Genomic DNA, 72,089 nt, shown 5'->3' with positions numbered 1-72,089 from the left:
GCAAGAAGCTGGGGAATGATTTACATCTTAAAAGGGTAAGTAAATAATTTACAATAGCAAATTCTCTAAAGTAAATGCTCTAAGAAAAGGGTGGTAGGGGGCCCATAGTGAATAAGAGGGCTGCCTAAAGTTCAGCTAAGCTGAAAGGAATGTTAATGCTTGGGTCAGTCTTACAGGCTGTGTAAGGACTTTGATTATTTTGGGAATGTGATGAGAAGGCAGTGGAAGCTTTGAATCAGGAAAGAGATGTGATCTACTTTGTAATTAAAAAATGTAACTGTGAATATTATAGTGAAAACTAACTCTAAGGGAAATAGGGAAGCTGTTTGTTGTGCTGAATAAATCCAGGTGAGTGAGTGGAGGAATCTTACCGTAAAGTGAGAGTGAACACCGTTATGTAGAGATGACAGATTGGCTAATGTACTACGTATGTTTCGTATGTGAGTAAGAGGAGTTGATGATAACTCGTATGTTTTAACCTAAAGAACAGAGTGAATTTAGTGCTACTAATTAGTGAAAGAGTCAGACAGAGAAGCAATAAAGTATGTTATTTGAATATATTGACTTTTTAAAAATATACATAACCAAAATGCAGAAATTCCTAGAAAATATAGTGAATGCTATTTTAATGACGACCCAGCTTTATCAAATCATGTTTCTTGTATATTTTCTTTAAATTGTTTCTACATAATAAAATTTTTCAGATAACTTTAAACGCAGCTTGTTAAGTACATCTTATTTCCTTCCTTGCTATACCATGCATACTCATTGTACTGAATTCTGTGATCATTATTTCCATACAGGTTTTATTATTTTTGTCAATTATTTATGTATGCATAAAGAAGATGTAGTCTTGTTTGGCATGGTTAATTTTTATATATACAGTTCTACTATATTCATCCTTATAAAACTTGAATTTTTTTCTTATTTAATATTATGATGTAAGGTGTTTGCATGTTGACACATATGGCTGTAGTTCATTCAGTTTTGACTGCTATGTATTCTGTTTTACAGTATATATTTTGTATTCTTCCTTCTGGATTTTCAATTTATTTCTGCCATTAACAATACTATAAGAAGTAGACCTGTTGATATTTCCTTATAAATAAGCAATATAATTTTAGCATATAGTGAGAACACCTGGTGGTCCAATATTGCAAAATGCTCTTTAAATCATCTGCACCAGTCTATGAAGCTCCCTTAGAGCCACATCTTTAATAATTTCATCACACATTTAAATTTTTTTCTTCCTCCAACGCCTTTGAATGTACTGATTTTTTTTTTCCCCTAAGGTTGGGGTTTAAATTTGGCATCCTCAGACATTTTTCCAGATCACCCTATCTAAAGAGAAACCATCTTGATTTAGTATTTTGCTTTTATCTGTCATAGTAGTTATAGTATTTGTCATTTTCTTGTTGTTGATGTACGTACTTGTTTTAAGTATTGGCTTGCTCATAAGACTTCAAGTTGCAAGAAGGAAAAGAATATCCTTGTTTTGTTCAAAACAGGTTCCCTTATGTAGCTTCAGTTGCATATAAAAGATAATAAAATATTTGTTGAAGAAAAGGATCATTGAATGTAATATTGAATATAGATCTTTCAAGTTCTTTAAAAGGCTCTCAGTTTTGAATTAGATTGAATGTTTCTGCTACAGAAATAGAACTTTTAAAATTTCCCAATAGAAAATCACATTTTGTTGTTTAAATTCCACATGGTTATTTTCTGTTTTAACCTAACAGTAATCCCTAAATTCTCATTCTGAGGTGACGAAGCCCATACAAATATGTAAACAAGCTACTCCTCGCATAATGTACTTCTATGTCAGTAATACAGCGAACAGTGGAGATGCTATTATCATTCCCAACACAATTGCCATTGAAGATTTTATTTCAGATACAGGGAAAAACCTGAAGCTGACCAACCCAGAAATGATAAAACCACATGCCAAACATTGTAAGATAATTTAAATGGATACACATAGCCTTTTATCTAGATTTTATATATGGACAAGCTAAAGTTACGAGAATTTACATTAATGGACTTAGCTAAGGCACTCACTAGCTAATGCATTAAATATTTAAATTAAAAAGTCTCTTGTTCACCCCTACATGCTCCTACATCACTGATCTACCTGCATGCAAAAGAGAGAGTTCCCTTAGGTAGGTAGAAGATAATATCTACAGAATATGGTAACAGATGGCTGATAATATTCCAGGTGGGCAGTTAGAGTGAATATAGCCCAGAAAGTCACAAATTGAGGCATCCTGAAATTGCAATTGAACAAAAGTTTATGCTTAGGCCCTGTATAGATACAAAGGCTTCACCAGTGAGGTCTGATACTAGGAAGCAGTGCAGAAGACAGCCTGGAGACGAAGGTAGGACTTCGCTTTTTCTAGGATAGAATAGAAAGGAGGAAAAATGTGAAAAACAATGTAAGACTTCATTTTTAAAACAGCTTGCAAAACAGGTCAGAATAATCAGATACGGAGCAAGGGAAGGATCAAGATTTCCAACCCAAAACGGACCCACAATATGAGAACTGTCAGCCAAGGTCAGAGTAAGGAAACGATCAATTCTTTTAGGACAATGAGCACTTTATTCTTCAGTATGGACTTCTTTAAAGATCAGTGTGTATATCGGTTTAAGAGCATAAACTGTGAAGGAGGACTTTGTGAATCGGAATACCATTTTCCAGATGTGGAATCATGAGCAAATTGTTTGATTATTCAACTTTAATATCACTCTATCACTTCAGTTTTCTTATTTATGAAATATGAATCATAAAAGTACTTAGACTTCAGAGGATTGTAAGGGAGATTAAATTAATTTATAAAGTCCTTAGATGATAACTTGGCATATATATGCTGTATCAGAATTGCTAAATAAATTATATAAATAACCCAGTCTTGCTGACCAAGGGCAGAAATTGTTTCACAGCTTAGGTTTAGTCTGAAGTACAAAACGCTCTCTCAATATGAGTTTTGATAGAGGCTTAATGCTTGCATTATAACTTGGTATTTTTAGTATCCCCAGAGCATTCATTGGTTTAAAGTTTCCAGGGGTGTCCAAACTGCGGCCCGCGGGCCAACTGCGGCCCGCAATCCATTGTTAATTGGCCCGCAGAAAATTCCAAAGATATATTTAGTTTACTTAAATAAACCAGGTGAGGCAATACGTACTTCACCTCGAGTGAGTGGCCCGGCTGTTTGTGTATTTTACCTCATATGGCCCTTGGTAAAAAACGTTGAAAAAAGTTTGGACACCCCTGGTTTAAACAATTTGCAAAAAAAAAAAAAAAAAAAAAAGGCTTGTAGATATTTAATGTTACCCCAAAAAGATGTGATTATGAGCTCCACTTGGATATAAGAAAGCAGTGAAATGGCCTCAAAGGACATAAAATATTTAATGAAGAGACTACCTAGAAGAACTCAAGGGACTCAAAAAGTCAAGGAAAAACGTATTGCTTTGAGCATAGTTGAGTTGAGGTGGTAAAGGCCTCCTGTGTACTTATTGTCATGCTGTTACCATCATTTAAAACTCTAGACAGCTTATGAATATGAAATCGATGGGGATTGTGCATTAAACAAAAATAAGTGACTATCAGTTGTGGTCATGCAAAAAGAGCTTGGATTATCTGAATCAGAAGGCAGTGATATAATGTTAATCGTATTAAGAAAGGCACAATTTTAAACTGAAACTACTAGTAAGTATTTGATGAGAACATGCTGTGTAAATGGAAAGTAAGTTAACAGAGTGTAAAACTTTCAATAAAGGGGGGGAGAATAAGTGTCCATTTTAGCATGGGTATTTGTCTCATGACAAGCCTAACAAACCATATCACAGTAAGTTACATCCATGCTTGGATGAATGAAAGATAACTGTCAAATAAAACTCCACACAAAAGTAACAGAGAGGGCCTGAAGTGTTCCCTTCACATAGTCTGCATTTCTTGAATTTATATTCCCATTATTGTTGCAAAGCTCCTTCTGACCTCATTCATCAGCTCCCAGGCTTACTATCTGATTCAATGCATATTTATACGGCTTGGCTCAAACTAACTCTATTCCCAAAGTTTAAATTCCTCCTAGTGAAAATATTTATTCAGCTCAGAGGCTATATAACATTTTGCTCTCTACTTCAGGCATTTGCAGGGAGGTGTCATGTTCCTAAGGTTCACACTTTCTACCCCTTGATATTTCACAGGGTTTTGATAAGCTTGACCTGTGCTGCGCTACGGCCCAGGCTGGAAAGAAATATGTTAATAGGGCAGATTGATTCAGAAGAGAAATCAGATGGGATCCTAATAGGAAATCCAGTAGAAATGGAGTTAGTGCTGAGAAATCATTCCCCTACTTTTGCACCATTTTTTAAAACCATTTGCATGTAGCCAATAGACCTAAAAGTAAAAGAGTAACAACTCTAAAAGGAAAAAAAAAAAAAAAGATATTTCATGACCTTGGCAATTGGCATACAACAGGACATAAATTCAGTAGCCATAAATGAAAACATGGATAAATTGGAGTTATTTCATTCTTGTGTTCATCAAAATGTATTATTAAGAGGGAGAAAAGAAAAGCCATATAATAGGATGTATTTGTAACACATACATCTAGTAAAGACTCGTCTACATGAGTCCTACTTTTATTACTTAATAATAAAAAGATGAAATAAAGTATAGGTAAAAATATGAACAGGCACTTCATGTAAGAGGACATCCAAATGGCCAATTAATATTTGAAATGCCACTTAACCATATTAGTCACCAGAAGACCGTGAATAAAATCACAATGAAATTCCCCTATGTGCCCCTCAGATAACTAAAGGACAAGGATTTGGAATAACTGAAACTCTCATAACTATTTGAGGGATTATAAATTGATACATGCACTTTGGAAAACTGTTGAACAATATCATCTGTTAAATCTGTTCTAGTCTTTAGTGTAATGCTTACAGAAATGCTTTATATATGCCCTCCAAAAAACATGTACAAGAGTGTGCAGAGTAATATTACTCATAACTGTCCAAGTACCCATCAAGAGAAAATGGAAAAATGCATCGTCGTATAGTCACAAGGAAATACTACACAGTAATCAAAATGAATACATTACTTCAATAAGCAACAACATGATTATATTTCACAAATGTTGAGCAAAAGAAGACAGACAGAAGAGTTTATATTTCATGACATCATTTATAGCAAGTTTCAAGCCAGGCAGCAGTAATGTCAATGGCTGAGGTCAGAGCAATCCTTTTCTTGGTGAGATAGAGAGACCATGGGCTTCAGGGCGCAGGTAGTATTCTATCCTTTGATCTATTGTTTGATCTGGGAGGTGGTAACATGGTTGTTCACTTTATTAAAAAAAAATAGCTGAGATTTTAAGTTACAATTTGTGTACTTTTCTGTGTTTATACTATATTTTAATAAAGAACAATTCACTTTAAAAAGTATAAATCATGAATTACTAGCTGTTCAAAAGAACGAAGGATGTTTAACAAGAATCTATTCTCAAATGTTTAAGCCAATTTCCCATTATAAATTCGTCATTTGCCTTGGTCATTCAGATGGAATTGCATAGCTTGGGTCAATTTCACTTCTATTGGTTTTCCATCCATAGCCAGTTAATTAATTGATCAGGCACAGCACTAATCTAGCCTACCAGTGAACCATGTATTGTGAGTCAAGTCACTTCATGTCTTAAGATCTCATTCTTCTTGTTTGTAAAATAAGAGATTGGACAAGATAAATAGCAGTTTGATATAATAGAAATACAATGAATACAGTCAATATTTCTGCTTTCAGATTTTGGCATCTTTACCTAGTTGTAGAGCTTAGTTAAGTAAACTTATGTCTTACCTCTTCATCTGTAACAGGAGTTTAGTAATACTTGTCCAACAGATTTTGCGAGGAGGACAAGGAAAGTACAATCACTACATTTGACATATCAAATGCACATTAAATGTTAATTTTGAACATATATTACATCTTGCTTCATCATTCTGAGTTCTCTTCCTAAAACTCAGTGGATTTTTTATTTAATTATCATTTTCTAAATTTTCAGCAAAGTAGTATATGCATATTTTAAAAACAAAAATAAATTTTAAAGATTTTCGTTAAAAAATGATTTTAAACTTAAAGAAATGGTACAAGAATAATACAAAGAACACTGATAATTCTTTACCCAATTTCACCTCTTGTTAACATTTTGCCTCATTTGCTTTATAATTTCTCTCTCCCTCATTCTCCTCATTCCCTACCTGGTGTGTGTGTGTGTGGGGGTGTTTTCTTAACCATCTGAGAGCAAGTTACATATATCATGTCCATTTACCAACAAATATGTTTATGTACGTTTCTTATAAATAAGGGTATTTTCTTACATAATCACAGTGCAGTTATCATTCAGTAAATTTAAGCTTGATGCAATATTTTTATCTAGTTTATTGTCCTTACTAATTTTTTAAAACTAATAGGAGAGATTCCTTTATAGTGTTTCTTATTCTCCAGTACAGGGTCCAGTCAAAGGTAGAATATTGAATTTACTTGTCATGTCTCTTTACTCTTTTTCAATGTGGAATATTAACACAAACATTCTTTGTCCGTTATGAAACTGACATTTTCTACAGATACGGTAGTACTTTAATATTACCATTATTATTATTACTACTATGAGAAAGTTTCTCATTTTAGTTTTATCTGATGTTTCCTCAGAATTCCCAGCCAGTGTAGTGCATCAATGAGGCTATATCTTTCACAGGGTACTTTTTTTTTTTTTCTAAGAGAACATTGGAGATGTTAATTTTGATCAACTGGACAAAATATTATCGCATGCTTCTCTGCTATGTAGTTAATATTTTTCCTTATAGCAAGTAACCTGTGAGGAGACACAGATATCTATTTCTTGATTTGCAAAAACAAAATGGCTAAGAAACTCCACTGCTTTGCCACATTAAATAATACAGATTCTTAAAATGATCCCATGAAATCTGAGTCAATGTTATCACAGACAATCTAGAGGTATGGATCTGAAGACAGATCTCAGGGCTTCCCACTTACTGGTAGAGCTCTTGGACATTGAGAAAAGAGTATACATATCTATGTAATTTAAGCTTGAACCATGCCTGGATGCATATGCTCAAGATATGTGAGATTGGCTTATACATTGCAAGAACATTTTAATATGAGCACATAAACAATATTTTGTTATGGTACGTCAGAGCAAATTGAAATTAATATTTCTGTAGTGATGTTACCTAAAATTTTTGTCCATATGTGAAGCTCTATGCATCTATTATAATTCCAATTCAACTTGAAATTGTCTCAGTGTTTTGCCATTATCTCACATATGTTTAACAATGAATCATAAGAAGATTAATTTAATTAGTTAAAGATAATATTATAAGCTACACTATTGTCTAATTGAACACATCTTAGCCTTTTAGAGATACAAATGACATACATGTGTTAGGCCTCTGAATTCTACTGATTATAGCTCTTTATTCAAAAGAGCAAAATATACATGAATGTTACAATCTTTGTTTAAAATCTGTCAGTTTAGAGAGAGGTTTATCCATTGGCGGGAGGGGGGTAAGGGGGGACCTCACATTGGACCTTGCCCAAATATAAAGAACCATTTGGCTTAATTCTGATTTTAGATATGTAGATTCAACAAATCCATGCAAATGCAGCTTTCAAAAATATCAATTGGTAGTTAAAGTAACCAAGTTGGGACATGTTAAGGGGGTGTATTAATGAAAGTATTTTATTGAACCATGTTTAAGTTCAAAATAACTGATGGTCCCTTCTAAAGTATATGAATGTGAGCTTCTCCAAATATCCACAAATGATTCCTTCAACTTTTGCTAAACTCACATATCTGTTTGCTCATCAGTTATTTCCTCCTTCCTGTTTCCTTCCTTCCTTTCTTCTTTCTTTCCTTCCTTCCTTCCTTTCTTCTTTCCTACCTTCTTTCCGTCCTCCCTTTTTCATACAGGTCATTAAGTGGATTATGTAGAATGTTGGTATACGGAATTTATTCCACTAATTATTCTTTTTGTTGTTGTTAATTAAAAAAAAAAAAGCACGTTTATTTATTTTAAGTGTGTTTTTCCAGGACCCATCAGCTCCAAGTCAAGTAGTTGTTTCAATCTGGTTGTGGAGGATGCAGTTCACGGTGGCCCATGTGGGGATCGAACTGGCAACCTTGGTGTTAAGAGCACCATGCTCTAACCAACTGAGAAAACTGGCCACCCCTCCATTAATTACTCTTATGAGTCTAAAGAAACCATTATTTTTTTGGACCATAATTGTAACATTATACAATGATATAAAAATGTTATTGCAGCTGCTGGGAAACAAAAGTAGAGAACAAGGTCATTATATACAAACTCAGGCTGTTTCTGTTTGTGTTCACTGAAAAATTCAAAATTTCAAATTATGAGGTGGCCTTTTGGGCAATCAAATGACGTATACTCAAATGACATATCGTAGGGAGTTGTTCAATCCATGATTTGACATTATTTCAGTTATGTCACATGCCTGGAATGGCTCAGAACAGGCCAAAGACAGAGACTTTTTCATGAAAAGACAAGATGGAAGACCTCTCTTATGTGGATTTCAAGTAGAGTCACAAGATGTTGAATCTCTAAAGAACAACTGTCATTGTTCATGTAAATCTCATTTTTCAAATGAGGTAACCAAAACTTAGGGGGATAACATTAAAGTGTTGTGGTGGGAGTGGAGAATGAATAGCAGAGAAGGATTCTGTATAACAACTATCAGTAATTCTAAAGTGAAGCCATTTAGTAAAGATTCTCCCACCTACTTTGCATGGCGATTTCCACTAGAATGCACCCATAGGGTTGCATTTTGTCTCATGTGTAAACACACTGAGACACAGATATTACAGATATTATATGTGTAATGTTAACAGAAACTGTTAAATAACAGGTATAACTTGCATGGAAAAGAAAGTTCATGTACATATTCTATTTATTTTGCCTCAAACACTCCTGTCTTCTCTGTGAGATAACAACTGCACGTTCGTTTAGATTAATTTCTAGGGCCAACGTTTCTTCTTTCCAAAACAGGTTTCTTCTAGTCACCACTGAAACTTCTACACATCTCTATTATAATTACTTCTTAGTTATATTTTATTTGTTTTTCTCCATTGTTAGACAGTAATCTCCTTGTACTGGTGACCTTCAGGTTTGTATCTCAAGCTCTAAGCTCAATTAAGCCATATAATAGGTGCTCAGCCAATATTCATTTAATAGATGGATGATTCAGTTTGCTAAATATGGACTATGCCAATTTTTCTATTGGTATTTTAAATTATAGACAAGATGAAAATGATGCAAATTTTATTTAGACAAGCATTAAGTGGTGGTATTTATGGAAGACTATCTTTTAGATTCCCTTACAATACACACCCTATTATTAAGTCTAAGTGACTTTCCCAAGACTTACTCATTGACTCAGTTGCCAACAATTATGCAAAGTACTCTCTGAATGGACTCTCCTCCACCTAGCAACTTCAGAATGCCTCCCTTTAACTATTCCCCTTTTTAATTGGTCTTTTCAAACAGATGTCCATTAGGAGAACAGTACTTACAGAGTGACAAACAGATACATTTACTTCACAAAAATGAGTGATTAATGTGTAGCTATTTGGGCAGCTATAGTTCAAAAAAGAAACAGTGAGAGGATACTATTTATTGGAGGACTTTCAGGCTTCAACAGTGGATTAGAGTAGCAGACTGACTCATCAAGACTATTTTCATATTGTTTTGCAAAAAGTATGCTGTGATGTTCTCCCCAGCTCCTCCTTCAGGATGGAAGAACTTGTTCTTCTAGCTGCTAGCTTGGTGCCTGGTTATCAGTCTTTAGATATCAGACCTCTTCTGAATTGTCTCAGCTGAAGTGAGCTGCCCCTTTCAAGATCATACCACATTTGGGGACAGCCTACATTCCAGTATCTGGTTGACATGAAGATATGAAGTCCAGGTCTCTCAACCCAACTCACGAACATTCTGCAGGTCCATCCCAATTTCAGAGACCACCATAGAGCCTTCACTGAGACTGTATCAGAGCTCAACTTCTTATGTTTATTTCTGATTATTTTTCTTTTCATCAATGTCGATCCCAAGGATATTCCTTAATATCTCTCAGGTATGCTAATCTACTCTCACAGTCAGGTCTTGGGAAATCCAACCTGTGAGGACATCCATTTACTAGATCAGTCAAACATCCTCAAAGCCCCCAGAATAAGAATGTCAAATCTCAGAGTGGTGAGAACTACATATCAAATTTTCTCTGATATCAACAGAACTGAAATATGTTTTTTCTTTTCCAAATAAACATTATCCTATCAGAGATATGACTCTACATATATTAATACTCAGGCGATCAATAATACAAACTCTATTATTTAAGTATCAGAGTCATAACTAAAGACTCACGTGGTACTTTCATAGTATATTCTGAAACTTAATAGCTACTTTTTGTATTCTGAAGTGAGGTCTACAAAAATATATAATCCTGCTTTCTTTGCTTAATTTATTTCTTTCATACTTTATTAATTAAAAAAAAGGACATGGACATGGGCATGGGCATAGTGGGGAAATGCAAATCAAAGAGGAGATTTGGTTTTATTCAAAGGGAAATGTGCTGAAAACAGAGCATGTGCATTCTTTAAATAGATACTGGCATACAGCCTGAACCATTCAGCCAAGGGTTCTGAGAGATCTAGGAAATGAAATGAAAAAGTCTTAAGGGACCAAACCAAGAAATGTATTTAATGTGGCATGCCTCAAAGAATTAAAAGTGGACTGAACAATAGGAAATTTAATTGGAGGGGAGGATAAAACTGAGAGGGATATAACTTTTTCTTATCCATTTCAAATATTTATTAGAAAAATCTGTATTTTAAAAAAGAACTGAGCAAATCAACAAATAAATTTTTACCTCTTCAAATTTTCATTTAAGCCAGTTTCCTTGGGATTCTTTCTCCATCAGCTAATAATCTATAGCAGAAATTCACAGTTAGAACTCTGAGGGTAACTCATACCGAGTCACCTGTTAGAGAAGGAGTTGTGGGTATCATATCAGAAACCACAGAAATGAAGGTTTACCGATATAGACAGGTTGTGATGGCAGAGCACTCACATATAAAGCTTATAGTACCTATTCAAAGTGATCTGTATTTATTCTTGGAACAAGAAATTATACACATGTTTTCCAGTCAATTTAGTGAAGACAAAGACTGATCACACACCAAAAAATATGTCATAAAATGCCTGTTTTACAAGAATATCTGCTTCTAGAGATGCTCAACTCTGAGATGCCATTTCCCATCTTCTGGGGAGGCCAAATATGAAGCTGGACTGAAAAAGTGAGCAGAATCATTTAAAATTACATCAGGAAGTAGAACTTGAAGAAATAAATTGGGTAAAGATGGATGGGTTTGGCAGAAGGAAATCAATCAGCAAATACAGAGGTGAGGAAATTATAGGGTGAGTAAAATAATGAGCCATGATCCCCTACCTGAATAGAATCTACATTCGAATGAAATGACAGGTTTTTTTTACTTCTAAGCAATAAAGTTTTATTCTGAATGCCCTAATTAAAATGCCAATAAAAGCTCAAGAACTATCTTGAATTTAGTTATATACATACATTTTTCCTTTGGTCATGCAAAATATGAATACTTTATAATAACCCCTGGTGTCAACTGATCTTTTTGCTTTCTCCATAGTTTTACTTTTTCTGGAATGTCATATAGTTTGAGTTATACAGGATGTAGTCTTTTCTAATTAGCTTCTTTCACTTAGTAATGTGTATATTTAAAGATCCTTCATGTTTTCATGGCTTGATGTCTCATTTATTTTTAGTGCTGAATAGTATTTCATTTTCTGGATATACCACAGTTTGTTTATTCTTTCACCTACTGAAGGACATTTTGGTTTCTTCAAGATCCATATGCATGTTTTTTGAGGGTTTTTTGTTTGTTTTGTTTTTTGGGAGTTTGTTTTGTTTTGTTTTGTTTTTTTTGGACATATGTTTTTTGTTTGTTTGTTTGTTTTTGTTTTTTTTAGTCAAAAGGAATTTAATAATGAAATTGTACAATTATTGAGCAAAATGTATGATCTATCCATGCAAACAATTAAGGCACTAGGTAGCAGGTCAGTTTCCAACAGGGTTGTCAATTTTTCAAGTGTCCAGAGGAAAAAGTCTAATGTGTAGTAGACTGATGAATCTCAATTTCATATTGCATGAGCAAAATTACATTTAACTAGCATAAAAAAAGTACTACTAAGATAATAAATGTTGGACATATGTTTTTGACTCCTTTGAGTAAATACTAAGGAGCAAATTTGGTAAATCATATGGTAAAAGTATGTTTAGTTCTGTAAGAAACCTCCAAACTGCCTTGTAAAGTGGCTGCAACACTTGCATTCCTACAAGCAATGAGAGTTCTGGTTGTTCCACTTGTTCCACATCCTTACCAGCATTTGATGTTGTCAGTATTATGGATTTGACCATCCCGATAGGTGTGTAGTGGTATCTAATTGTTTTAATATGCATTTCCCTGATGATATTTCATGTGGGGTGTATTTGCCATATGTTCTCATATATCTTCTTTGGTGAGATGTCTGTTAAGGTCTTTGGGTCATTTTTTAAATGAGGTTGTTTATTTTCTGATTGTTGAGATTTAATAGTTTTTTTTTTTTTTTTTGGTGTGTGTGTGTGTGTGTGTGTGTGTAATTTGTTTAACAGTCCTTCATGTGTGTTTTGCAAATATTTTCTCCGAATGTGTGGCTTGTTTTCTCATTCTCTCAACATTGTCTTTCCTTGAGAAAATGTTTAAATTTTAATGAAGTCCATTTTATCAATTATTTATTTCATGGATTGTGCCTTTGGTGTTGTATCTAAAATATCATTGCTATACCCATGGTCATCTATTGTTTTTCTATGTTAATGTCTAGGTATTTTATTGCATTTTACATTTAGGTCTGTTATCTATTTTGATTTTTTGTCTTTGTCTAAAGGGTGTAACGTCTGTATGTATGTTCTTTTCTTCTTTCTTTTTTCTTTTCTTTCTTTTTTTTTTTTTAATGTTGATGCCTAGTTAAATTGGTATGGTTTTAAGCTACCAATTTTGTGGTAATTTGTTCTAATAGCAAAAGAAAACTTTAAAAATCTGCAGTAGAACTCTTGATTCCATTGAGTTTGAATCTACATTTTGAGCCTCTTCGTGTGAAGTCGTTGTACCTCTCTGGGATTTCTATGCCCCGTTAGACATTGCCAAGGACATCTACAGATTATCCTGGTTTGTCAATCTCCCTCCTCCTTCACAACTCTCCCCAAACCCCACATACCTCTAATAACACTCATTTTCCTGGGTCATTGCTTAATTCAGATATAAATAGTTGTGAATTCTATAAACTTAAGGGTGAGACTAACTACCAACTAAATACCAAGTTTCAGAACTTCTACCCGGTTCAGATGGCAAACAATTATCTGGTATCCAAATGGCTTACACTTCCTCAGACACACATGCACACACATCCCATGTACAGAAACACTTTAGAGCATCTTTAATGAAAAGTGTTTTGATTTTTCCATATTTCACAAATGATCTGTTTTCAGAATTGTAAACTGATGACTATAAACATGATTACCAAATAGCTTCATCTCCCAAACTCATCCAAACAACAATTCTGCCTGTGCCACTCCTCCCCCCACCCCGTGGATTCAGGATTCAGGATTCTAAATGTGAGGCATGTACCCTAAAACTTGTCACTGTTTAAACTAAACTGTAAAATATTTATTGGCACATCATCATGGTCTCCTTATAGTAAACAAGACATTCCAAATCATATTGAAACATTGGAAAGAAACATTGGGAATAGTTTAAAGCATGTTTTAATAAGAATGATATTTGGACACTTCTCCAGCCCAAGGTTTTCAAAACAAACATCTATGTACCATCCGTATTAGAATAACATGGAGAAATATTTATGTATGTAAATTCCCAGAATCCAGGTCTTCGTACACTGTTATGTTAAAACATCTGTGTTGAATTGTGGTGAACAACTTTGAAGCTCAAAAATGTTTGGAAAACTCAGTCTTCTGGATCATAACTTATATACTATGGTGTAATGTCCATGAAACTTTTCTTTAAGTACCCGTGATTTCCATTTGGCGTAACCATGAATAGATAAAGTTAAGTTCAAATTTTAAAATCTGCACTTGAAGGAAAGGTTTTAATTCACTTCGGTTTGTTGATTCATATTTTATAAGTACATTTTAAATGAATTTCTCTATTTAAATAATCACAGAAAGTATTTTCTGTCAGAACTTGTAGAGTTTCTGATTATCCTAGTTAAGTATAATTAATAAGAAGGTAGGAATTATGCATTCATAAAGATCAATGGTATAGATTTCACATTGATTTTGAAGGTCAGTGAATGATGTCTGTATTTGAAATCCATTCACTGTCTCTACTGCCACTGATATCGATTGCCTCCTTTCTTTAGACCATCATGTGAAACATTGAGGTACATTTCTTTCTCTTGAGGACGTACAAGCGCCTACCTTTTTGGGGATCCTAATTTTTTGCATTGATTTCCATACCATCCCCAAAGATTTTGCACACATTTGTCCCTATTTCTTACGTTTATTTCTTAGCCATAGATTGTACTGAGTTGTGGAAGCAGAAGGGGAAATTATTAGACAGAATTTCCATCTTCTCTCTCTTACACGTTCTTTCCAGTGAAGCCCTCCAGCTTTCTCTTCCAACCTAAGACAAGTGAATTATTACATTCAAAGACATTGATATCTATGTCCAACATCCCTTCCTATAGCCAGATATCACAATTAAAACTATTTGATCACCATGTGAAGTGTTGGTACCTGTATTATATAGTTCCCCCAAAATATCCATCAATCACAGAGATCTTTTTATTTGTTTTTCAAGATCATTTAGTGCAACTTCCTAAGTATATAAGTGAAAAAAAGAGAAATTATTTTCCAAAAATCACAACTTTTATTAAGAATAGAGCAATAATTAAACCATACACCTCCCAACTGTGGTCAATGCTGTTTTCCTTCCACTTGCTCCCAAAGGGCATTTGAGTCTTTTTCCCTGCATCATGCCTTATCTCTTTTCTTTTACATTTAAGGAATAAATTCTGCTCTTTCTCAAAAAAGTTTTGGATTCCCTGACTTCGATTTTGAACAGAGGTCTGCAGCTTATAAATGAGAAACCAGAATTTTAAATCTTGCCTTGTATCCCTCAGTTGTACATTTTTGACAAAATTCAGAGAGAATGGACTCTAAGAAAACCACAGTTCAGCTCTTTAGGCAATGCGGTCTTCCTCCTCTTCCCTGGCTTTCTCTTTTCTGCTCATATCTGTTGCTCATCTGTAATTCTGGCCCAAAGTCACCTCAAGATGTTTTAATATAATAAAATGCATATTCTAATACATCTTTAAGGGTTTAGAGGAAATACTACTTTCCAGCAATATTGGTGTCTTATGTGAAACTGAATATTTGTTCCTGGGAAAATGTATTCTGTGATGATAAGACAGCTTTGAGAATTTCAGGCTGCCAGGTGATTCCTTCCTGGTCCTTAAGCAAACCTCTATTTAATGAAAAAAAAAAAAAAGTATATATATATATATATATATATATATTTTAACTAGGCAAACTTGTGAGACAAGTCATTGAAAAATAATATCTGAAGAATATTTTAAAGTCTTCTATTTTGTTAATTTATATCAAGTAGAAAAATATGCATACCATTTCTTTTTCAAGTGACAAATTTTCTCTTCACCTCCCCAGACTATTGATAAATATTTTAATAAACATTTCTGTATGTTTTCTTTAGTCTTTCTCTCTCTCTCTCTCTCTCTCTCTCTCTCTCTCTCTCTCTCTCTCTCTCTCTCTCTCTCTCCCCCCCCCTTCCCTCCCTCCCTCTTTTCCTCCTCCTTCTTCTTCTTCCTTCTCTCTCTCTCTCTCTCTCTCTCTCTCATAATTCAAAGTCTACCTGATAGAGGTTTCCAGAGATTTGGAGAGAATGGCTGACCTTGGACCATGATTAAGGAAATTGTATCATTTCATGAGCTGAATGCTTTTCACTAAGATCAGGAATATGTTTAGGAGCTTAGTTTCTGTCAGTCATTTTTCAAAGCTCAGAAGACTCTCCTAGCTTGACTACAAGAACAAGAGCGACATAGAAAATGTTCTTTGTTTTTCATCCTCATGTCTGTATGTGCTATATCCAATTAAACATGTCAGTATTAGAGAGAGAAAAAATCCTTTGCAAAATCACTACAGATGTAAGCCTCGCCATCTTTTGTTAACTGCAATAAGGTTCAATTCCTATTAGTTTCACATAAATGCCACAAGCATTATGTAACACGGTCTTGTCAGAGACTTTCACCTTGCTTGATTTTTAGGTTGTGGTCTCAAACTCCATTGTGCATCAAAATTACTTGAGTGCTTGTTGAAACTTAGCCACTTAGTGAGTGCAGAGATCTGGATTTTTAACCATTGCTCACAACAGGTTCTGTTGTAGGTAGTCTTTCTTGAGAAAGCATTCTAAGGAATAGTAAGTATCCCAAGACCCAAAGTGTGCTACACAGTCAAATGTAAATTTATAAAGTGGCCCACGTGAGTTTGGATAAAAATATCTAAACTTTGCATAGCACTCATTACAGCTAGGCACTCTTCTAAGTGCATTGTATGTTAAATCATGTAGTCTTCACAAAAACTTCACGGGTAGGCACTGTTATTACCATTGCTATTATACAGAAAAAGTTAACTAAAATATTAGGAATTTAAGTCATATAGTTGAAGTCGTGTGGTTAGTATCAGTTATAATGTGATCCCAGGCAAGTTGGCTTTAGAGACCATGCTCTAACATTGTGCTGTCTCATGCCAATCACTGATCCTGGTTGATGAACCTTGACTATAATTAAGCCAGATGTCCTGCTTCATATACACTTGATGGTTTCTTATCTACTAGTGTCTCTGCAGAAATATTCTCTAAATACTTACCACTTTTAACTCTATGTATCACTGTGGTTAATGCCTTTACATAGACAGGAAGGACTGAGAGGACACCACCTCGGCTGAGATGTGACACCTGTGGTTACACCTGCCTATGGGGGTGGATCAGGGCATTTTCCCAGGATATGAGGGATGATACTGTGGTTGAAGCTTTATTTGAGATGCATTTCTATGAGTGACCCTGAAACTAAAAGCTGGTCATATTTTCTGGCCAAACTGCCAGTCTGAAGGGATAGATAGAAAAAAAGAAAAATCTACCTGTGATAGAAAGTGGTAAAACCTGGGTAAGAGTGAGATGATGCCAGACAGAGTGGGATGACTGCAGGCCGAAGATGGAAGATAAACTCAGAATTATTAAAAATACGCAAGTGTTTTATCAAGACATTAAAAATATCTGTAGTATAATCTCCAAAGTAGAAGATAAACACATGAGATTAAAATATGAGTAAAACAGGTTAAGCAAAGTAAATATATGACAGTTGTTGAAATAAACTAAGTGATTTTTTTTCATGTCCTTAAAAAAGTAAAGTTAGAGAGCAAAAGGTCTTGTTTATGCCAACATCAGTCAAAAGGTATGACAGAAAACCAAACTAGTGACTTTCCCAGTAATACTGCCTTCGTATTTATGATAGCAAAAGCCATTTATCATCAATGCCAGTGCCGCTCAAGACACTGGATTACATTTATTTAAAAATTTACTATCATATTGCCCATAGTAAATCTATGGTTCTTAAATAGAGAATAATCCCAAATGAGAGATAGAAATATGTGAGCAGTGAATTATTTTGTATCAAGGTTGTTTATCAAATCTAAATAAAATTGAGAGAAAATCACATTACAAAGAGCATATGATCTTGTCACTTAAGGAATTATCTAAGTAAATAATGACGTTAAATGATCATAACTAATTGGTGACTATGCAATTAAATTGAATATATTTAAACTCTTACAAACGTTCAAAACCTTTGGATTTTATTCAAGCTAGGACACTGATTCTTAAATTAGGTGACCCTTTCAGGAGACAGATTGAGGTACTGATGCAGAGGTTTCAGTCTTGGTAGGCTAGTGAACAGATTTCAGAGGCTTACACGGGATCAACTGTAGATAATGGAAAGACATTACAGACTGATACCTGGAGATGATGGCAGCAGATAATATTGGACATCTAGCCAAGCATTTGCCATAAGGAAGGAAGCTGAGGATAGAGTACACGTTTTGAGAGTGGGGGAGGAGGACCTATAATTAGTATAAGTCAGATAGAATGAAAGTAAGGATAAGGCAGACAATCAACATCAGGGATGTTTTCCACTGGGGTATTCTGGAAGGGTTTTCACAGAAACTGTAGGGACCTGGTAACATTTAATAAACCTCTCCTGTCCTGTTACTAAACTTCACTTGTCACAGAGTCCTTCATAAAGTGAAGTGGGGAGATAAAAGATTTACTCCATAAGCTGTTTTATTTCTCCTTACAAATGGATTAACTTGGATAGTCAAAATGACAAATTTGTTCAGTTGACCAAGAAAACAATGTTAGCAAACACCATACATACATGATACACTTTTTAATTATTTTAATTATTATTTTTTTTTTTTCAGGCAACTCTTTCTGTGTCTCATGGTAATAGCTGTTCCCTCATTCTTAACCAGAAAATTAGAAAAACAAAAGATGAGGAAAAATATTTATCGCATAGGATGTTCTGTCTTTTTGTCATTAGTTTTTGTTTCCTTGTCAGTGTTTTTGAGATGTCACCTCCTCAATCACACTAGAATAGTCACAGGTTTTCTATCAGACCAAACAAAAATAAAACTGACGTAAAACAAAAGAGAAGGTAAGTGAGAAGGTCTGTTATAAACAGTTGATCCAATTACATGGCAATTTAACTCAATCAGCTTTTTCTCTTAGTTTAATTATGTAGAAATAAGTGTTTAAACTTGACCAACTTAATGAAGATGAGGAGGAATAGAAGTTAGTCTGAGGATCACCTCAATTAGTCTGACCATTTCTACAAATTCTTTTACAGGAAAATGTGATAGGATTGGCTTGCTGATAATTAGTCTACCTGCAAATTTGACCGCTGTTTCCAACGTTGTTTTCTCTTACACATCCTTGACAAATGTGGTTACTTTCATGTGCTAACCTTTCCTATAGCAATTGAGATTCTGTGATACATATGAACATGAATAGGTCATCTTTAGAAGAAGAAATATAAATGAATAATAAATGGAATGAAGTGTTTATAAGAATCATTTATTATGGAATGTACAAATTAATAAATAATGACATTTCTCCTCTAGTCAACTGGCAATGTGTATGTGTATGTATCTGTCTCGTGTATGTAGGTTAATTTTTACTTAATATTCAGTAGCAAATGAATTGACGAGGATTTAAATGTTAATATATATGAAAATACTTAAATAATTTGTACTACAGCCATATTATGAAATTAGGCAGACTTTAAATGGAATGATTTCAAGATATATAGCCAAAAAATGGTGTATAAGATACAATAATTTTGAAAAGCAATTTGTGAAGCATTGCATATTATCTAATTATGTTAGAAAATGTGAAAAATATACATGTTTAAGGGCACAGTGATATCCAAAAAGATTCATATAGCTGAGATAGCAGTGATTATGTGTAGCAGTAAATGAGAGATTTAGGATAGCATTCTTTAGGCTAGGATGTTTGTGTGTGTGTGTGTGTGTGTGTGTGTGTGTAAGAGAGAGAATTATATTTTTTCTATAAGTATCAAGAAACTATATGTATATATTTTACATATATATAAAATCATACATATATATGTGTATATATACACATATATGTACATATATATGTACATATATGTGTACATATATGTGTGTGTGTATATATATATACACACACACACATACACACATATATATGTATGATATACAATCCTCTAGTTTGGTGTCAGTATTTTATCTGATTTGCACTAAGATTTTGACTAAAATTAGGGGGAAAAAGTATTAGTTTTTTGTTTCTGAAACTAGGAATACAGTACAGACTCATGAGAGATAAAGGTGGTATTCTCAATGAATGCCACCTACTATATTCTACAAATTGGACCATATGCTGTCAAGTCTGTAATTATTTCCTAGTTACGATGTGGGTGCTTTACATCAAGGAGCCTTGGAGCCTGGTGGTTTTCCAGATGCTTTTTTCCTTGTGTTTGCAGTCTCTTGTGAGGTCTTAATTTCTATCAATACTCATAATTCCTTCAAATAATCTCCCCTTTGTGGCTTTAACTGATTGGAATAGCAATCAAACAATTGCACTAAAATGATTGCAAATAGAATTAATATTCTATTATTCAGTCTTTCACTATAGCACCCACGCATACATATTTTTTTCATGATGGGTGTTGTAATCTAAAGGTGCCCTTGCAGAGCTTGCCTGAGATAGAATTATAGAAATAGCTACCACTAATTGAATATTGAATATATTTCAACAATTTTATATTTGTTATCACTAAGTTTTAACAATTCTGTAATTACGATATTTTAAATATATATTTTATTAAAGTATAGTTGACATACAATATTATATTAGTTTCAGGTGTCCAACATAGTGATTTGACATTTACATATCTTATGATGTATTTCGCCTCCCTAAATCTAGTAACCATCTGTGACTGTTCAAAGTTATCATACTCTTATTCATTGTATTCCGCTTTACTTTTTTCACCCATCCTTCCACCCTCTCCCCTCTGGCAACCATCAGTTTGTTTTGTTTCTATGAGTCTGTTTTTGTTTGTTCATTTGTTTTGGTATATTTAAATTCAACATATAAGTGACATCATGTGCTATTTGTCTTTCTCAGTCTGATATATTTCAGTCAGCATAATATCATCTAGGTCCATCCTTGTGTTTGCAGATGGTAAGATTTCATTCTTTTTTTATGACAGTAATATTTTGTATATATGTACCACAATTTCCAGTTGTCTATTTATTGGCATTTCGGTTGTTTTCATATCTTGGCTATTGTAAATAGTGCTGCAGTGAACATAGGGTTGCATTTATCTAGGTGGATTTTTAAGATACATTAAAATGTCCTTCCTTCCTTTCTTCTAAATACTTCCTGTTTACATTAGTATTCCCTTACCATCTCAGAACATAGTGATTTCTTAAACTACCATCTCTAACTACCCTAGTTATACGCATCACACACTTGACAATTAAACACAAACTGGCCGTTTTATGACTTTCTTGAGCTGTTTTATTGAACTATTATTCATATTCTGTTACATAATTTTAAGTGTTGTGGTTTTTATTTTTTTTTATTTCATACTTTAATGTATTACTTATTCCATAAAATTCTACCTTGTATTTTAAGTGTTACATAAATTTCAAAGTTCCTTTCCATAGGTTAGTATGTTTCACCTTCATAACAATCTATGAGATAGTGTTGGGTATATATTATTCTCCCTCTTTGGGATGCATGGAAAATATATTAAGTGACTAACTCAGGCTCATCCAAAAGAGTTTGGAATAAAATCCATACATCTTGCATATCATAACCTTTAATATCGGGCTGTTAAATTTTAGCTGTGTGTTATTGTTGGTATTTTATGGAGTGAAATTTACGTTTTCACCCTTGTTTTTTCCTTTAACAAATACATATTCATTATGCAAGGGTTACTAGCTCCCCTCTCCTTCTAAAAGTGCATATACTATTAAAAGTTCATGGATATGACCAATAATTATAATAACCAATATTATCATTTAACTCTCCTTTAAGTGGTTTTCAACATGGATAGAACTATCCATGAACTATCCATTGCTAAATAATAACTTTCCTTTGTAATCCTGCATATTTTACTTTATAAATTTGAAAATATTATTCTAAAAAGATGTCCTTAGGCTTTGTTATACTGCCAAACAGTCTATCGCACAAAAAATGGGGGCAGAAGCTATGGCTCCCCCTGCTTTTCATCACTAGTAGCACTGGACCCAGGGTTCTGCAAATTTTCAATTAAGTATGTTTTAAATGTATGCATTAATGGATTTATCCATGTTATGTTTTAAAGTAAATAGCTTATTTTACTAAAAAAAATTGTTTTATTTAAAAATAAATCCTTGAGATCTGGTAGGGCCAATTTATATTTTAATAATTAATTTACATTTTTCTATTTTCAAGTGCCCTTTAAGCAAAGTGAGCTGCCATTCAGAAGGAAGTCATATTCACAGTGAAAAGAGGTTTGCTCAGAAGGCTAACGTCCTGGCCTCACAGTCTGCCTCTTTGAGCCAAAGAGTTACCTCTTAAGTTCACCTTACTAATAACTAAACAGGAATCCATTAATTAATTTCAACAACAAATACTTATTAATAGTTTCCTATTATATGCTATGAGCTATGCTAAGAGGACATAATAATAGTTTGCCTTTCATGAGGTTTTTCTGAGTATCAAATGATAATGTATATATGAAAGTACCTTATAAAATTTAATGGGCTACAAATATAAGAAACATCTCTAATGTCCTGCAAGATTTTAAATTGCTTTTTAAAATAGAGAAAACAACATTATATTCAGCAGAGCTTTAGTATTCAGGAATTTTATTGAACTATAATTCTGAGAAATCTCTTTATATTGTAACTTTTTTAAAAAATGTGTTATCCGTTTTATCGAAATACCAGATCCTGTACCATATTCTATGTATAGCTAAAAATCTTTATTAAAAATTTTCCATATTGTGTGTGTGTGTGTGTGTGTGTGTGTGTGTGTGTGTGTTTATGTTTCAGGTGAAGGTGTTCAAGCTATCATATTAGCATTTTGAGTTAACAGAACTTATATTTGGAAGCTTGTTGTTTCTTTCTCTAACTATATGAGTTTATAAGGTTTTTGGCGCTATTATTATTAATGTAGTCTCTTGTAGCCTCCAATTCAAAATGTTTGCCCTTCGTGTTGTTACTTTGTTTTTGATAGTCAAAATTAACATGTCTGTGGTCTTTCAGCTATTTCTATAGAGGACATTCATGAAACAGACATATGCTGTCTATATTTTCTTCCCATTCTATCTAATATAAAGACACAGTAGCCTTATGTACAGGTCAAGTACATATAGGAATTTAAGAGATCTGTATTATAGCACTAAAATCTTTTTAGGAAAAAAATATGAAATATTTGATTAAATACTACATGAACATGTATTGAGCACTAATCTTTTATTTGTGAATTGTTTGTGTTGTTGTAATAACAACGTAGAAAGCTTATACAGCCTTATTAGTGTAAAAGTTGAAAAACCACACGGTGGTTAAACAGTCACGTGTTAATGGAGTGATGAATGTGAACTCTCTCCATTGTATATGGAGAAGGCTGGAGTTGAATTGATCCTTAAAGATCTTCTGGTTGGGATCAGTAGTATGATGGATTTTATGTATGGTGTGTGTTTTTGTTTTTGTTTTTTATTTTTTATTTATTTTTCTTTTTTTTTTTTTTTCTTTTTTTTTTTTTTTTCCCTTCCACATATTAGCTGCATCTTATTAGGAAATGAGTATAATCCTCGGGTCCACTGGCCGTTAGATTTGCTCTGAGTGCTGAAATATAAGTAAAGTCTGTTACCTGCAAAGAAAGCTTTTAGAGCTAGTGCATGGGTAATAATGATTTATTTTCCTTTGGTCTTGAGAGAGGCAAGGCAGTAGAAGGAGGCTACTTTGCCACTACTGGATTTTGGATAGGGAAACTGTGGAACAGAGCCAGGGCTGACCCATGTTGCTATTGAAATATAGACAAGAAATAAACATTTGCTATTGTAAGATGCTGAAAGGTTGAGGTCATGTGTAACTGCATCGTAATTAGAATCTTCTGAGTGATACTAGCAAGTAAACATCTTGGGGGCTTTAAATTGCATTTCAGTCTCTTTTTTTTAGTACAAGCCCATAGGTGGTGCTCACATAATGTTGGATAAATTAAAAACTGCAATGATTTTAAGTGAAACATATACTAAATACTAGAATTACAAATTAAGAAGATAATACTGATCCTTAAGTTACTCTGTCTCTTGGCAACCAGATATATCTTCAGTAATAATGGGATAGGTAGAGTCACAGAGGTATGTGCAAAGTATCTAAGTAACTAAAAGGAGTGTGCTGAATTCGGCCTGGTAATAGTGGGAGAGTCTTTTACTCCTCTTCCCACTGCATTTACCAGTACCCTTCCCATTTTATTCCTTCCTCTCCAAGGGAAGAGACTTTTACAGTTTAATTGGTGTGTTGGTTTTCATTGATTCTGTGACAGATTATTATAAACTTCGTGGTTACAAACAACACAAATGTATTATATTTCAGTTCTATATGTTAGAAGTCCAACACAGGGCTCAGTGGCCAAAATAAAAATGTTAGTAGGACTGTGTTCATTTTTACAGGTTCTAGAGAAGTATTTGATTTCTTTTCTTTGCCAGTGTCTAAAGGCTACCAGCATTCCTTGTCAGGTGTCCCCTTTCCTCCATCTTCAGAAACTCCAGCACCGGGACTAGTCATTCTCACTTTGGATCACTTTAACTTTTTTTTGCCTTCCTCTTCCACTTTCAAGGGACCACATGTCTGCATTGGTCCATGAGCTAATACAGGATAATGTATCTCTCTATTTTAAGGTCAATGATTAGTAACCTTAATTCTACTTGCAACTTTTTCCCCCTTGCCATGTACGGTAACATATTTACAGATTCTTAGGATTAGGATCTGGGTATTTTGGGGAAGGGGGCTATTTTTCTGGGTAGCCTGATTACTAACAGTCCAAGAAAGTTCCAAGGCCCCAAAGCAGTTTGGGAGTTGGAGGAACAGAGAAGGCTATATTGGCTGGACCCTGTGAACAGGGTACTGAGGAGACGCTGAGTTTTCATGAGAGAGGGAGATAATCCGATTTTGATTTTAACAGACTCCCTGGGCTGCATTGTAGAGTTGGATTGAGGGCAGCAGGATTGGAGGAGGTGGTATGACTTGGGGCTGAGCAAGGATCCAGCACCGGAAATGGGGCAGAATGGGGTGTAACAGCTGCTTAATTTACCGTGTTTTCCTGAAAATAAGACATAGTCAGACCATCATCTTTAATACATCTTTTGGAGCAAAAATTAATATAAGACCCGTCTGATATAAGACCTGGTATTATATTATATTATATTATACTGGGTATTATATTATATTATATTACATTATATAAGACCGGGTCTTATACTAAAATAGGACCGCGTTTTATATTAACTTTTGTTCCAAAAGATGAATTAGAGCAGGTGGTCTGGCTAGGTCTTATTTTCAGGGAAACACGGTGAGAGAGAGAGTGCTGCTATCACCAAGGGACAGTGGGTATGGGAACTGAGCAAGAGAGAGGAGCCAGCCAGGTACCCGGACTCACTGAAAGAAGGAGCACACGAGGAGGAGTGGATTTTTATTTTTATTTTTTGGAGGGATGAGGTGGGGTGGAGGAGTGAACCTCCCCAATAAGCTAAATTTCTATGCCTTAAAATTGAACTACACTCTTTCTGATTCCTGACTTATCTCTTATTTTTCTCAGTAGGCATACAGGCGCAAGCAAGTCCCATGATTTACCATGGGAGAGACTAAAACCTAAGTTACATTCTTGAATTACATGTTTATCAAAAAGCACTGCTTCAGATATGAGAAGTAAGCTCAGTTAGTTATAAGTGATAAGTTATGTCCCATTCTTTTATTGTTCTTCTGAAGTCCATTCATTGAGAACTCTGGGCTAATGATAGGTACCCTGGCAGTGGGTTTATATTAGGAAGAACAGGAGCTTCGTAGGGGCTGTTCTTTTACCTGGGATGAATTCACATGTTCTATCCACTCTAAGAGGATACTTGAAAGTTAGTTGATTTGAGTGCTGGGGCCACGTGGGAGAGAACTCATTTCCAAAGTTTCATAACCACAAATAGAACTGAGGTGAAGCCCTGTTAGTCAGCAGATGGAGTCTCATAATTAGGACCAAACTAGTTGTAAGCACTGCGTTTGTTCTGTATATCTGATTGTAGTTTCACTAATTGTGCAATCCTGATACATTATATAGATTGTCAAATGCTGCTTCTCCAAAACTTCGCCAAAATAACTTGCTCATAAGATAAATGAGTGTTTACTTATTACTACTGTGAAGGAGAATGCCACTTTGATAGTATCTTAGGGAGGGCAAAGTTAAGATATTTACTGAGATTTTAATATCTGTTTAAGGTACTGTGTTTTCCCAAAAAATAAGACCTAGCCAGATCATCAGGTCTAATGCATCTTTTGGAGCAAAAATTCATGTAAGACCTGGTCTTATTTTAATATAATATAAAACCAGGTATAATATAATATAATAACATATTATAATACTGGGTCTTATATTAATTTTTCCTCCAAAAGATGAGTTAGAACTGATGGTCCAGCTAGGTCTTGTTTTGGGGGAAACAAGGTAGTTCTTTCAGTGCAGAGCCTTGTAAGAAATAGGAAAAGATCAGGACATATAATAGTTGTCTTTGTAAATAGAGTAAGATGAGCATTTTGAGAAACAGGTTGAAAGCCTCTTTGTCATAAACTGTACTTTGATACTTTCTTTTGAAGATTTAATGAGAATTTTAAGCATTTCCTAGAATGAACAATAAAAAAATAATTCACCTCTACCTTCCTGGGCAAGAGTTCCTTAGGATAGTAAAGTAATACTGAGGAAGAGAGTGGAATAGGACATTTATGTTAAATAAATAGTAAGCTGTATGGATAATCTCGGTTCTCATGATAAGCAAAGAAATATGCCAAAACAACAAATCTCAGCATTTTAAAGTCAGCCAATTAATCAATTAATCGGCAATATCTCAACATTACTCAGGATACAAGAAGATTTACACTGACAGCCACATCTTTAGTGTTTCATTAAATACGTAATTCCTTGCATTATATCCCTGACATAAGAAAACAGAGCAGCTCTTGGATGTTAAATGGGATGGATACATTAGAGTGAAATAAATCCATAATCCATCCCACTCAAATATTCTCTAGCTTTGTCAAAGGCAAACTTGTCCCAATTTTCTCGAAAATATGGCTCAAGAAATCAAGTGATGCAATTTTGGGGGATTTTAATGATGAAGTATTAACTTTGGTTTCCAACTCACCTGGAATAGTTTTGACCTGAATTATGAGAAAGTTCATTCCCCATAATATGAGGTCTTACAATTATGTTCGTGAACTCATCCTAGAAAAAGTGATAAATAGTTCATTGCTGAATATCACTATGGTCACCTTCAAAGTACTCCCCTTGGGAAAATATGCACCAAGGTCAATGCCTAATCCACCCTTCAAAGCAATTTTAGAACTCTTTCTGGAATGGCCATCAGAGTTTTCGTTGTATTACACTTGATGTCCTGAATGTCATCAAAATGTCTTCCTTTCAATATTTCCTTTATTTTCAGGTAAAGAAAGAAGTCATTGGGGGCCAGATCAGGTGAGTAGAGAGGGTGTTCCAATACAGTTATTTGTTTACTGACTAAAAGTTCCCTCACAGACAGTGCCTTGTGAGCTGATTCATTGTCATGATGCAAGAGCCATGGATTGTTGGTGAAAATTTCAGGCCATTTTCGTCTAACATTTTTGTGCAGCCTTTTCAGCACTTCCAAATAGTTAACTTGGTTTACTGTTATCCAGTTGTTACAAATCCATAAAGAATAATCCCTCTGATATCAAAAAACGTTTAGCAACATCCTTTTGACTTTTGATTTGGACTGACGGAACTATTTTGGTCATGAAGAATTGGCTGATTTCCATTGTACACATTGACCCTCTGTTGCAGGGTCGTATTGGTACATCCATGTTTCATCACCAGTGATAACATGGCCCAAAGCATCGTTTTGCCTCTCTAAAAGGTCTTGGCAAACTACAACTCTCCTTTACTTTTGTTCATGGCTGAACTCCTCTGGGACCATTTTTGCATACACCTTTTTCATGCCAAGATTTTCAATTTAGATTTTCCTCACTGTTTCTCTATCAATGTTTACTTTATGTGCTGTGCTTGTCACAGTCAGCCAACGATTTGACACACAATTCAATGAATTTCAATTCAATGAATTCAATGAATTTTTGCAATGTTTTCCTCAATTCTGCTCGTTACTTGCTGCCCTGACCTTTCTTCATCAATGACGTGTTCTCTCCCCTCATTAAAACATTTAATTCTTTTGTACTCTGCTGTTTTCTTCATGGCATTATCCCCATAAACTTGGATTTCACTTCCACTCTTGCCAAGTTTAACAAGAAGTTTAATGTTTGTTCATTGCTCTAATTCAAACTCAGACATTCTTCTGAGGGCACACAAATACACACAGCAACAATAATGAATGCCACTCAGCTAGACCCTGCCACTCATCGATAGCGAACACCGCTATGAGACACTGATATACCAAGATAATGAAACCTTATTGAGGGTGTTTGTATAGTGCTGCCAATGTAAGCGCATGGTGGCAAATTCGTGAACTTAATTGTCAGACCTGGTATAAGTAAGTTCAGCAAACACTGTAAAAATCTGTAGAAATTATTCCTGATTTAGCCCTTCGTGTACCCGAATTAGGAGCTGCATCAAAGTATATGTCATGGAAATGTTAATGCACTATGGAAAGATATTCATAAAGCACTTTTATTTCCGTGGAAGGTGAAAAAGTCCTTTAAGGGGTGTAGGATTCCAGACTTTCATGAATGTTGAATTGGATACTCTGGGGTTGTGTACCCAAATGCATCTTTCTTCTAAGAATTAATATTTCTCCTTCTCCCTTGCTACCTACATGACTGTAGTGAGAAAAGATACAGTGTAATCTAAAGCGCTCTCCATACAACATATAATCCAGGGTTAGGATCATGTCACAAATTTTGCCTTTTAAGACTTTTTTCTGAGAATGTTGCATTTGGAGTAAAGAAAATCTGGCTAAACTTTATCTATAATTTGAAACTTAAATATTTAAATAATTATACTTTAAAATCCTGGGAAAGCAAAAGGTGTATCTTGAAGTTAGAGGGAAGTTAAAGAAACAAAAATACCTTGTACTAGTAAAAGCCTACAGCAATGTCATATGCCTACAGCATTGGTTCTCCATCTTGTTCACACAGATTTCTGGACCCCACCTTCAGATTTTCTAATTCATTAGATCTGTTTCAGCACTGAACATATGAATTTCTAACAAGTTCTCAGGTGATATTAATGCAGTTGGTCCAGATACCACAGTGATCTAAAACCCTGATCTATAGTAAACAGAAGAAGAGCAGGTGTCACATGGAATTTTTTTTTTTCCTTAATAAGAGTGGGACAGAAATCTATTTGGTAGCAATAATCCACATTAGTGTGATTTCTTTCCTAGGTTTATGTGTTTGAATAGGTTTAGGTTATTCAATAGTCAGGAAGAGTGATGCAAAGATGAGAAAAAGATCTCAAGGTGGAAGGCTGGTGTGAATCTCAAGAGAGGGCAGGGGCGGGGTTAAATGAGGTAGTTATGCAGTACTTTTTCAATATGAGAAGTGGGAGTTCCATATACTCAGCTGCCACTAATTAAGCTCCTCAAATAACCACCAAATTTACATTTGGCTTGCCACTCCTGGTTTAAAAGGAAATGTCAATATGTTGAATGTAGCAAAAGGGACATGGTTGCTAAGGTTCCTTAATAGCAGGGTTTTTGACAGTTATGGAACAGCTCAACTGGCAGTTTCTAATAGCAAAGCTCTGTCTCTGAGAATTTTTGGCTAGACTAAACATAACACATATATAACATGTCATATTTTTTAATAAACAGTTGTAATTTAGTAGCTATTTAAATGAAATTGCAATCCCTATGTCTTTACCAAGCTAGAAAGAAAAAAGCATCAGTGGTAAGGACATTAATGAGATTAGACGACAATTTACATAAAAAATAATTGACCCTTATGGTTAAGATTTAGAATCAAATCTTGGCAATGCCCCTTTCCACTAAGTAAAATTCATTTAAATAATGGGATTTGAGTAATTCTATTTGGATTGGTTGAAATAATCACATAGTGCTGAGAGCAAAAAAATTGCATACCCACACTAATAAGTTAGAGTTCTGAGGGGTCTGCAGTTTTCTGGATAGAAGACACTAAATTTCTTTAAAAAACTCTCAAAAAAAAAAAAAAAATCCGTCATTCTATGGTTCCGTGCCAAATGTAATGGACTTTAAAACTAGACTAAATTCTTTGTTTTACATTATATAAATTCTTACTTACATTTTGAGCCTTTTTCTGTGGGCTTTTAATGAACATAGTATGTATAATTTAGAGACAAGACAATAAATGCATTAACATAGACACCAGATAATTCTATTTTCTATCTTATGTTTACAACAGATAAACTGGGACTACTGATAAGCCAATTTGAATAGACACCTTTTTCTTTATCTTTTTTTTTTTAGTGGTGGTCACCGGCATAGTTTGACAGTCTGTATTTTATACATGAAATTCTCTAATTTTTGACTTATTCTCCACTTTAGATTTAACAAGTCATTACCGTGATGGTAACAAACAATTTCCCCCCACTTGGGGGGAAACAAAATTTTATGAAACAAAATTAGAAGACAGATTCAAATAATAAACAACATAAAAGTAACACAAATGAGCTGTAAGGATATAAAAAATGTGTAACTTCAGTATCCCTAATAATCTGAAGAATTCAAATTATGATAAAAGACAATTTTCCACTTATCAAACAATCATTTTTGAGGTATAACTTACAGAGAAATATTGTACAGATTTCAATGTACAGATCCATGAGAACTGAGAAGTATGAGCACACACTCACTATACTCCCAATCAAGATATGTACTTAATTACTTGCAGAATTCTATATGAGCACACACTCACTATACTCCCAATCAAGATATGTACTTAATTACTTGCAGAATTCTATATTTGCACTGGGTATTTTTCTTTCTGCATGAGGGATGCCTTTAACATTCCTAGAGTGCAGAAGTGATTAATTCTTTCAGGTGTTGTATTTCAGAGTGAGGATTTATTTCACCTTTCCTTTGGAAAGATATTTTTACTAGGAATAAAATTCTAAGTTGACAGTTTTATATTTCTACTGCTTTAAAGATGTTGCTCCATAGTTTTCTGGCTTACATTTTTTATAACCAGAAGTCTTCTTTCATTATTATCTTTGTTCCCTTGTATGTAATGTGTCTTTTCTGTTGGCTTTTAAGATTATCTATTTTTCCTGGGTTTTGAGTAATTTGATTATGATGTTCCTTCATGCAGTTTTCTTTATGTTTCTTGTGCTTGGAGTTTGGTTTGCTGAATTTCTTGGATCTTTGAGTTGACATTTTTTATCAAATTGGAAAAATGTGGGGCATTATTTCTCAAAGACCTCTCTCCCTGCCATTTTTCTCCTTTGAGTTTTCCAATTGCATGTATATTAAGCCACTTGAAATTGTCCCATAGTTCACTGATGCTCTTTTTTATCCTCTTCATTTTATAGAGTTTCTATTTTGCTATAACTACAAGCTCACTAATCTTTATTCTGCAGTGTCTATTCTGCTATTAATTCCATGCTGTGTATTTTTCATCTCAGGCCTTTCTCTTTTTCATTTCTAGATGTTCAAATGGGATGCTTTTATTTTCATTTTTATCCTTAACATGCTTTCTTCTACCTTATGAAATATGTGCAATACAGTTAAAATAACTGGTTAATGTACTTGTCTACTAATTCTAATATCTGGGATATTTCTGGGTCTGCATCTTTTTTTGTTGACTTTTCTGTTTATTATTTCATATATCTTGCTTTTTTGTATGCCTGGTCATTTTTTTTTAATTGGATGCCAGATATTGTGAAACTTATCTTGTTTTGTGTTAGAGATGTGTGTATTCCTATAAATATTGCTGAGCTTTGTTTTGGGACACAGTTGAGTCGCAGGAAACAGTTTGATGTTTTCAAGTCTCACTTTTTAGCTTATTTTCACAGGGAGCAGAACAGCCATTAGTTTAGAGCTAAGTTTTCTGCAATAATGAAGCAAAACTTTTCTGAGAATTCTACCCAATATTCATTCTGTTAAAAGTTTTTTTTTTTTTTTTCCATTTTGATAAGTAGAAATACAAACCATTTGTAACTCTGTTTGAGCTCTAAGAATTATTCTGTTTGTTCCCTTTTGATGAGTTTTTCTTCAGCCTTGGGTAGTTTCATCACTTGCATGCATTGATCAGTACTGAACTGAAGATCTGAGTGGAACCCTGTGCAGTCTTTCAGAACTCTGTGCAGCTCTCTTCTCTCCATGTAGCTTTCTCCTATCCTGTACTCTGAAAATTCTAGCTGGCTTCCCACGTTGTCAATTCTGTCTCCTCAAAACAAAGCTGGGTTTGAGTTACCCCTCCATGCATTATGGCTTAGAAACTCCTCTTAGGTAATAAGTTGTGTCAATTATAGGGCTATCTTATTTGCTTCTTTACTCTCCAGGTTACTTTTTCTGTGTTATTTGTTGTCTGTTGTCTGAAAACTGCTGTTTCATATATTTTTTTCTGGTACAGTGGTTATTTAAGGCAGGAGCACACATTCCATTGATTTTATGCCATCTATCAGAAGCTGACGTTCCAATAGATCTATATTGAAAGAAAAAAGTATTAAACAAATATTAAACTTAGAAACCCATATATTTTCAGTATCAACCCTGGAAAATTTAGGTGGAAACTATATTATTAAACTCCTTTGCATAAGTTATCTCTATAGTTGAGAACAAATTGCATAATTTTATCTGTACTTTTATCTCAGTTTCCACAAAGAAACCTAGTTGCCACTAATCTCTGGATGATCAACTTTTATATAAAATGTACTAATGTTGCAACAATAATGACAGCCGTAAAAATACACAAATATGTACCACCATCATTTTATATCTTAATTTGCCTTTTGAAATGTGGTGAAAGTAAGGGAGAACACAATGCTATAATGTGAAATGAGAGGGGATGTTTTCACTGGACCTAAAAAACTGATATTATTTAGGAATATATTCCAAAAAGAGTCATAAATGCAGAAATTTTATTTTTAAAGAGAATGTATCTTTGAAATTTTTGTATTTCTTCATGCAAATACTTTATTTCATAAAATGACTACTTTGATCCATATCAAGAAAATGATTTTGTCGCAGACTTGAAAGAAGCTAGGTGGAAGACAATTCTGACCCTGTGGTTCTAAAAAAAAATTGCATAGTGTGTGTGGGTGTCTGAGTGTGTGTGTGTGTGTGTGTGTGTGTGTGTGTGTGTGTGTGTGAGAGACAGTTGGGTTCTATGCATATTTTGAAGTTTAATAAAGTGTATAAATAAATTCTTTCTGAGAGTCTAAGACAAAGGGATTTATTTGAAGTCAAATTAGGAAAAAAAAAGTACATTAAACTACCCCATCTATATTTTTAGTATCACCACGTTTAATTTGTAAAGCCAATTAAGTGTTTTGAGACTATTCTTACCTAATTTTTGTTGAAAAGGCATATATTTTGAACATACTGTAAAAATCACTAACTTAGTTTTGACTTCAAAAGTAAGATGATTTCTGAAGTCATACGAACCTGGGTTAAAAATAGGGTCTGAATAATTTTGTTTTTGACTCAAAATTTACTGCTGTTTGTTTTTTTTCCTCCTTGCTAAGCCATTCCCCTCACCGCCCTCCTTGCCAACACACACACACACACACACACACACACACACACACACACACACACACACACATTTCTCAGATGCCCTGAAGCATCTCATGTACTCATGTACATTGTCCCCTCTGCTTTTAGATGGCATCTATTATTTTCTCCTTTTCTCACCCTCCCTGTAGTAATTATACTACTGAGGCCTCTGGAGCATGTGAAAACTTTGTACAGCTACTGAAAAAGCCAGTTACATTCTGGAAAAAGTCATTGCCATCCTGTACAGATGCTTGCCTAAAGGAATATTTTCTCTCACCATTCCGAGTTGTTTTGTCTCTGTTTGAACTTGCAGATCTCCTCAGCACTCCCAACATTCTGTTACAATAACCCAAAATGGGGAAAATATGCTAAATCATACTCTCTTCCAAAGTGATTTAACATTTATTTAAACTGGCAATCCTTTACTGCAAATATCTTGCCAAAGTTTTAACTTTTATTCAATGCCCCAGCCATTATCAAACAGCTAGGCTTAAGCATTAAAACTGATTTCACAAAGGAGGACAATACTTTAAATCTCAGAGGATCACTACTTTTTAAAAATATCCCTAGTTGTATGTTTTGGAAAATTCATACTGTAATACTTTTATCTGTTATCATATGTAATTTTTGTTCAGTCTCACAATAATACAAAGACAGGATACAGAATTAATGACATTTGCTTTGGAAATTTATAGAAAATTAAAACAATAATAATTCCTTCAAATCAATTAGTTTGCCTTTGTATTTCTACTGCTTTAGACAATTCAGTTAATCACAATGTATGATTAGGCTGATGTTCCCAAGCAAGTTGATTTTCTGTGTTTTAGAAGTGCTAAATTCCTTAGTTCTCCTTCTAGTTCTGGTATTTGGCTGAGTTAGTACATTAAGATTCTTAGGACATATTTAATTTGGGTTGACATTGAAAATTAAAAGAAAATACACTACTAAGACTAAGTATACCACAACATCAGCAGTCTCATCAATGATTTAACTTCTAGGTGCATGTTACAGAAACAGTCTAAACTAGCTAATGAAATGGAATGAAGAAAAGAAGAAAGGAAAGGAAAGAGGGAGGGAGAGGAGGAAAGGAAGGAAGAAAGGAAGAAATTCAAGAGCTGGCAATTTCTTCTAACTTCTTGAGTTTCTTTTCACATATACTTCAGTCTGCTCCTTTAGTAAAACAGTTTTCTAAGTCTTCTCTCTCCACACAAGATAAGTATCCTCAAACTCCTAAAATTTAAATATCTTTTAGATTCAACAACAGAGAGGAGATAATTACCTTTGAATATTAATTTATGATTCTTGTAGCAAATCTGGATCCTGTGTCCATCCCTGGTCCAAACAACTGGACAGAGAAATCTAGTTTGTGAACTGAGAGAGAAAGCAACCCTAAGGAAGAGGAAAGGAGTTTTCAGAGAAAAGAGTTGTGGAACGAGACAGAACTGTCAAAATGTGTCTAGGATGCAGGAATTTCAATGAGAGTCAGGCTGGTCAACCTGCAAATCTCATACAAAATAGCCATGCAGAATACTAAGTCAGAAGTAAAACATCAAAACCAAAATGTATCACACTAGATCCTGTTTATTGTATCTAGTCTCACTACACTCCAGAATGAAACCTCTGTTCAACTCCATATTTTTAATGTTTGATTCTTCCTTGCTTTAATCTTTCTAATTTCCCTATATTCCTTTATAATCTTCTGTACAAATTCTGCTTGTCATTTTATATTAATCTAAAGCTATCCATTTTCTATTAAGCCTTCCACAGATTACAATCTGTATTGTACTTGGTTGATTACATCTTGATAGTGTTTGCTATTTTTTTCTCTTGTAATAATCTTATTTCTGTAATTTTCTTGAGATTTTATTTTATACAATATTTTTATTCCTTAAAATATTCAAATATAGTGGACACTCCTTATAGAATTATTTGTCTCTAATTCATACAATTTTTTCAGTGCATATTTATTAAGCTTCCTTATATATAAGAATACATGACACATGAAAAGTAGGTACTAGAATATATTAGAAATATTTCCTTTTCTAGTATTTCTCCACCTACTTCAGATATCTAAGTGCATAAGGAAATAACAAAGTAAAATTTACTTTTCCCAAGTGAATTTGAATAAAATTTATGCTTAAGCAATTCAACTGAGGTCATAATTTTCAAAGAGGAAAGGATGAATTTCAAATTCTACCTTGTAATTATTCTCTTCCTCCCGAAAGTCAGGCACCACACTGAATTAGGCATAACTATTGTTTTCTTTTTGTACCAAATTCAAATATAAAGTCATTCCTAATTTTAGTTAATAATTTATGCATACACATAATTCAAGAGTTTTAAAAGATTAATTCAATTCTAGGCCAAAAAGTGAAATTGGAAATTTAATATCAAAGCTCATCAGCTTAAACTTTTAAATTTGGGGCAAAAATATCTTGAAAACATTACCAAAGCTTGGTCTACATAAAGAAATGCAGTCATCTTTTTTATATTGTAAAGCAGGAACAAAGGAGCAAACGATGGTTATGTGATACCCGCAGAATTCTTCCCTTACTCCTGATTTTCTGCACCTGTCAAGGGCTCAGTGATACACCATTGTGGATTCCATTAGGAGAGAGTTACTGACATTTATAATGTGGGTGAAATTGTTATAAATCTGTAGAATTACTGCATAGGTAAGAGGCTTATAGAGGGTCCCTCCCATGTGTCCTACTTGACAGCTGCTATGTACTGAATTATGACCCCTTCTAAAAAATAATATGTATGTCCAAGCTCTTAACCTCCAATGTGATTACATATGGAGATGGGGCTTTTAGGAGCTAACAAAGGTTAAATGAGGTCATAAGGGTGGGGTCCTAATCCAATTGGATTGGACTTTATAAGAAGAGGAAGAGAGAAATCTCTCTCTCTCTCTCTCTCTCTCTCTCTCTCTCTCTCTCCCCCTCTCCCTCCGTCCCTCCCTCCCTCTCCTCTTCTCCCTCCTTCCCTCCCTCTCTCTCCTCCATGTAAGGACTGATTGAGAAGGTAGCCCTTTGAAAGCCAGGAAGAGGGCTTGCATCAGAACACTACCTTGCAGGCACCCTAACTCGAACTTTGACTTTCCTATTTCATGCAATAATTAATGGAACTTAAATGAGATAATGGTTGTGCAAGTGCTTTAAATAAAGACTAAAACCACTTACAAACTTATGCTTCTCAATATAGTATTTGGAAAAATGAAATAAGTGTGTCATGAGTGGAATAGGCTGATATATTAATACACACTTCAGATGTTAGTTTAACTAATTGTTCAGAAAGTACAGCACCATAGTTTATAATAGGCATCAACACTTTTTTTTTTTCCTCTAAAGGGCCAGGTAGTAAATATTTTGCTCCTATACAATGGGATTAACCCTGCCATTGTACTGAGGAAAAGAACCATAGATAGTGTGTAAATGAAAGTGTATGATTGTGTGTTGAGAAAGACAGTCTCATCTGTACAGTCTTTTAACCACTGCTCATCCAAATAAGAATGGACTTTGGGCCGAGAACAAGAGGTAGAGTCCACACAGCCTGTGACATCACTTTCTGTGGGAAGATCTTTCCCTGTTTCAGTGTATTCTCCTTTATTCTGCTTGTGCCTCAGTGGCCCCAGGTTCACCCCAGCTTTTAGTATTTCGGACTCCTCAGGGGAGTGGGGAGCATTCTTCTATGAGAGGGCTGAACATAGGCCAATTGGCTGGGGGTGGGGAGACCTGTAGTCGTAAGAGAATGACACGCACTATTAGAGGTGATCTGACAGTCTCATCTCTATGTGAGTAACAACACTGTTCCATCAAGTGCTTAACTGCATTGTGGTTTCCTCGGCAACTCCCATACCAAGATGTAGTGAGCAAAAGTATTTGCAGTTCTGTTCTTTTGTAATGACCTTTGCTATCCACCATGGAGGTGGAGTCCAGCCCTGGCATTGGTAACTGGTACACTGTCTTCTGCTCTACACTGTTGTTTGATAAAACTTGACAACAATATGTTCATCCCTGATTTACAGAATGAACTCTGGAGATTAACTGGGTTTCAGTCCTTCCTTTGCCATTTAATGAAAGGATGATGCTGGAAAAGTTACTGAGTAAATCTGTGTCTGCATAGCTTCCTCTAAAACTATTGGGATTTAGGAAATACTACCCACTTAGGACTTTTGTGAGCTTTAAAAATGAGTTAACACAGGCAAAATGCTTGTGTTTTGGCACATACTAATTCCTATAAAAGTATATGTTACTGCTAATAGATAATGCCGAGTTAAAGAAAAGTTAGAATTTCAGAAGACTTTATATTTTATTTTACATTCTCATTTCTTAAAAATCATATTTTTCCACAACTTAGTCCTTAGAGATCTGGGATTAACTATATACTCGTATGTCTGTTCTAATGCCCAGTTTGATTATTTCAAATCAATTAGTTAGCAAAAACTGGTTATCAAGTTAATTTTAGGTTGTTGCCAATTTTAAATGAGTCAAAGTATGTGAAATTCTCTGGTTGCTAAGGAACAGAAAATAGACACAGTTTCTTTCCTTATGTTATAAAAAGAGGATGATGTGTAGTTGGGAAATGCATACACATACGAAAACAGCCACACGCACATCAACACACACACACACACACACACACACACACACACACACACACACACAGTTTTGAATCAAAGAATCTGTGTTTGATCTTGGGGCTAGTACTTATTACGCATGTTAAGCTTAAAAACTACCTCTTCATTTAATGATGTATGTGATAAAAAGTACTTAGTATATGGTGTTGCTGTGAAATAAACATCAGAATGTGTGGAAGCATTTCCTGAACTGTTTTTTTTTTCAACTGTTAGTTACTACGACTAGAAGTTACTAACGACTGAGAAGTCTGTTTCATGTAAATGTGAACTCAATATGTTCAAGTAATGACACACTATATTTTTACTGCAGAGGTAATCAGTTCCTTGCATTCACAGGAGTGTTTTATTAGGAACACATGGCTAACATATTGAAACGTGTAGTGAATTTATAAAAGTAAAAATACATCTTGTCACTTTGACTAGAAGGTGTTGCAGATTATCAAGAAAGTGGGAGAAAAAAGCAGAATAGAATAAATCATCCGGAAGGCTGGTCAAGGAGCGGCTTTAGGTTGACACCTGACCAGGGTGTTGTAGAATGATTGAAATTCCAATACTAGTGATTTCCAACCCTCAAACTCAATTAGCATCTGCTCAGGAACATACCAAAGACAGGGACCCACCTCAGATTCTAATTGGTATGTTGTTGTTTTGTTTTGTTTTTGTTTTATTCCCCCCTTGGAACAATTTTTTTTTTTTTAAATTAGTTTCAGGTGTACAAAACAATGTAATCGGTAGACATTTACACCCCTCACAAAGTGATAACCCCTCTCCTCCAATCTACTTCCCCTCTGACATCGTATATAGCTGTTCTATTCTGACTCTATTCCCTATGCTGTAATCCACATCCTGTGACTAGATATATATTACATTATAGTTGACATTCAGTATTATTCAGCTTTAGCTTCAGGTGTACAGCACCAAGACACGGAAACAACTTAATCGGTATGTTTTGAAAGCTCTGCAGTTATTGCAAGCTCCTGGCTGAGAGGAGGATCACCACTGTGAACAAGCTTCTAGTTGCTACGCAACAGCATGAGAGCTTGTTAAAAATGCAGAATCTCAGGCTCAAATCAAGACTCACTGAATTGGAATCTCCCATTACAATTTTAGAAGTAATATAAAAAAAAAAGAAAGAAAGGAAAAACACAACTGAGAATAAAATGTTAATAATTACCATCAGGCAGAAACTTTGCAGCTGCCTTTCAAACCCCCACCAACATTGGACATCCCAATAGGACTTTATCTGTTTCCTGTACTTCATTCTAATATGGGAAGTCATCTCCTGATTAAAATTACATAGATTCAGAACTGCATAGTCAAATATTGAATATATTTATTGAATTTTTAAGAATATACCCAAAGTCCCAGATATGAGCCAGAAAAGTTAGATTTCAAACACCACTTCCATAAGAATTCTCCGGTTTAAACTGAAAGGATCGCTTACTTTATTCACTTATATCCGAGGCCTTAATATAATGATTCTTTTTCTTTCTCAAAGGGTTAAGGAACTCATAACATCTAAATAGATATCAGAATAAAGACATATTTTGTAAAGCATATCAAGTTTGGAATTATATATTTTAAAAAGGGCCAGGGTGTGGAAGTTCCCATAAGTTGTATTTTCTTTAAGAGGAAGTGCTATTCATTGTCAAAATGGGATAGTAATTCATTGTTTTAAGTTTCTGAGACAGGGCTCGGAGAATGACTCACCCCATGGCATTGAGCATAACAGTCAACCTCTCAGGGCTATTTTAAAAAGTAGGCTGAAGAGGCAGGTGTTCATTTATGAGACCTAAAATATATAGACCCAAAACGTGTAATGAGGCAGAACAATATTAACCTTTAAAAAAAAAATCAAGAAAAGTATATATACTAATAGTATATATGCCGACAGTACAAAGCAGTAGAAGACAGATTTCTCTCTGTATCAGTTTACAATGTGATGCTCAAAAATACTGTTTCCCTGAAAATAAGACCTAGTGGGACAATTAGCTCTAATGTATCTTTTGTAGTAAAAATTAATATAAGACCCGCTATATTATATTATATTATATTGCATTATAGTATATTATATTATATTATATTATATTATATTATATTATATTATATTATATTATTATATTACTTATAGACCCAGTCTTATAGTAAAATAAGTAAATAAGACCGGGTCTATAATAATTTTTGCTCCAAAAGATGCATTAGAGCTGATTGTCCGGCTAGGTCCTATTTTCGGGAGGTAGAGCTGTTTAAAACCATGAAGAGAGGCCCTCTGAAGATTTGTTTTATACCTCTTTGCACACCATCTCTGAGCAAACGGGGGTGTTTTTTCTAATAAAATGCCAGAGGACCCAATGCCATTTTGAGTGGAGGAAAGCGGAGAATCTTGGGTTAAATGCTTATTAAAACACTGCATCAGTAAGGACTCCATACAAGATGTTTCACATGTACAAATCTGCATTGGTTGCTCGAGTCCAGAACACAGCCTGTGCCATGGGCAGTTTATAATGAATGACAGCTTTCTTCATCAGATTGCACTTCTTATGATCGCATCCTTTTCCCACTTTCACATTTCATTCTTTTCTTCTAGGAAAGATGTGATAAAACTCAGACACTTAAGGTGAAATTGTTTAATATGCTAGCGGAACATTTGCATTTAAAAATAGAAGTAAGGAGACCTATGTTGAAACTCACAGAATGAATTATGAGTGATAAAGTTAACTGTGGCCAGGATGTCAGGGAGATATATTGAAAGACATAAAAGTCTTTTCTAGGGACCTTATTAAACCAAAAAATGAACTGCGTATTTTGTGAACATATACTATCAACTTTGCTTCCTGGAGGATTTTTGCTCTCTGAATTTGGAAAATAAATTGTATTTTATTTTAAGTTATATTTCGTTTTCATGGTCAGTAATGAGATGATTTTCAAAGTTCCATTGTGACCGCAGAGAAGATCCTAAACGACAGTGAAGGGACTTGAGTCCCACCTCTTTTCATCCACTAATTTCCTAGGTGTCACTGGGCAAGTGATTTAAGAAATCCCAAATCCAAGTTTGTTCATTACCAAATAATGTGTGTCTAATGATCTATACAGTTACATTCTGTATTGATATTCCAACCTGTACCATAAGTGATAACTCAAAATCAGTAAATTATCTTATATAGTTTTACAAGAGTTCTTGCATCATTTTCATCTATAAATATTATAAGGTAAATTCAATTCAATGTAGTATGAAGGTAGGAAATGGGTGCATTTTTTTTGTATGTTCCCTTCTCCACATGTGTGTTTAACATAGTTATAATCATTTACAATCTTTACAAAAATGTGATTGTGTTAGTCCATAGGCAAAATTTTCAGTTACATATTTCACAATCTTTAAACACACTACACAATGCTCAAATAAATAACAAAACTGAAGACAGTAATTTGACCATTTAGATATGTTAATTTTTTTATTAAAATTGGGGTGACAATGGTCAACAAAACTACATAGGTTTCAAGTGTACAATTCTGTAATACATCATCTATACATTGCATTATGTGTTCACCATCCAGAGTCAATTCTTCCATCACCATATATTCGACTCCTTTTACCCTCTTCTACCATTCCTCCTCCCCCCTTACAGTCTGGTCATCATTAAACTGTTGTCTGTGTCAATGAGTTTTGTTTCTTTATTTGTTTGTCTTGTTCCTTTGTTGCTTTCAGTTTTATATCCCATATATGAGTGCAGTGATATGATTCTCTACTTTTTTTGACTTATTTCACTTAGCATGATAATCTCAAGATCCATCCATGTTGTTGTAGATGGCAATATTTCATCTTTTTTTAGGTTCTGGTAATATTCCACTGTATATATGTACCGCATCTTCTTTATCCAATCATCTATCAAAGGACACTTTGGTTGTTTTCCATTTCTTGGCCTCTGTGAATAATGCTGCAGTGAACATTGCAGCGTGTATATCTTTACAGATAAATGTTTTCAGATTTTTTGGGGTATACATCCAAGGGAGGGATTGCTGAGTCCTCTAGTAATTGTATTCTTAATTGTTTGAGGAGTCTGAGTACTGTTTTCCATAGTGGCCGTACCAAGTTATACTTCCACCAGTAGTGTATGGGGTTCCTTTTTCTCCGTAGCCTCTCCAACACTTGTTTTTACTTGTCTTGTTGATAATAGTCATTCTAACAGGTATGAGGTAGTATCTCCTTGTGGTTTTGATTTGCATTTCCCTCGTAGCTAGTGAAGTTGAGCATTTTTTCATATATCTGTTCGCCATTTCTGTGTCTTCTTGGGAGGAATATCTGTTCACATCCTTTGCTCATTTTTTAAGTGGATTGTTTGTCTTTTTAAGTGGATTGTTGTTGAGTTCTATATGTTGTTTATATATTTTGGATATTACCCCTTATCAGAGGTGTTGTTTGCAAATCTCTTCTCCCATTCAGTTGGTTGCTTCGTTTTGTTGATAGTTTCTTTTGCTGTGTAGAATCTTTTTAGTTTGATATAGTTCCATTTATTTATTTCAGCTTTTACTTCGCTTGACTTTGAGGTCAAATTTATAAAATTCTCTATGAATTCAAAATCTGTAAGTTTAGTACCTATGCTTTCTTCTATGTAATTTATTATTTCAGGTCTTATGTTTAGGTCTTTGATCCATTTTGAGTTAATTTAGGTATGTGGTGACAGATAACAGTCTAGTTTCATTCTTTTGTATGTGGCTTTCCAATTTTCCAAGCACCATTTATTGAAGAGGCTTTCTTATCTCGAGTATATGTTTTTGGCTTCTTTGTCAAAAATTATCTGCATGTGTGTGTGTGTGTGTGTGTGTGTGTGTGTGTGTGTTTAGTTCTTGATTCTCAATTCTGTTTCACTGGTCTGTGTGTCTGTTTTTCTGTCAATAACGTGAAGTTTTGATTATTGTCACTTTGTAGTATAAACTAAAGTCAGGTAGTGTGATACCTCCAGCCTTGTCTTTCTTCCTCAGGATTGCTTTGACTATTAGGCATCTTTTTTGATTCCCTAAAAATCTAATGGACTTTTATTCTATTTCTTTAAAAAATGCTATTGGGATTTTGATGGTGATTGCATTAAATCTGTATATTGCTTTGGGTAATATGGCCATTTTAACTATGTTGACTCTTCCAATCCATAAACACGGAATGTCTTTCCAGTTCTTTGTGGTGTATCACAGTGATTAATTTGCACATTTTGAACCATCCTTGTGCCTCTGGAATGAACCCCAATTGATCGTCTTACATAATTTTTTCAATGTATTGTTGTATTTGATTTACTAGTATTTTGTTTAGGATTTTTTCATCTGAAAATTTTTTTTTCATTTTTTCATCTACATTATCAGAGATAATGTAGTTTCCTTTTTTGGTGTTATCCTTACCAGGTTTTGGTATCAGGGTTATGTTGACCTCACAAAATGAGTTAGAAAATATTGCCTCTTCTTCAATTTTTTGGAAGAGTTCGAGGGGGACAGGTTTTAAATCCTCTCAAAGTTTGGTAGAATTCACTTGTGAAGCTATCTGGTCCTGGACTTTTGGTTTTAGGAATTTTGGATGATTGTTTCAATTTCTTTACTGTTGATCAGTCTATTTAGATGTTGTAATTCTTTGTGATTCAGTCTAGGAAGAATATATACATATATATATATATATATATATATATATATATATATATATATAGTCGCATATACTCCTTCATAATAGTCTTGTATGATTCTTTGTATTTTTGTGGTATCCATCGTAACATTTTATTTCATTTTTGATTTTGTTCATTTATATCTTTCCTCTTTTTACCTTAGTGAGTCTAGCCAGGGGTTGTCAGTTTTATTAATCTTTTTTAAGAACCAGCTCTTTGCTGCATTAATTTTTTATATTGTCTTTTTGTTCTCTATCTCATTTAATTCTGCTCTAATTTTTATTTCTTTCCTTCTGCTGACTTTGGGTTTTATTTGTTCTTTTGCTAGTTTTTTAAGATGTAATGTTAGGTTATGTATTTGAGATTTTTCCTGTTCTCTGAGATAGGCTGAAATTATGTAAATTTTCCTCCTAATACTGCTTTGGCAGCATCCCAGTAATTTTGATATGATGTATTTTTATTCTCATTTGTTTCTATGTATGAACATATTTCTTTATGTTAAGAAATATTCGCTCAATTCTGCCATTAAAGTTTCAGAAGACACATACAAAATTGTCTGCTATTCTTTATATGATAACTCTAGGTCAAATAGAAAAATATAAAGTTGTTTAGGCCACTCACTGTCCTCTATCTGGTCTGCTTTACTTACATAATATGCTAGCGATTATTTGCTGATTCTACAGCTTCCCCACTCCTCATATAATGTGTGGGGTTAATTTCATTGCATTTATCTCTGAACATCATCTGTCTACTATATGAAAATAGCATTAAATAACATTAAAGTACCTAAGAAGGGCAGTAATAATCAAAGCTGGTGGAAGTAACCCACTAGTTTTAGCAAAATCATTGGCCTGAACAGATTTTGTATGCTGTTCATAGCACAACCAAATTTAATCAGTTTACCCTACGTCTGAGGATAACTTTTCTCATAGGCTGGTCACTACTGATAGAATTGCCACCTTTGATTCTTACCTGTAAATAAGAGTCATAGGAATTAAACATGTAGGAGAAGCACTAAACAAACTATAGAGACCCATAAAAATGTAAAGCATCATTACAGTTTTAGAACTAACCATACTGTTTAGCACTATCGATAGGTCCTAGTTAAAGCCTGATGGAGGCATTCCTCCAACATTTCTAGATTTGCACTTCCAGTTTCCAGTTCTGCATGTAAGGAGCTTGGGAATTGCCATTCCTCACTGACAACAAGTAAAAAACTGAACAGACTGACATTTTGACAACTCTTCTTAGATTCATAAGAGAGGGGAGAACACAAAGAAACCCATAGCCCCCTAGAATAGAGACACAGACAAGTGATTACAAGGAGTTGCTACTTACCAGAGCCGAGACTCATGGGAGAGCAGAAACCATCATGCACACGAGTTCCAGGGTAGGAAAACTGAACTGTAAATGAGGAGCTACAACACGCTAAGTGTGTTCAAGTGTGAGAGTAGAAAACTCTAGGGGAACCCAGTAATAGGGGGTTTGCCCAAAGTGTGGGATTTACCTCCAGGAACTTAGATTCCCATAGTAAATATCAGGGGAAAGAATCCCCATGTGCTTCCAGCAGAAAGAGGAGAAAAGGAACAATTTTGCAATATTCCTGTTCTTATTAATAAGACTTGCCTTCAGGAATAACTTGTTAACTAGAGTCTAACCTGCTGCAGTATTATAAATTGTTAACTGACATGAGGGGAAGGGAAATGCCTACTCCAGCTGGTTCTAGCCATCCTGCTGCACCTAAGGAAGTAGAGAAAACATGACAAACTTTTGTCACTCCAGAGGCATAGACTCACTAAAAGACTGAGACATAATCGTGAGAGTATATTACACACCCCGTATTTTCATTTCACCACAGAATTACTAAAGACCTATTTACAGCAAAATACCTTTTATCAGGTACCTCATGTCTAACTATCAAGAACAAATTACCAGGCATAGTAAAAGGATAAAGATGCAATTTGAAGAGATAGAGCAAGCATCAGAATGAGGCATGGCACGGATGTTGGAATTATCAGACCAGGATTTTAAAGTAACTGTGATTAATTCGTATATTAAGGACGCTAATGGGTAAAGTAAAAAGGGTGTTAATAATGGGGGAGGCTGTGCATGTATGAGAGTGGGAGTATAAGGCAACTCTGTACCTTCCTTTCGATATTTGCTGTGAACCTAAAACTGCTCTAATAAGATAAAGTCTTAATTTAAAAATAAGGCAAAGGGATTATAAACAATGTGTATATCAGATATTCAGTACAGAAAGCAGGACGATGAATGGTGAGGAAGCATCCAGGTGCAAGCAGAAGTGTTGGTAATGATCCAATTGCATTTATGGAAGTCTATTTCTTTATGGCTTATACTTCCTATGTGGATTATATACCTTCTTTATATATATATATATATATATATATATATATATATATATATATATATATATATATATAAACATACACTAAATATTATGTAATACAACTTAAAAATGGACTATGTGATTTTATAGACTTTATACTCATGATATCCCCAGTTAATGAAAATAGGGATTTTATTTCTCTTTTAGCAAAGGAGTATGCTGGTTTTTATTATCTAACTCACTTTACATATAAGAAATAAAATATTTAAAAATATTCAATGCTTCATATTTTTTCTTCCTTAAATTATATCTAAATTTTGTTTTAAGTAGCTTTTTTAAGACACACAATCTACATTTTTGCCAAAGGATTAGACGCATTGATGGAAATGAACTATCACGTATTTGAAAAATATTTTAGAGCTGAAAAAAACAGAATTCCAATTCAAGGGTGTACTGAATTTTCTACATTGGTCAAGCAGCACAAAGTCTGATATCATTCCTCTTCAACCATTCTTACTCTGGAGAACTGAATCTGGGTGGTGAACACACAATGCAATATGTAGATGCTGTTTTATAGAATTGTACACTTGAAACCTGTGGCGTCCAGCGCAACACGGGCAGTGAGAGAATGAGAAGGAGCGGTGAAGGGTTAAGAAAGAAACAGAAATCAAGAAAGTTTTGAAACAGGGGCCAAGGGTCTCACAGCCTCAAAGGACTGAGAGCCCCGAATCGGGCCACATTGTGGCTTTTATTGATGCACGTACAAGGAAGTAGCATTGTTTTTTCTACGGTCTGTGAGTCTCATACATGATACCACAAAACTGGTTCAAACCAATCACCCTTGCCTGTAGAAAGTCCCATGATGTATAAATAATTATTGTTTGTACCTCCCCAGGGGACAAAACCTTTATGGAGAAAACTTACTTAGATGGGGAACTGTGTTATCACATCTAGAATCACTTCCCAAGCAGGTTGTGGGAAGGAATACAGCCACAGAGGCAGAAGCGCTCCTTAGATGGGGGAAGGTGGGGGTCTATGCCCACCTCTATCGATCCCGTGAATTCTCCTGGTGGTCCCCACACGACTGTGCGTTTCTTAAGTCATTTCTTTCTTGAGAAATCTTACCCTGCATTGGCTAACTAGCCATCCTTGGGGCCAGACAAGGAGACGACATAAAGGTGAAGCAATGTCCCTGAAAGGAATAGTCTCACAGACTCTTCTTTCTTTTTAGGGGTAGGCACGAGGGACAGACGGCCAGGCAGCTGCATGACAACAGAAACCTATATCATTTTACTAACCAGTGTCACCCCCATAAATTTGAATAAAAAAGTATTTTTTGTATATTTCTTAGAATTTCGACAAACCAATTATAATATTCCAAAAAAAGCTATTTTTGTTTTTCCTTTCTGTTCTTTCTGCTTTTTTTTTGTTTATTTTTGTTGTTGTTGTTGTTGGTGTTGTTGTTGTTGTTTTTTTGGTCTCATTTTCTTGCACTGGCAAAGCCTCCATAAAATGTTGAATATATGTATTAAAAGTGGAGATTTAGTGGGAAAGTCTTTTATATTTACGAAGATAATTATTAATTTTAATATTCTTCATTACTTCGTGAAATCTGATTATCATATTTCTTCTCTTGGAAAAATTTCTTTAGAACTTCTTGTGGGGCAGGTATGCTGACTACAAGTTCTTAATTCTCAAAGAATATTTAAAGCTGATTTCAAATTTTGATTGGATGTTTTATTTCTCCTCATTGCCCTTGAATTTGCTATCTTCTAGGTTCCAGTTTCAGATGACTCAGTAGTTATCTGAACAATTTCCCCACCTGAAATTTGTTGTTCCATCTTAGCTGTTTTCAAGATTTTCTCCTCATCTTTGGTTTTCAGCAGTTTTAATATAATGTGTGTAGATATAAGTTTTTGTATTTATTCTGCTTTTAATTGCTGAATTGCTTACGTCTATGTGTGTGTGTGTGTGTGTGTATTTCACCAAATTTGGGAAATGTTTCATTTCATTATTTTTTCAAATATTTAATTCTGTTCTATTCTCATCCTCATTTCCTGTTAGGACTACAATTAAACATTTGTTACATATTTGATATTATTATGAAGGTTTCTAAGACTCTAATATATATATTAGCTATATATTTTTTCAATAACTGATCTCAACTCTTAGGGAGATTGTGATTTGACTAAGAGGAATCTAATACACATAAAGCTAATAATAAATATAACTGCTGTACATAGAATAGTATATATTAGTATCATGTACTATGTACTATTAATAGTTTTTTTGTCTTTATTTTTTTATATCTTCTTTTGTTTGATTGTTGTCTTAACACTGTAGCATTTTTGCTGTCTTTTGAGTAGAGCAATGTTTTAAAACACATAAGCAATGTTTTACTTTTAGACAAAGGTTATTTTAAGCACAGTATTTTAATTTTTCCCCATTTTCAGATGGTTCTCAATCACACCATGCAAAAAACCTTGAAGATATTTTAACTAATTGTAACGGATGATAAATTAAATGATATCCATTCAAAAGGAGAAATTCTTTGAAATAATCTATTATTTTGATTTTGACAGGAAAAACAAATCATGCCAGTAGATTGTTCCATCCATTTGGTCACAGACCACTCATGATATCTCACTCAAGTCAAAATGGGTTGTTTGGTAATAACCCTTAGGCATTCTCAGGATCTTAAGTTATTCTGGAACAGTATTTGCTTCACTGCATTTTAGCTTTTAAATGGGTTGAGAACAAGTCTTTCTCGTTTAAAAATGTGCTATGCATGAACACAGCTATTTTTTAATGGGGATGGTGTCATCAAAAGGAGGCTGATAGCATGAAGAGGTGTTTGCTGTTTTTGAGGAAAAATGCTATACTCAAGTAGTAGAAGTGTACACAGCTGTGTTTGAATTCATCAAACATATCATATTAAATGTCTGAGGTTTGCTCATTTCCAAATGTGTTTGCCACATACATTTCCGCTTATTTTTAAGCATGGGGTGAGTTTCAAAAGGCCCATGTACCACAAGTTGCCATTTCATATGTTTATCAGAATAGAAGCATAAATAGGGTTTGTTGTCAATAAATGAAGTTAAATGGGTTTATCAATTTGCTTTCTTCCAGATAAGGATTCAGGCATTATTGCCAGGATTTTCACATATCTTGGAATATGAGCTTAAACTCACTAAATGTTGGCAACTTTGCTTAGGCACCAAATTAAGGCTATTTCCTAGTTTCAGCATATGTCTGCTGCTCTTCTCCATTTAGATTAGCTAACATTTTTTTGGAACCAGATTTTCAGAGTGAGACAGACTGTTTCTAAAGCCTAACTGAGAAAACTCTAAATTGACTGCTTTGGGTCATTGCTGCATTTTGCTTAATCTTCAGTCCTGACCATATTCAGTCCCACTTATAATTGAAGTATAGTTGATCCTTGAACACACAAATTTGAACTACGGGAGTCCACGTATATGCGGATTTTTTTTCCTAGTAACTGCACAGTCAGCCCTCTGTATCCCCCATTCACATCCACAGCTACAACCAAACTCAGATAAAAAATGGTACTTTCCATCCGCAGTTGGGAATCCACAAAGGAGGAAGGTTGACCATGCTGTTCTGTACCGTTATTACATAAGGGACTTCAGCATCTACAAATCTTGGTATCTGCAGGAGGTCTTGGAGCTAATCCTCTATGGATACCAGGAGATGACTTTAGAAAAGTTTTGGGGAAGTTAAAAGTTCTACACAATTTTTGACTGTGCAAGGGGGGGGACCCCTAATCTCCTGGTTGTTCAAGAGTAAACTGTATTTCTGATTTTACATACATTGCTTAGTATCTGATTGTGCTCATTCATCAGTCCCCTACTTTAATTTTTCCCTTGGCTAAAGCCTGAAATTCTAATTATTGAAAAGATGCTCCTTTTGTTGAGTTTGCTTCTCTTTAAATTTTGGTCAAAACTCTGGGATGCTATAAGATGAATAGATTAACTTTTAAAGTTAAGTTTAAAACTTGTGGATTTAAACTCTACGTTTTTCTTGTCTCTTTTATGCCTACTGCGTCCTTTGTAAAGCGGGGATAAAAATATCTTTCTTCCAATAACATTATGAAAACTGAATGAGAAAATTAATGTGAAAGGCAATGGAGTTGCTAGGAATTGGAAATGAGATAGTATTAATAGGTAAAAAAAAGTATTAGTTACTCCAAACTTCACCTGAAAACTTAAAGGAAATCAATAGGAAAATAACTTTGCAATTTAACTTTTAATTATTATCATAATTTGTTCCTGTTTGGACATTAATATTAAAAAAGTGGAAGAGAAGGAGAGTAAATTAGGATGCTGAAGGGCAAATATGAAATGTCAAGTCAGTATTACATAAATACCTGGGGAAAAGAAAAGCCGATTAATAATTTGAGTCATTTCATCCAAATGTGTGGGTCTTCCGATTATACAACCACCACATCTTTCACTGCCATAGGAAGAGATACTGACATTTCAAGAGCTGCTTCTCATTTCATTACAAAATGTATCTCATCACAATTTCCATTGCTGTATTTACATATTAATTAAAGAGTAAAATATGACAGAATGCAGGCAAATCTTGAGTCATAGTGAAATGCACAGCATAATTAAACATATAAAAGCAAATATAAATATCTACCAAATATAGATATACCATAAAAATGAAAAGTAAGTCCAAAGATAGCAATTATAATATTTCAAGCAAAAATATTATTATTAGATTAGAGGGAAAATGTATTTACAAATATGTCCCAAACCACTTTCTTTGAGAAGGTTAATAAAAGTAAAATTTCAGAAGGAAAGAGAACTAGAAAAGCTATTAAACCATTTGTCCCATTAAAAACGATATAGATATGCCATTTTTATGCATAATTTCTTTCAAACCTTGAAGAAAATTAGAAAGCATTTGAATTTGTTTGGATTTACCAAAAAGAAATAAATAATCCTGAAACACAGTGCACAAGAACATGCAGGACACTAAAAATAAAGACTTGTTTTACTATTAGAAAACATTTAACTATAATTCAAAGCAACAAGAAATTGAGGGAAAATAACAATACATTAATAACCACAATGATTGTGATAGGACTCTACATTTATTCTCAACTAAGAAGTACTCTAGATTCCATCCTAGTTTAGGCATATGAAGTAATGTTATGATCACTGTTGATTTGTTTGCTCTTCTTCAAAATTAAAGACAATACTCAGTTGTTATTTTTTATTATCATCAAGTCATCCATGGGGATCCTGGGAGAAGGTTTACTCTAATTTAGAACTTTACTGAAAGAAGAAATATATGGCTTTCATCTTTAAAAAGTTTCAGTTATTCGGGGATCGGGACTAATGATCTGCCAAGTCTTTCTTGAGCAGCGGGGTCAGAAGCACCCGCTCTTGGGAGCCAGGAATGTAAATATTGGAGAAAAGCTAGAAGGATCAAGCCACTATCACTGATCAGAGCTAAGGCAGAAAAGTGAACTGAGGCTAGCATGCATTTGTAAATCACAATAGTCAATAAACAAGCAAATAAACAATAACCCAAGGGGGTGGGGCCAGTATTTAATGAAGGATGAGAAAAGTCCATGGCAGAAAGGCTAGGCAGAAGCATCATATACAACTCATGAATGACGAGAAACAAATTGTCCAATAAAAAAGGAAGGAACCATCAGTAAATTTGATGGGCTATTTTGCAGCTGTTAAAATGATAATTGATAATGAGGTAGAAACATTGAAATGTGTTTACAAGTGATTCTAAATGAGTACAATATGTGACAATGACTACATATTCAGTATTATTATTTCTAATAAAACATCAATTACAGATGGACAAATTTGTATGAGAATGTGAAGAAACAAATATTGAAGAGTTGGCATTATGTTGAGATTAAGAAAATAAACTTTTATTTATTTGACAAAAAAGTACTCTATAAAAATATAAAGAGGGAAAATAAAGACATTTCAGTTAGTTAGTTGTGACATAAAACTGCAATATTTATTTAATGTTAGCTTAGAATCTCTAGCCAACACAGTAAAATTAACAGAAAAATACATAATTTTAAAGACGAATGTATTAGTTTATTTCTGTAATATTTGTTATCTTAGATTAGAAAACCTGACACAGTTATCACCAAAGTGGTAGAATCATAAATCCACCTATTGGAAAGTTGTTTAAAAAAATGCATGTATAAAATACCATAGTATTTATAGTTTTCCTTTATGCCAGTAAGTATATTGAAAAGACCAAGAAAAAAGGTCTAAAACAATAAATACCAAAAAGCAAACTACTTAGAAATAAACATAAAAAAACACACAGCAACTAAATTTAGAAAATTAAATAAATGAAAGAAGGCATAAAAAAATCAATAAATGTAAATGAATAGTATAATACTGAGAAGAAAGCATTGATAACAAAAATATACTTGCTATTTTCAATTCAGTTTAAGATTAGTACATTTCCAGTGAAAATTCAAATAGAATTTGGGGAAATAAAACATGTTAAAATTCATTATGTTAAGTGAAATAAGTCATATAGGGAAAAACAAATACCATATAATTGCACTTATATGTGGAATCTAAAAAAAAAAAAAACAACAAAATAAATGAACAAACAAAGCAAAAACAAACTCACAGATACAGAGATAAAACTGTTTCCAGATTGGGGGGGTTGGGGAATGAGTGAAAAAGGGTAAGTATTAAGAAGTACAAATTCCCAATTATAAAAGTAGTCATGGGATGTAAAGTATAGCATAAGGAATATAGTCAATAATATTGTAAAAATCTATGTATGGTGCCAATGGGTACTAGACTTATTTGGATGATCAACTCCATAAGGTATATAAATGTCTAATCACTGTGTTGTACCCCTAAGACTACTGTGATATTGTATGTCAGCAGTAATTGAAAAATAAATTTTAAAAAATTCAAACAACACAAGGAAAATTCTAAAACTTGCATGAAAAATAAACTATGTGAATAATGCTGCAGTGAACATAGGGGTACATATATCTTTATGGATAAATGTTTTCAGATTTTGGGGTAAATACCAAGAAGAGGCTTACTGGGTCATATGGTAATTCTATTATTAATTTTGTGAGGAATCTCTATATTGTTTTTCATAGTGTCTGTACCAATTTACATTCCCACCAACAGTTAATTAAGTATTCATTTTTTCCCCACAACCTCTCCAACACTTGTTATTACTTGTCTTGTTGATAATAGCCATTCAAACAGGCATGAGATGGTATCTCATTGTAGCCAAGATATGGAAACAACCAAAGTATCCTTTGATATATGACTAGATAAAGAAGATGTGGTACATACATACAATGGAATATTACTCAGCCATAAGAAAAGATGAAATTTGTGACAACATGGATGAATCTTGAGATTATCATGTTAAGTGAAATAAGTCAGACAGAAAAAATCGAGAACTTGACTTGAAGTCATATGACTTCACTCATATGTGGCGTATAAAACTGAATACAACAAATGAACAAGACAAACAAACAAAAAATCATAGATATAGACAACAGTTTAGTAGCTATCAGAGAGTAAGAGGGTAGGGGGGTAAAGGGTAGGGGATCAAATATATAGTGATAGAAGGAGATCTGACTCTGGGCAGTGAACACACAATGCACTATATAGATGATGTATTATAGAATTGTATACTTGAAACCTATGTAATTTTACCAACCAATGTCACCCCAATAAACTTAATAAAAATTATTATTATTTTTTTTAAATTGAAAAGAAATAAACTGTGTGTGATCCTTGGCCTTTCAAAAGCCAAGACAAACCAACAAGTATAATAAATAAACACATAATACATTTTATTTAAAGAGTGCTAAAACTTAAAATTAAAGGAGTATGAAGGAGCATCATAGCAGCTGCACAATTATTTTGAAAACCTATGTCCTTCCTGTAGTAAATTCACATCCAAATTATTTTATCAAACTTTACAGCTACGGTAATTTAATTTCTGAATATTATAAATATTAATGTTTTATAATAGAATTGTGAAGTCACTGTATGAAACAGCTAAATAAATCTTAATTACATAGAAATTGAAACTCACTCTTACTATTAAAAAATAAAATAATATGCAGAGCATTTTTTTCTTCTTGATCTTGTATATTTTTCTTCTCCCTCTCTGAGAGATATGTTAATTAAATATATTCCCTATGCTTGAGGTTTTTAATCATCTAATATTCTACTTGGCAACAAACAATTACATTCATATGCTTATGTGTATGTATGTATAATTAATATGTATATAATATTTTAAATATAATATATAACATATAAATTATATATATATATATACATATATATATAATTTTTAATAAACATAAGCCCAATGTTCCAAAACATTTTTTGCATCTGGTTAGCAAATTTAAATATTACACATTTTCAAAAAATTAGTAAATGTAAAATGTTAGCTTTCATTTAACAAATCTAATTTAATGATGTTGTCTTAGATGAATATTATGTAATGTGAGAATAAGACAAGCTTTAACATCAATATGATTCCTATTTTTTAGAGCTACAGAAAAGGCTTGTTTACATAAAAAGAAGAAAATAGCATTCAATATTTGAATTTCTTCCTAAAACAGGATAAATATTACACAGGTCATTAAACGTATTTTTGGAAGCTGAAAACTTGATTAGGAGGATTGAATTTTACTGAAAGAAAACAATCATACTTGCAAAACGACCTGTCTATCATTTCTTGGAAACTCATACTCTAAATATTTGGAAGAATCACCAAGATTATCAAGGTCTGTTAATTTCAACAAATATTATTTTTATTTGCAGCGCTTCTGCATCTTAGCTACACACTGACATCAGCTAGGAAGCTGAAGAAACACTGTATTCTGAGTCCACATCCAGCGATTCTGATTAAATATTCCAGTAAACAGTTCAGAAGTTGAATTTTGAAAAAAACTCCCCCAGTGTTCTAATGTGTAACTAAGGCCAAGAACTAATTTTACAACACCAGTTTTTAACCAATACAGAGAGAAAGGTTAAGAATATTGAAATATTGATGAATTTGATATGTCTTTGCAAATACAATTTTTGTTGAACAAAATTTTTGTTTTAATGTATTTATAAATGCTCTGAGATCGAGAAATGTTAAATAAAGCATATTGTCCATTCATAAAATAAATTATTGTATAAAAGTTGCAAATAAAAGAGTATGATCACAATTACAATAAATGAAAAAATACAAGTTTAAAATTAAAAAAATTTAAAATAATTGCCTTTGGACTATAGGAATTTGAATAACTTTGAAAGAGGGATGTATTGCCAAAAACATTCCCTAGTTTCCAATTATATTATTTTACCAATAAGAAGACATCATTTGTATTATAAAATAACCTGAATTAAATGAAAAGCTGTATGTTATATAGAATGTAACGACTCACTCTATAGACATGTTAGCAGAAAAATATTAGAATGAGAATTGTTAAGAGTAAATAAACCCGAACTCACCTATCTCAGTCGACGTTTTTTTTTTCTTTTTTTTTTTTAACCTGGCAAAGGAACCTACCGACCCTTTACCCAAATGTTATACCTTCTTTTAAAACATTTTGTAAAAGCCTAATCCCAGGAGAACAGCAGTGTTTCAAATTGTGTTTAAAAGTCTTTCAGAGTATAAGGTATAGATGGAAATTAAAATGAATACATAAAGTTATTGGGCATTTTATATTTAATTTTCCACTTAATTAGTTTCTAATTTTATAGAACAGTTTAGCTGGAACCTAATTAACCCAAACTTTCAATTCTGAATCTTATTTTTAACTCTGGTTGATTTTTATAAAGAAATGACAAGAAAATAAGCCTAATTATAAATAAGACACACACTTTGTATATCTATATCTCTATATCTCTAGCTCTCTCTCTCTATATATATAGATAGAGATATAGAGATATAGATGTAGATATAGATATAGACATATCTATAGATATGTATATTTATCTATATATCTATATCTACATCTATATCTATCTATCTATCTATCTATCTATAAAGATTTATCAAATATTCAGCCTATAATCTGTACCTGAATCCTCAATTTTAGTGTAGGGCATTGGCCAGTAAGTCCCTCCATCATTAAACAAACAAATAAATAAGTAAATAAATAAATAGTTTTCCTTGATTATATAAGATCAGATAAAGAATCAGGGTTATTACTAAAGTCTTATGACAATGAATGTCCCTTAATGAGTGATTTTGAAACTCTAGGTCATTTAACATAGTATTAGTGGATTGTGGAAATATTAAATAAAAACAACTTGTAGATATGAGCATTATAAAAAACGAAATAGATTAAAATAGAGTAGAACATGTGTGTACCGCATATAGCATTGGTAAGGAGAATTTAATGACATTTTTTTTTCTGATCTTATATATGTATTCTAAGTTGCGATGTACAATATATATCTTACAGTATTTTGCAAGCAAACACATCCATAAGACATTGATTATACCTAGAGAATATTCTCCAGTTAACCTTTCAATCAAGTGAAAGTTTGAAGCAATAATAGATTCTATTTCACTTAGGTTTCCTTTATTTTATATCTAATGACAAACAATAAGATAGAGATGCAAGAGACAGAGAGAGAGAGAGACAGGAGGGAAGAGAAGGAGGGGAAGGGGAAGTTAAAGGGGAGAGAGAGGAGTGGGAGATGGGGGAAGAAGAGAGGAAAAGAAAGAGGGAGAATAGATAGCACTGGAATATATGATCATGTAGATGTCAGTCTGAATCACTAATTCCTAAATTGTGGACTTTCTGTATAGATCATTTCTTTGTTGTCCTTTCAGCTGTGTCTCTTATATTTTATCTGTAAAAGTATAGAAAAAAACCTCCATGAGACAGATCTTTTATAATACTATAAGTATCATAGAATACAATGTAAGTTATTTCCACTTCACTAAAATAATTCTCTTGATTAGAAACAAAGTAAAACAAAAACATAAAGCTCTGAGTTTATGATAAACACCAGTCACTTAATTGTATCCCCCCAATGAGGAAAGTATCAGATTCCTGATTTCAAAGTCAACAATCAGTGACGTTAGACAGTTTGCATACCCTCTGACATTTCAAGATTGAACAGTTGGAAGGAGATGGATTTATCCAATGGAGGTACCCAACAGATGACTTAACTTCCTGGATTACTGTACAATTAAAGATTTTCATATAACAGGGATGTTTACAATATGGAGTTTCCACTGCAAATCAGCTATCAAATTAAAATGAATATGATTTTTTATATATCTAGTCTTTGTGTGCATGGCATTTGTGTTTATTGAAGAAAGAGAAACAAGTGCACATTTTGTTATGTGAGAATCCTTCATTGCAAGGTTGGGCACAGGTTAAACAATACTCCTGGTTGTTCACATTGTCGCACAATTCTAGGCAGATCAGTCTATTTAAAAAGCAAGCTGTGTGTATTTATTGGCTAATCCAATATGGGCAAACTCACTTCATATGAGTTACTCTCACCAGGTACTGTGCTTTGTGCATTTTTGTAGAAATTGAGTAAAAATACAGACATGTCACCTAACTATGCAATTCTTATAAGTGTATCCTTTATCAATTTAATGTGTTTCAATAAGTACGTGTGACTTATTTGCTTTGTCATGATACACAATCAGTTCCCCTCTGGTCTACTCCAAAGGTAATTCCACTTAACTAATTTTTTTAGGTAAGCAAACCTAGTCCTGGACAGTTAAGCCAGCTTCCTCAATGTAAAATGATCAAAGAAAGTAGCAGGAATAGAATCAGGTTTGATAGTCTCTTTCTTTTTTCTTTTACTTTTTTTTTTTAATCTAACAAATAACATGTAAGATTCTCTATATTAAGGGCAATATGTTTTTATTAGAGCCTCTAAATTTACCCCAGTTAAACCTACTATTTTTTCCCACTTTGGAGGATATTTTCACCTTTTTCTGACTCCATAATTCCACTTCATTGAAATGTGCACAATACTTAAGACATACTGTAAATTACAAACGGAGATCTTTATAACAAGTAGTAGTCTCACTTTGTTCAACTACACCCAAGGGCTTAGCCTTCAAATATTTTACAGTTCTTGTATTATAATATCTCTAAAAAATAATATTTCTCAATAATTATCAATATGACAAAATGTCAATAAATTGGTGGGTGCAGGGGAAGAAAAACAATGTTTCAAAGCCTTGTTTCAATATTATATAAATCACTGATATAGCTACTGAACTGTTTTGATCCTAGTTCAAATGGCCATTTCTTTTTAGGAAAAATAATGAATGAGCTATTAAAAATAATCACCAAATATTATATTTCATATATACGCAGGTACTGTAAGCAACACAAAGGTTAATAATAAGTGATTTCTCTCTTCAAGCTACTTAGATTCTAAAGCAGTCTTTAAAAATGCAGTCAAATAACAATAGTGTTACTTAGAAAGTGGTGAACAAGGCTTGCATTTCCACTAATATTGTGGGCCACGTACTTAGATCAATTATTTTCACCACTGACTGAAGTTCCAAAAGGAAAAGGGAGAGTGTTCTAAAGAAAATATTTAAAAGTGGAATTCTGAGACTACGTAGAACTCAAGAGCAACTAATAGAGAGATTATGAAAGATTCAAGAAACCTAGACTCACAAGAATTACAAGCAGGATAAATGAAATTAAATTTACATCATGGTGATAATGAAGAACATCAAAGATAAGACATAGATTTTACTGAAAGAGTAAAATTTTCCCTTAAAAGGGATTACAGTATGACAAAATACTTCTAATCTGTCACAATGAATGTCAGGAGATAGAAATATGACAATGTCAATGTGCTGAGAGAGCAATAACTGTCAGCTAGGATCATTATAACCAGTGAATTCATCCTTCAAAATGAAAGTTATATAAAGACATTTTCTGACAAAAATTGACATGACATGCCACTTGCAGATAATCTCCAAAGGAAATTCTAAATGTGATAATGGAAGATCTGAGTATCAAGAAAGAAGAAAAAACACACAATGTGTTAAGTATGCATATGTAACACTAAATGTATGTTAGTTGCATAAAATCCTGATAGTAGTTTGTGGAATTTAAATGAGAAACAAAATAATTAAAATACACAACCTTAGCATGTAATATTTGATGTGGTAGAATAAAGTTGAAGTGTTATAATATCTACATTATCAGGGACCAGGTAAAATATATTGATGAAATTTAGAGATTGATAAACTAAGTGCATTTTATAAAGTCTAAAGTGCATAAAATTGGATAAAAACAAAATGTATACCTTTCAAACTAGTCGCAGAAGGATAAAAACAGAAAGAATAACCAATGAATTCATGTGGAAGCTAAAATCTAAAAGGGAGAAGAGAAAACAAAATAGAAAGTAAAGTGAAAAACAAATTAACATATAGCATTCATTTTTGTAACTAAAGTTGATTAAATTCTTCAGAAGAAAAATTGTTATTATGGATTAAAACTATAATCCAAACTATGTTCTTAATAAGACATACAACTAGATCATAAAGTATCAAAATGGTTGATTGTAAAAAACGAAAAGGAACTACTAAGCAAATTCAAACTGAAAAGGCTGGTATAGCTATTTAACAACAGACAAATTAAAACTTAAGGCAAACATAATTACTAGATAAAAAATTGTGACAATAAAATGTGATGATCATTCTGAGGATAAAAATGTCCAATTACGATAATTACATAAATGTTTTAAAAGAGCATTCACATTTAATCATTCACCCTCAAAATGTGGAAAGCAAAAAACAGAAATACCAGGCTTTTTACTTTAACATTGTACTTTTCTTAATAATTGATAGAACAAATTGGCTACAGTAAGTGGTGCAGGCTTAGGTCACCCACTGCCTGTGACCAGGAGGGGACTACCTCATAGGAGCTACAAAATGATCTGCGGTTGGTCACTGCCTATGCTGGACCTGGAAACGTGGGAGAGGCCACACTGTGAACCAAGGATTGTGCAACCAGTATTGGGCCTGTGGTAGTTCCACAAAAAGTCTAGGGTACCCGGAGGCATGCTGCTGCTGCTGGCTCCCATAAGTCTCAGTCTCTGATAGTCTTGTGTGGTACATGAGTTGGGTGAGGTAGGGTCTCAGGGAGTCACCAGAGTGGGATAAGTAGGGTTCACCAGGTTAATGTAGATTCTCATTTAGTGCCAGTGCTGAGCCTGGAACTACTCAGCAAAAGTCTGAGAGCACACTGAGGCCAACTACCACCCATCTTGGGACCATGGACCTCCAAGAGTTGTCCAAGAAAGATTGCAGCTCAGGTGGGGCTGGCTACTGTCTGAGAAGGTGCCTTTGGCCTTGCACAAGTTGGGTGAGGCAGGGTCTCAGGGAGTCACGAGGGTGAAGTGAGCAGAGTTCCCAAGGCTAATGCAGATGAAGTTTTGGCTGTGTGGGGGAAGGCTTAACACTGGGAACATGGTGTCCACTTGCCTGCTATGAGGGAGGAGGGTTCTACACAGAGAAGATGGAGACTGTCCCTTCAGTCCTCACTCTGAAGCCCCACAACTCAGTCTCTCCCTGTATGTATCTGACACTTCCTGAGTCACCATCACTGGCAGAATCCAGGGTGAGTACCTGTGGGTGAGTGAGACTGTTTGCAGACCCTTTCAGAGAATGTCAGGGTTTCCCACAGCCTTCAGTCTTCCCCAGCTGTCAGAACCCCACTGTTTTTCACAGCCAGTTGTTGTGGGGTCTCCTCTCCCTGGCAGCAGTGTGCTGGGCTGGGGAACCTGGTGTGGGGCTGAGATGTCTTGCTTCTTCCAGGGGGACCTCCATGGCTGAGATATCCCTCCTAATTCTAAATTGCTACACACAGGTGTGGGGCCAGCCTGTTTTGTATCTCTGCGTCTTCTAGCAGTCTCATTATATCTTCTTCTTTATAGTCTTAGTTATAAGACTTCCGTTCAGCTAGATTTCAGATGATTCTCCAGATTAATTGTTCTATAATTTAGTTGTAATTTAAAATGGTCATGGGAGGAGACAAGCACAGCATTTATCTACTCTACCATCTTAGATCCTTTTCTCTTATTTCTTATTTAATTGATAATAGGCATTCTAACAGGTGTAAGGTGATTTCTCACTGTGATTTTGGTTTGCATTTCCTTGTTGATTAGTAACATTGAGTACCTTTTCATATATTTCATGTCCATTTATATGTCTTTTCTTGAGCAATATCTGTAGATTTCCTTTGCCCATTTTTTTAATTGGGTATGTTTTGTTTTGTTTTCTATTGAGATATGAGTCCCTTATATATTTTTGGGTTTAACCCATTATCAGATATGTTTGCAAATATTTTCTCCCATTCCATAGGTTGTCTTTTTACTCTGTTGGTTGTTCCTTTTACTGAACTGAAGCTGTTTAGTACTTGTCTATTTTTGCTTTTGTTACTTGTGCTTTTTTTTTTTAATTAAAGTTTATTGGGGTAAGAGTTGTTAGTGAAGTTGCATAGATTTCAGGTGTGCAATTCCGTACTACATCATCTGTATCTTACATTATGTGTTCACCACCCCGTACTACATCATCTATATGTACTACATTACATCTATATGTAAACGGGGTCCATACTACATCCATACTACATCATCTATATCTTACATTATGTGTTCACCACCCCAGAGTCAGTTCTCCTTCCATCACTATATAGTTGACCCCGTTTACTAAAACGGTGTCCGTACTACATCATCTATATCTTACATTATGTGTTCACTACCCCAGAGTCAGTTCTCCTTCCATCACCATATAGTTGACCCCTCTTCTAAAACCCTCCTTCCCCCTTATCCTCTTGTAACCACTAGACTATCCTCTATGTCTATGAGTTTTTGTTCCTTCATTTGTTTTTCTTCTTTTCTTGTTTACGGTTTTATGTCCCATATATCAGTGAAATCATATAGTTCTCTACTTTTTCTGTCTGACTTATTTCACTTAGCATTATAATCTCAAGATCCATCCATGTCTCAAATGGTACTATTTCGTATTTTCTTATGGCTGAATAGTATTCCATTGTGTATATATACCACAGCTTCTTTATCCATGCCTCTATTGAATAACACTTTGGTTGTTTCCATGACACTAGACTGTTATCTGTCACCGTGTATCAAAATTAACTCAAAATGGATCAAAGACCTAGACATAAGACCTGAAACAATAAACTGCATAGAACAGGGGTGTCCAAACTGCGGCCCACGGGCCAACTGTGGCCCATGATCCATTGTTAATTGGCCCACAGCAAATTCCAAAAATATATTTAGTTTACTTAAATAAACCAGGTGAGGCAATACGTACTTCACCTCTAATGAGTGGCCCGGCTGTTTGTGTATTTTATCGCATATGGCCCTTGGTGACAAATGTTGAAAAATGTTTGGACACCCCTGGCATAGAAGAAAACATAGATACTAAACTTATGGACCTTGGATTCAAAGAGGATTTTATGAATTTGACTCCAAAGGCAAGGGAAGTAAAAGCTGAAATAAATGAATGGGACTATATCAAACTTAAAAGCTTCTGCACAGCAAAAGCAATGATTGATAAAATAAAGAGGCAACCAACCGAATGGGAGAAGATTTTTGCAAACAGTGCCACCGATAAGGGACTAATATCCAAAATATATAAGGAACTCGTACAACTCAACAACAGAAAAACAATCTAATTGAAAAATGGGCAGAGGACCTGAAGAGACATTTCTCCAAAGAGGACATACAAATGGCCCATAGACGTATGAATAAATGCTCAGCATCACTAATCATCAGAGAAATGCAAATAAAAAGCACAATGAGATATCACCTCACCCCAGTTAGAGTGGCTATCATCAACAAGACAAATAATAACAAGTGTTGGAGAGGCTGTGGAGAAAAAGGAACCCTTATACACTGTTAGTGGGAATGCAGATTGGTGCAGACACTTTAGAAGTCAGTGTGGAAGTTCCTTAAAAAATTAAGAATAAAATTACCATATGACCCAGCAATCCCTCCCCTGGGTATCTACCCCAAAAATCTGAAAACTGTTATCCATAAAGACATATTTGCTCCAATGTTCATTGCATCTTTATTTATGGTTGCCTGTGCTTTTGATGCCATTTCCAAAGAAAATAAATATCCAGACCAATGTCAATAAATGTTCCCTTGTTTCTTCTCATAGTTTTATGGTTTTTGGTCTTATGTTTGAGTCTTTAATACATTTGTCTTTATTTTTGTATATGGTATGATGTAAGATATTAGTTACTTCTTCTATGTATGGACATCTAGTTTTCCCAACACCATTCATAGAAAAAACAAACAAACAAACAAAAAAACTATCCCCATTGTGTGTTCTTGGCACCCTTGTAAAAGGTCAGTTGACAGTAGATGTGTGGATTTATTTCTGAGCTTTCTATTTTGTTTCATTTGTCTCTATGCCTGTCTTTATGCCAGTGCCATGTTATTTTTTATTACTATCACTGGGTAATATATTTTGAAATTAGGAAGTGTGATGTCTCCACCTTTATTATTCTTGCTCAAGATTACTTTGGCTATTTGAGTTCTTTGGTGGTTCCCTATGAATTTTAGGGTTGGTTTGTCTATTGCTGAAAAGTATGCCATTGGGATTGTGATGGGGGAAAACATGTTTTTTTCTTGTGGAAATTAGACACACAAAATAGGAGATAATATGCTTAGTAGATAAGTCTGTAATAAATATGATGGTATTACAAAAGAATAGAGAGAAAGGAAAGGGAAAATAACAAGAGTTGGTTTGTAGTCTTCACATTTTATTTTTTTGCAACCAACAATGTCAGCCATAAAAGTAGCTGCAAGAGAAGAGACTGATGTTGACAGAAGAGGATGAACCACGATCTAAAATGAATATTAAGAGAAACAGCAGAAAATGTGTTATAAAACTATGGTAAAAATCAGAAATGCAAATAAAACATTTACGGTTATTGAAAATCTTTCTAAAAATTATACATGAATCTACAGAAAAATGTAAAATGACACAAGAATTAAATGTCCTAAAAAATGATTAGCGGTTATTAAAAAAATATAACCAAACAAAAACAAAAACCTGAAAAGAGATGTAAAGAAATGAGAGTTGATTGAACTCAGGAAAGAAATAAAAGGAAAAGATTCAATCATAGAAGAAATAAGGACTAAATTATAACTAAATTATAAGGAGAATGGATCTTAATAAAAATGTTATTAAATGTAGTAAATTATGTAAATCCAAGTAAATGATCTTAAAGGTAAGGGAAAATAACCAAGGAAATGAAAATGATCTAAAGAAAGAAGTAAGAAGGAGAAATTTATTGAAATGTTAGTCTTTTAATAAGAAAATTTAAAAATACCTGGAAATAAACTAATCTTTAAAAGTGGAATCTAGTAACATTTTATAAAACCTGAATTTCTCATTGAAAGAACCTACTAAATATTAGAGAAAATCAACTTTGAATGGTGAACTCAGATACTTTTTTGGCTAACTCTATTACAATGTAAATATTAAAACAAACCAATAACTCTTCAGGGTTGTCCATGAAGACTAAATAATTTACAAAGGCCAGAAAATTAGACTGCTATTAAACTTCTTAGAAACAACATACAAATTGGGAAAAGTGGAATAACATGTTCAAGCACCCTAAGTAAAGAAAGTGCAAACTAAAAATTATACCTCTAAGCAAAATGTCCTTTAAAATGAAGAGCATGTGAATACAAAACCATATCATGCAAATATTGCTCAAAAGAAAAAAATAATGGTTATATTAACATCAGACAAAAGATAATTCAGATCAGTGTATATCAACAGAGATAAAAACTAATATAAGAAATTATAAAGGTGCCCATTCACCAAGAAAACATAAATATCCTAAATTTGTATGTATCTAAATAGTTTTGCAGTACATGAAGCAAAACTAATAAAATTGAAAGGAGCAATAGAAAATCTATAATTACATTAAAACTTTGAGCCTTTCATTCTTAGTAAATGATAGGAAAAATAGGACAAAGTCTTAAGAATACAAAAGACTTGAACAAAACTTCCAATTAAATTAACATAAATGGCATTTAAAAATACTTCATCCAACAATGTCTGAATATATATTCGTTGGAATTACACAAGGAACACTTAACAAGATAAACCATATTCTAGGCCATCATCAAATATTAACAAACTTAAAATATTTCAAAGACTATAAAATGTGTTATCATACAAAACCTGAATTAAAGTAAAAAGAAGTTCCAAATAATTTAAGGAGAAAAAAAAACTGATATTTGAAAATTAGCAAGAGTATTAAAGAATCAATAGATTAATTAGAGTGTCAGAAGATAAATTAGAAATATTTTAAGTTGTATGAAAATTAAAACATAGCACATTAGACAAAAAGTGTTTTGAGAAAACTTTCTATAATCTTATAGGGTATAAAAGTAAGAAGGTTTCAAATCAATGACCTAAACTTCCATATTAAGAAACTAAAAAGAAAAGAACATATTATGCCTAAAGCAAGCAAAAGAAAAGAAATAATAAATGTATTTTTTAAAAAAATCAATGAAATGAGAAATGGAAACAGAATACAAAGCAATTAGTTAAACCCAAATTACTTTTAAAAAAATGAGTAAAATTAATTCGAAAATCTCATTTAAATTCCAGTCCAAAATCTTTGGTCCAGAGGCCAATAATAAAGGGAAAGGAAGAAAGAGAAGGCACCCCTCTTGGACAAGGTGGGGCAGAGCCCTGGAGGAGGCAGAGGCAGACCTCCCTGACACAAAGAATGGGAGGCAGGCCTGGGGGGGGGAGGGAAGAACATTCTGGGCTCCTCTCTAGGGATCCATTTGACTTTTTTTATCTGGAGAACTATTTAAATCCATTGCCAGGAAGCTTATTGCAGTATTGCACATTCTGGCCCTGTGGTTAATTCTACAGCTTTTGAAAAAAAGAAAATTAGACAGATATTTACTGAATATTTATAATGTTCAAGGTTTCAAAGGTCAGGAACTTGTGCCAATGCCATGGATGAACTCATAGTTCCATGGAGAGGATACAAGCTGAAAGATTAGAGTACAAGTGGTTAGTGCAACCATGGAGAGGCCAAGAACATTGAAGAAATAAATTGAAAAGGAGGATACAGATGGGTAACTTTTGTCCTGGGGCTTGAAGAAGGAATAATAAGTCTAATTATCTAAATATGTTCTTTTTTGCAATGAATATTTCTTTGTATACGGTAGCTTTCCATTTGTTTTACTCAGTTAATGTTTGTCTAATAAAGTAATTACAGCAGTAAAAAAAGATAAGTAAAATTGATAAATGATGGCCACACTAAAAATTAAGACACAGATAAATTATAGACTTCCAGATTGAGAGAACACACATCACTATAAATCCTTAAGGTATGAAAAAGAAAACAAGAAGATATTGAACAATTTATGGTAAAAAATAAGACAAATTAGATAAGCTGAATAAATATTATTCTAGAAAAATGCAGACTTCCAAAATTCACTCAAGAGTAAATGGGTAACAAGAATAATTCTGTATATATTATAGAAAATAAATTTGTAGTTCAAATTTTTAAAATAAACTCCAGAACCAAATTGCTTTATTTGCCAATTCCACCAAATATTTAAGGAAACAATAATAGCAATTCTTTACAAAGTAGCACTACTTAAACTCATTTTATGAAGCCAAATTTACCCAAACCAGAAATAAATATTACAAGAAAACTACAGAATGATATCCCTTCTGAAAATGGAGGCAAAAATTATTGACACATTGTTAGTACATCAAATTCAGCAGTACATAAAAAGAATAATACATCATGGCCAAGTGGAGTTTATTCCAGGAATGCAGGGTTGGTCTAACATTTGAAAAACAAATAAGGTAATATGCCAAATCAATACTCTGAACAAACCAAAATATATATGATCATGCCAATAGCTGTGAATAAGCATTTGACAGAATTCACCACCAATATATGATAAAATCTCAATATGGGTAAGAAGGTGAATATGTCCATTGTTATTATACTTATTCAACATAATACTGGAAGTGTTGTAACAACAATAAAGTGAGAAAAATGAAAAGATATAGATTAGAAGAAAAGTATTTCTATTTGTAGATGGCATGATTTTCTTCAAAGAAAATCCCCAGTAGATATACTACGGGGATTAATGTATATCTACGAAAGATATACGTAGATATAATGTATATCTACGAAAATACATTAGAACTACCAAGTGAGTACTTTAAAATTGTAGAACACAAGTTCAGTATACAAGATTTAATTTTATATCAGTAAATGCAAAATAAATAATTAGAAATTAAAACAAGAGTAATAGGATCATTATCATTAACACTAAATACTTAAAAACAGTTAAGCATAAGTTTGGCAAAATATGTAAAAAGATAGTATTCTAAAAACTTCAAAAAAACTGATGAACAAAATCAAGGAGACATAAGTAAATGGAGAGATAAGTCAGATTCATGAATGGGATACCTCAATATTGTTAACATATCAGTTTTCCCAAATAGATGTATTGATTCAAAGCAATCCCAGACAAAATCCCAGAAAAACAAATTAATAGAAATAAGCTGATTCTAAACTTTATATGAAATTGCAAAGGAACTAAAATGACAAAAGAATTTTGAAAGAGAACAATAAAGTTGGTGGACTCATATTACCTTACTTCTAAACTCATTTTAGAACTAGTAGTGAACAGGATAAATCTCATACATTTTATGCTAACTGAAAGAAACCAACGTTCAAAGTAAATGCTGCATGAGTCTACTTATGTGACACTCTGTAGAAGGTTAAACTATAGTGATAGTGAAGTATTCTCCATGGGTTGGTTGTATGGAGAGGAGCTTGAGGGAATATTTTGGGGATGGTAGATTTATTCTAAATTTTTATTGTGTAAGTTGTTACATAACAGGATTAATTTGTCTAAACTTCAAACCATTACTCTAACGAGGATGAATTTTCACAGGTAAATTTTAACTAGGAAAAAAAAACCCCACAAAAATCTCTATAAAATGTATGTGGTATAAATTATTGAATTCAAAAAATTTCCAAACCAAAGAAGTAAATAATATATTGCTTAGGGAAAAACACATATTACTCAATTATAAAGAATGTTTATTTATCAAGAGGAATAGGCAGTTGCAGTTACAAAAGCATCTGCAAAGGAACTGGTGAGGTTTTATTTCTTAACCTGCATGTGGTTTTTATAGGAGCATGTGTCCTATTAGTTTGAAACTGTACATGTTATACATATATATTTTTAAAAATCTATAATATATTTCTTAAACAAATGTTTATAAATAAAAAGCTGTGTACTGTGAGAGAGATAGAAAATGATATTTTCTGACAGTTCAGTGCATGAAATGAATCACAAAGGAGTATCTTGGCAGCCAGTGAAGGAAATTTAATTGGCTAAGATTACAACCATAATTTATTGGCCAATGTTATCTTGAAAACTAAATAACTAAAACATTAAAAGTACTTTTATACACCTGGATCTAGGGGCCTAAAAAATATTTCTAGGGATTAATTCTTACCATGCTCTGTTTCTGCTGCACTGGCTTAATTCTCAGGCCAACTGTTTATTTTGGCAGATGTAGGATCATTATCCATTGGCTTATGTCTACTGATTTAGGTAGTCCAGAAGAAAGCCCAAGGTTCTTTGCCAACTGTTCAAGAATAAGTTTCACACTTAATTTTCATTGATATAAATTGGGTCAGTTGACAATTAAAGCATATTAGGACCGGGAATAGTGTGAATAAATGAGAGTGCTAAGGCACAAAATTTAAAGACTCACTCATATTCATGTAAGTGCAGAGTTAGACCTGAAGAAAGAGTGTCCCCCTTTAATTTTTACTCTAGGTTCTTCAAATTCCTTTCCCTGTTTCCAGTCCTAAGCAATAGCACTACAATTGGCTAAGTATAGGTGACATATACCCATCTCTGAACAAGGAGTATTTTCTGACTCTTCCATACCTTTAGGATACAGAAGTGATTCCTCCAGAAAAAGCCATATCTGATTAATGTGTTTTTGGTTCCCATGTAAGGATCTTGATAGTCACCACTCTGTGCTAACAAGTAAAAAGCTGAATAGACTGAAAGATCAACAACTTTTCTAGGATTTATTAAGAGGGAGAGGACACAGGGAACATCACTGCCACCATGATTAGAGAAAGAGAGAGAGAAATGAAAACGGAAGTCCTGGCTTACCAGAGCAGAGACTCATGAGCTAAAAATCTGTGGAAAACAGTGCTGGGTAGGAAAACCTGAACTGTAGTTGACAAAATTACTGGAGGCTCAGTGAAGACAACACTGAGTGTTGAAAACACCAGGGGCAGCCAGTCATAGGGAGGGCCACACAGTTTTGTGATATTTACCTCCAGGCTCTCTGTAGGTTTCTCAGAGTAAATGTCAAAGTAAATCCCCTTGTACTTCCTGCAGGAGGAATTAGGATTACTTTATTTTCATAAGGTACTGCACTAACTGTGCATTGATATGATATTTGAAAGTGGGTTTGGATAACATTTATGAGTGTGTGTGTGTGTGTGTGTGTGTATGTGTGTGTGTATAATCACATTCTAGGACAACCACTAAAAAAGTAAAAGAAAATAATATAACTGGTCTGCTAAGTGAGAGGAGAAAATGAATTATTATAAAATGCTCAATAAACACTCAAAATTAGAAAAAGTGGAAGTTAAGAGAATAAGGTAAACAGATAGAAAATAGTAACAAATATGCTAGATATTAATTAATCCAACTATGTCAATGTTCACTTGGAAGATCAATGCTCTAAATACAGCAAATAAAATAAATTATCAAAACGCATCAAAAAAACAGCACCTAACTATATGTTGTCTATAACTAATCAACACTAATCAAAAGAAAGCAGGAAAAGCTATATGAATTTGACAAAGAGCTAACTTCAGGACAAGGAAAGTTACAGGATATACAACTGTATTACATAATGATAAAAGGGTCAATTTTTCAAGAAGACATAACAAACCATACAATAGAACCTCATAATGCAAGTAGTAAAACAGCTAGAAAAAATAGATGAATTCACTTGGAGATGTTCATACCACTCAATCAGAAATGGACTGATTCAGTAGAGAGAAAATCAGGAAGGATATAGCTGTACTCAATAACATCATCAATGAATGGGATGTAATTGACATCTATAGACAGCTTAATCCCAAAACAGCAGAATATGCATTATTTTTTCCAAGCTCATGTGGAACATTTACCAGGACATATCGCATTCTGGGAAAGAAAAAAAAAAAAAGAAAAGAAAAGGAACCCATTTTGAAAATAGAAATCATGTATTGTCTACTCTCAGAACATAATGGAATTAAACTACAAATCAGTAACAGAAAAAGAACTGGAAAGTCTCAAAATAAATGCAGATTAAACAATTCAGAATAACACATGGGTCAAAGAATAAATCTCAGGAGAAATTTAAAAAATATTTTGAACTAAATAAAATAAAATAAAAACAATTTATTCATTGTGTGTGGGGTGCAGCAAAAACGGTACTTAGAGGAAAATTTATAGCCTTGAAAAACATACACTAAAAAAGAAAAAATCTAAACTCAATGATCTACATTTACACCTTAGGAAACTAGAAAAAGGATATAAATTCAAAGTAAGCAGAAGAAAAGAAATAAGAGAGCAGAAATCAGTGAAATTAAAGTCATGAAATTAATTGAAAAATCAACCAAATCAAAAATTGCTTGAAAAGATCAATAAAATTGACACACTTCTAAACGGTTAACTAATAAAAAATATCACTAACATTAGAAAGAAAGAGGAGACATAAATACAGATTCCATGGATATTAAAACAATAATAAAGGGACACTATAAACAATTCTATGTCCACAAATTTCATAATCTACTTGAAATGGACCACCTTTAAATGACCCTTGAACCTGACAAAATTCACAAGAAGCAATAAATGATGTAAATAGGGCTATCTCTATGAAAGAAATTGAATCAATAACTAATAACCTTCCAAAATAAAAAGCACCAGGCCCAGAGTGGGTTCACTGGTGAATTCTACCAAACATTTAAAGAAGAAATTAAACAAATACTCTATGATCGCTTTTAGAGAATAGAAGCAGAGGGAATACATTCTAATTATTTTAAGAGGCCAACATTACTTTAATACCAAAACAGGCAAAAATATTACAAGAAAACTATGAACTAGTATTTCACATGAACACAGATGTAAACACCCTCAAGAAAAGATTAGCAAACCAAATCCAACAAGGTAAAATAGCATTATTAAGTGACATTCATACAAGCTATGTGAAGCTGCTTCAAAATTCAAAAAATCAGTTAATGTAATCCATCATATCCACAAGCTAACGGAAATAAAAACAACAATGAGATATACTAAAGAGAATAAAAAGAACACACCAATAAGAAAAAAATAAAATGTAAAACACTGACAACAACAAATGCTGGCATGTATGTGGAACAATAGGAACTGTCTTCATTGCTGAGAGAAATGAATAATAATACAGCCACTGTGCAAGAGAATTTGGCAGTTTCTTATAAAACCAAATGTACTGTTACCATATGATCCAGCAATTTTCTTCCTTGTTATTTACTCAAAGGTGTTGAAACCTTATGTTCACACAGAAACCTGCATGTTACAGATATTTATCTCAGGTTTATTAATAATTGCCCAAACTTGGAAGTAAC

The sequence above is a fragment of the Rhinolophus ferrumequinum genome, chromosome 13 (assembly GCF_004115265.2).
Source record: "Rhinolophus ferrumequinum isolate MPI-CBG mRhiFer1 chromosome 13, mRhiFer1_v1.p, whole genome shotgun sequence".
NCBI lineage: Eukaryota > Metazoa > Chordata > Mammalia > Chiroptera > Rhinolophidae > Rhinolophus > Rhinolophus ferrumequinum.
This window is presented reverse-complemented; position numbering follows the sequence as displayed.